At 36.2% G+C, this 72,089-nt stretch overlaps 3 protein-coding genes and 2 long non-coding RNA genes across 8 annotated transcripts in view; 2 read left to right on the plus strand and 3 right to left on the minus strand.

Annotated features, from left to right (window-relative positions):
- Nucleotides 1-15,885: 15,885 nt before the first annotated feature.
- Nucleotides 15,886-51,171, plus strand: LOC114295030 (serine/threonine-protein kinase STY13). 3 transcript variants are annotated; one of them, XM_028239214.2, is made up of 4 exons: nucleotides 15,892-16,141; nucleotides 19,198-19,260; nucleotides 19,403-20,182; nucleotides 50,478-51,171. In XM_028239214.2, exons 3-4 carry the CDS (start codon nucleotides 19,419-19,421, stop codon nucleotides 50,815-50,817), a joined length of 1,104 nt encoding a protein of 367 aa, XP_028095015.1. In that variant the 5' UTR covers nucleotides 15,892-16,141; nucleotides 19,198-19,260; nucleotides 19,403-19,418; the 3' UTR covers nucleotides 50,818-51,171. The 3 variants fall into 3 exon arrangements, with proteins under 3 accessions (XP_028095007.1, XP_028095015.1, XP_028095020.1); XM_028239219.2 differs by having other exon boundaries at nucleotides 15,897-16,141; nucleotides 19,419-20,182; XM_028239206.2 differs by having other exon boundaries at nucleotides 15,886-16,141; nucleotides 19,198-20,182.
- Nucleotides 51,172-57,423: 6,252 nt separating this feature from the next.
- Nucleotides 57,424-57,861, minus strand: LOC145805778 (uncharacterized). The gene has a single exon (XM_082900986.1). The coding sequence runs from the start codon at nucleotides 57,859-57,861 to the stop codon at nucleotides 57,424-57,426; it is 438 nt and encodes a 145-aa protein (XP_082757112.1).
- A 3,345-nt stretch (nucleotides 57,862-61,206) lies between these two features.
- Nucleotides 61,207-63,421, plus strand: LOC145806492 (uncharacterized). The gene is made up of 2 exons (XR_014349761.1): nucleotides 61,207-61,416; nucleotides 63,210-63,421. It is a non-coding gene; the product is annotated as an uncharacterized LOC145806492 (long non-coding RNA).
- On the minus strand, nucleotides 62,993-64,214 carry LOC114295022 (uncharacterized). Its single transcript, XR_003640715.2, has 2 exons — nucleotides 64,025-64,214; nucleotides 62,993-63,437 (listed from the first exon to the last, which is right to left on the minus strand). It is a non-coding gene; the product is annotated as an uncharacterized LOC114295022 (long non-coding RNA).
- A 1,186-nt stretch (nucleotides 64,215-65,400) lies between these two features.
- Nucleotides 65,401-72,089, minus strand: part of LOC145806068 (uncharacterized) — an 11,694-nt gene continuing 5,005 nt past the window's right edge. For both annotated transcript variants that reach the window (XM_082901725.1, XM_082901726.1), the window contains exons 6-10: nucleotides 71,434-71,606; nucleotides 71,260-71,341; nucleotides 71,080-71,169; nucleotides 65,738-65,809; nucleotides 65,401-65,650 (exon numbers count right to left, since the gene is read on the minus strand). In XM_082901725.1, the coding sequence (XP_082757851.1) occupies nucleotides 65,555-65,650; nucleotides 65,738-65,809; nucleotides 71,080-71,169; nucleotides 71,260-71,341; nucleotides 71,434-71,501 (408 nt within the window). In that variant the 5' untranslated portion in view covers nucleotides 71,502-71,606 and the 3' untranslated portion in view covers nucleotides 65,401-65,554. The remainder of the gene's footprint in view (nucleotides 65,651-65,737; nucleotides 65,810-71,079; nucleotides 71,170-71,259; nucleotides 71,342-71,433; nucleotides 71,607-72,089) is intronic.

Below are 72,089 nucleotides of genomic sequence, written 5' to 3' on the forward strand. Positions count from 1 at the left end.
AATGCGAGCCAAATACCCACACCTCTTCGAAAACCACGGTACGTCAAGTTTGGGGACAGACTTCTTTTAAGGAGAGGAGAAATGTGACACCCGAATTTTCGTTTTTAATTTTAATATTGAAATCAAAAATAAATAAATCAATAAATAAAAATAATAGTAAATAAATGCATAAAATTGGGAACTAGTTGATTAAATTGTTAAGGAAATAAATTGTGAGACACCACACGTTAAATATTTTAGTAAGTGGTAAGTGATGTTTTATAGTTGGGTAGTGAGGTTTTTAGACGTGAACCTAACTTATAATCATAAGTAATTTTAGGAATTATGTTTTTTAAAATTTGAATAACATAATAAATAAATAAAAAATGAGTAAATTTTGGTGTAGGCCAACGGGCAACTTGGCCCTTGGTGAATTCAGGGAGATGAAGCAAAGAGGTGAAACAGGTGTCAAGAAAGAGTTAAACTTGAGAAGTGAAGAACATGTGGCAAAGAGAGGAATTATCCACATGTGCGTTGGCTTTACTTGGGCCTCACTTTAAGAGATGTATAAATGAGAAGTTGATGTTGTAGCAAGAATCAGAAGTGAAGTAGAATCAGGAGCAAAAGACGAAGTAAAGGAGTGTAAGGAGAGCATAGCAGTGAGGCTTTGGAGCACAGGAAATAGGGATAAATTCATATCAAAAGTGAGTTTTATTATACCTTGAGTTATTATAACATGTTTTCTACATATCTTAAGTTATCATATTATATTACGAATATTTTGAGTTACCACAATTTATTTGATATAATTTATGTTTTATGGTTAGGTTAATGTTTCAATTACGTGGATTATTTTCTGAACTTCATTTACTTAAATTAAAACCCATGGATATGTTTGTTTAAATTTTAGAGATTATTTGGCAATGACCTTGTAAACAATTATTTTCTGTAAGTACCACCACGGGAGTCCCCTGCCTTGGGGGACTTAAATAAACATTGGCCCCTGTTTGACCACTTTGTGGTCCCGTGTTTGTCATGAATCCATTGACCCCTGTAGTGATTGTCACTTTAGTGACCCCTGTTCTGTTCTGTTATGTACCATGGTTATAATGATTTATTTCAGTTTCAGCCACTTAATTAATTTGTGTATTCAACTCAAATTATGTTAATGTTTTAGTTGAAATAATTATCCATGGCCATTTTGTACCCTAATACTCACAGTATAATATTTATCACTCTGCTATGTGCTTATAGCTGTTACCCCTTTCAGGTGACGAGGTTTAGCGAGATCAAGATGGAAAATGAATCGCTGTGTTGTTTTTTTTTAAAATCTTTTTTATTTCTATCTGTTTTGTTTTGAACTCTTGCAATATAATAAAGTTCAAATGACTATGTTTTGTTTCCTTTTAAATAAACAGTTGGTACCCAATTATTTTATTTTAATTTATTTAATTTATCCGCTTGCGCTGCGACTACAGAATTATCTGAATTATTTTATTTTTATCTTGTTACGACGCCGAGCCTTTGGGTACCGGGTTTGGGTCGTGACAAGCGAGACCCTATTTTCAACATAAATGCCTAAGTGTTCTCAAGTGCACTTTTTGCATCCTTACTACATCCTAGGCATTCCTAGGCTATGATTAAGACATAATAATGAGGATAAAGACTTAGAAACACACTAAGAACGAAATGAAACAAGTTAAGTATTATCCAAGTGTGTGTTTCATTATGTGTATCTGTTATGTTTATGTAGGTCACACGCCGTAAACCATTTGATTAGTTTGCTTCGTCTGTCTGCAACCAAAGCTATTTATGAGTAATAACTCTGTAAATGTGATATCCCTGTTCTGTAATATGATAATTGGTTCTTAGTATGAGTATGATTATGTGTTTAATATGATTTTGTGTGCCATTATGTGAAAATATGTGGTTTTGAATTTCTATCTGTTCATCGTAGGAATATCTGTTTGACTATCTGCTTTGGAAATTAAATTAAAGGCCTTATCGGCCACAAAACCCGAAATTGATTGCGCCGTTGTGATTGGCATAATTTTTAGAGCCTACGGTGAAGTTTAATTGAAAAATTGATTCGGACTAGATTAAGTTGATTAAATTGTTAAATTAGTGCCCAATTACTTTAGTAATATTATATTAGAATTAGTGGGTTTTGTTGAAGAGCACTACACCCTCAATTCTTCTCCTTTGTTACATTTTGGGGCTGATTTCAACTCTAATGAGAGAGGAAGATGCCGGCTAGAGAGAGAGAGAGAGAAGGAGATTGTGAGTTTGATTTTGAAGTTTGATAATTTGAATATCAACTCTAGATTTGACCATAATTTGTGAAGAACTGAGCCTCTAGGGTCAAGCTCCAGGGCAAATCCACAAGCCGATCACTGTGAGTAATATCTAAAATATGTTATTGTCCAATTGCTTACTTCTATGTAAGTCTTGTAAAGTTCAATAATTTGAATGTGGACAAAGTTTAATATGAAAGTTTGAAAGGCCTAAAGGCCAGTTTTGATATGAAAGTTTGAAAGGCCTAAAGGCCAGTTTGATATGCAAATTTGGAAGGCCTAAAGGCCAGTCTGATTGGAAAGTTTGAAAGGCCTAAGGGCCAGTTTGAGTTTGAAAAGGGCAAAGGCCAGTTTGACATGAATGAATTGGGCCCGAGGCCGTCTGATGGATAATGTTCCAATGTATTTACTTTATTTGATATTATTCACTGAGCTTTCGCTCACGCTCATTCATGTGTTTGTAGGTGAGCCAAGAGAGGTCCAGACCCAGCTCCAGTGAAGTCTGTATGGAGCAACCGGTTTTTTTGGAGAGTCAGCCCACGTGTCTCACGCACGAGACTCGCCTTCGCCTTTTTATCATTTTGTTTTATGTTGTCATGTTGGCGAAGTCCTTGTATATGTTTGTGTGTAGTTTTCATGGGTTGACTTAGTTTTTGGATGATCCTGTTTGTACAAAACTTATGCTACTGTATTTCTTTTGTGAGTTATTAATGCATATATGTTTGGTTGTTTGGATGTGCCATGTGAGCATAGCTCTATGGACAAAGTTTTGAACTGCTTCCGTTTGGCCCCTATTAACTCTGTTAAAATACATTTGTTTTGGTTTGAGGCCGTAGGTAATCTCATGATTACTGGCCGGTTATGTCCTTAACCCACGGGGGCGGGTTCGGGTCATGACAGAGTGGTATCAGAGCACGAGTTAATAACTCACACACTTGTCCAAATGAGCAATAAGCGTCTAGAAAAGATCTAGGATGCATTCATGTGATAAGTCTGAATCTGAAAGCATCAAGTATATGCTTAAATGTTTTGATATGAACAACTATGTGCTATAAGTTATGATTTGCTTGCATTGCAATTTATTTGAATATGCATGCCCTTTAATATATGCGTACTTGAAAATCTTTTGTGTAAAATATAATGCAAGTTTAATCAGATGGTGAGAACAAGAGGTGATGAGATAGAGGAATCTTCTATTGCCAGACTGGACAGAATTGAAGGACTAATACAGGAAATGGCAGAAACTTTGAGACAGCAACAGGAGTGACAACAACAGTGGCAGCAACCACATCCGCCACCTCCATCTCCGGCACCACCCGTGCCAGATAATCAGAATGATGACCGAATCATAGCTCTCACCAAAGAGTTCAAGAAAATGAAACCACCACAGTTCCATGGTGGATTAGATCCTTTGAAAGCTGAAGCTTGGGTCCTCGGCATCGAAAAATTGTTTGAAGTGTTCTCGTGTTCGGATACACAGAAAGTGCTTCTAGCTACCTTTATGCTAGAAAACGAAGCAAGAAGATGGTGGATGTTAATGCGTGAGAATTACAAAGATGCTGATTGGGCAAAATTTTTGGAAATTTTCTATGACAAGTACTTCCCGCAGTGTGTTCGGGATATGAAAGTAGCTGAGTTCATGGAACTAAGGCAAGACAGTATGACTGTAGTCGAGTATGAGGCCAAATTCACCGAATTGGCTAGGTTTGCACCTCATGTAATTGATGCTGACTATAAGAAGGCGAGACACTTTGAAGGTGGGCTTCAAAGTGACATTTTAGAGAGGGTGAATGTCTTGAAGCTGGAGACTTACATTGGGGTGCTAGACAGGGCTGTCATATCAGAAGCCAACATAGCTAGACAAACTAAGCCAACAACAGAATGGAAAGGCAACAAAAGGCAAGACTTCTTTTCAAAGAAGAAATTTATGAAAAAGCAGAATACGGGCTCCTCAAACACTTCGAATTCTTCCCAAGACACATCTCCCATGTGCAATGTTTGTGGCAAAAGACACTGTGGAGTTTGTTACCATGTGTCAGGGGCCTGTTTTAAGTGTGGTAAACAAGGGCATATGGCCCGAGATTGTAATCAGAATGGCAGAAAGATGGCTGCTAGTTCCACTGCATCAATCCTAAAGTCGGGAAATACTATGAGACCTGCTATCACCGGGGATACTGTGAGACAGGAGAGAGTTTTTGCGCTTGTTCCGGGCGATACACGGAATGCCAATGCAGTTGTCTCAAGTACTATTTCTATATGTAATTAGATGCTTTTGTGTTAATTGACTCCGGATCCACACACTCTTTTGTGACATATGCATTTACATCTAGACTGAATAGATCTTTAGAATTACTGCCATATTTGCTATGTGTGTCTGCTCCATCTGAGGAATCTGTATTGTGCGAATATATATACGGATTTTGTGATATGCGTGTTGAGGATGCTATCCTACATGTAGATTTGTTGCCCTTGAACTTTAGGCATTTTGATGTAATTTTGGGCATGGATTGGTTGACCAAATATTGTGCCACCTTTGATTGTGTGACAAAATGGGTTGTGTTTAAACCACCAGAACAGAAAGAGATTGTGTTTGTGGGTAATGGGTAGTGCCTCCACCTTACTTGATATCTGCAATGAAAGCATGTAAACTGATCAGGAAAGGGTGCCAGGGTTATTTGTGCTATGCGTTGTCTGAACAATCTGTGAATGTTGAATTGAATGATATCCCTATTGTTAGAGAATTTCCAGATGTGTTTCCAAATGAATTACCAGGGGAATTGGTAGACAGCGAGATAGAGTTCACTATTGAAACTGTGCCAAGCACCCAGCCCATTTCTAAAGCCCCCTACAGAATGGCTACTGCCGAAATAAAAGAATTGAAAGAACAGTTGCAAGACCTACTTAACAAGGGGTTTATTCGACCTAGCACTTCGCCTTGGGGTGCACCAGTATTGTTTGTGAAAAAGAAGGATGAAACTTTGTGTTTGTGCATCGATTATCGGGAATTGAACAAGGTAACAATAAAGAACAAATATCCCCTACCCCGTATTGATGACTTATTTGACCAGTTGCAGGGATCACAGGTGTTTTCTAAGATTGATTTGAGGTCCGGGTACCATCAGATGAAAGTTAAGGCAGTGGATGTTGAGAAAACTGCATTCAGAACGAGGTATGGACATTTTGAGTTTCTTGTTATGCCATTTGGAGTGACTAATGCTTCGGCAACATTTATGGATTTAATGAACCGAATTTTTAAAACCTACCTTGACGAATTTGTTGTGGTTTTTATTGATGACATTTTGATATATTCCAAAGATAGACTTGAACATGAACATCATTTGAGAACTGTCCTACAAATACTTCGGGAAAGGAAATTATTTGCTAAACTAAAGAAAAGTGAGTTTTGGTTGGATAAAGTTGTTTTCTTAGGGCATGTGATCAACAAGGAAGGAATTTCAGTGGACCCACAAAAAATAGAGGCAATTGTGAATTGGCCTACACCGACAAATGTGACAGAAGTTCACAGTTTCATGGGCTTAGCTGGGTACTACAGGAGGTTTGTGAAGGACTTTTCCAAATTAGTTGTGCCTCTTACCCAATTGACACGAAAAGGGCAACCGTTTGAATGGAATGACAAAAGAGAAGCTGTCTTTCATGAATTGAAGACAAGATTGACCACTGCACCAATTTTGACACTACCTTCAGGTACGGAGAATTTTGTAATTTTCAGTGATGCGTCTTATAAAGGTTTGGATTGTGTGTTAATGCAGAACGGAAAGGTTATTGCTTACACCTCCCGACAGTTGAGGCCACACGAGAAGAATTATCCGACACATGACCTAGAATTGGCCGCAGTTGTTTTTGCTTTGAAATCCGGCAACATTATCTGTATGGAGCAAAGTGTGAAGTCTATACAGATCACAAGAGCCTGAAATACTTCTTTACACAGAAAGAGCTGAATATGCGACAAAGGAGATGGCTTGAACTGATAAAAGACTATGATCTTGAGATCCAGTACCACCCCGAGAAAACTAATACAGTTGCTGATGCCTTGAGCAGAAAATCAACGGGGAGTATGGCTTGTATGCTTACTGAACAGAAAGAAATCTTGTAAGATTTTGAGAAATCTGAAATTGAAGTGGTAATGTGTGAACAGGGCGGATTAATAGCCGCTATTACAGCCGAGCCGGCAATCATTGATGAAATCAAGCAGAAACAGAAAGAGGATGAATTCCTCAAGAAAATGATTGATGAGTTTGAGACAAGTCCGAAAGTAGTGTTTGGCATTGAGAATGAGGTGTTGAAATTTTGGGACAGAAATGTGTCCTAGATATTTCGGAACTAAAGAAGAGGGTTTTAGATGAAGCCCACAGATCCGTATTTGCTATGCATCCGGGCAATAATAAAATATATTGGGATTTGAAATAAACCTATTGGTGACCTAAAATGAAGAAAGAGATTGCAGAATATGTATCCAAATGTCTTCAGTGTCAGCAAGTTAAAACTGAACATCAGAAACCAGGTGGTCTACTTCAACCTCTCCCTATTCTTGAATGGAAGTGGGAGCATGTGACTATGGATTTTGTTGTTGGCCTACCTCAGACTTCTCGAGGTATGGATTCTATTTGGGTTGTGGTTGATAGACTGACTAAATCTGCACATTTTCTGCCTGTCAAAACTACATTTACTGCTTATAGATTGGCTACTATATATGTTGATGAGATTGTCCATTTACACGGAGTTCCAGTATCTATTGTGTCGGATAGATATCAGAAATTTGTGTTTAGATTGTGGAAAAGTTTGTAAGAAGCTATGGGGACAGAACTGAGATTTAGTACTGCATTCCACCCACAGACAGATGGGCAATCAGAACGGACCATACAGATTTTGGAAGATATGTTGAGAATGTGTGCTTTGGATTTTCAGGGGAGTTGGGAAGATTATTTGCCACTTGCAGAATTTGCTTATAATAATAGTTTCCACTCTAGTATCGGTATGGCACCGTACGAAGCTTTGTATGGTAGAAGGTGTAGATCACCTATTTGTTAGACAGAAGTCGGGGATAGAGCTTTACTTGGGCCTGAAATTGTGCAAGACACCTCTGAGAAAATCAAGATTATTCGGCAAAGGCTCAAAACAACTCAGGACTGACAAAAGAATTATGCAGATGTTCAGAGAAGACCTCTTGAGTATGAGGCTGGTGACCATGTGTTCATCCGTGTATCTCTAATGAAAGGCCAAGTTAGGTTTGGAAAGAAGGGCAAGTTGTCGCCCCGTTACATTGGGCCGCTTCAGATTTTTGAAAGGCTTGGCCCAGTTACTTATAGAGTTGCTTTGCCACCAAGATTTGAACAAATCCATAATGTGTGTCCACGTGTCGATGTTGAGGGGTTACCTTCGAGACCCATTTCATGTGATTGATTATCACCAGGTTTGATGAAAATATGGAATACGCCGAATGGCCGGAACGAGTTGTTGATCGACAAGTGAAACAACTGAGAAACAAGTCCATCCCAATGGTGAAAGTGGAATGGAAAGAACACTATGGGACGGATGCTACATGGGAAAAAGAGGAGGAAATGTGACTACGCTATCCACATTTGTTTCCTGACGAAAGTAAATTAAGTTTGGAGGACCAAACTTCCTAAAGGGGGGAAGACTGTGATATCCCTGTTCCGTAATATGATAATTGGTCCTTAGTATGAGTATGATTATGTGTTTAATATGATTTTGTGTGCCATTATGTGAAAATATGTGGTTTTGAATTTCTATCTGTTCATCGTAGGAATATCTGTTTGACTATCTGCTTTGGAAATTAAATTAAAGGCCTTATCGGCCACAAAACCCGAAATTGATTGCGTCATTGTGATTGGCATAATTTTTAGAGCCTACGGTGAAGTTTAATTGAAAAATTGATTCGGACCAGATTAAGTTGATTAAATTGTTAAATTAGTGCCCAATTACTTTAGTAATATTATATTGGAATTAGTGGGTTTTGTTGAAGAGGCATTACACCCTCAATTCTTCTCCTTTGTTACATTTTGGGGCTGATTTCAACTCTAAGGAGAGAGGAAGAGGCCGGCTAGAGAGAGAGAGAGAGAAGGAGATTGTGGGTTTGATTTTGAAGCTTGATAATTTGAAGATCAACTCTAGATTTGACCATAATTTGTGAAGAATTGAGCCTCTAGGGTCAAGCTCCAGGGCAAATCCACAAGTCGATCACTGTGAGTAATATCTGAAATATATTATTGTCCAATTGCTTACTTCTATGTAAGTCTTGTAAAGTTCAATAATTTGAATGTGGACAAAGTTTGATATGAAAGTTTGAAAGGCCTAAAGGCCAGTTTTGATATGAAAGTTTGAAAGGCCTAAAGGCCAGTTTGATATGCAAATTTGGAAGGCCTAAAGGCCAGTCTGATTGGAAAGTTTGAAAGGCCTAAGGGCCAGTTTGAGTTTAAAAAGGGCAAAGGCCAATTTGACATGAATGAATTGGGCCCGAGGCCGTCTGATGTATAATGTTCCAATGTATTTACTTTATTTGATATTATTTACTAGGCTTTCGCTCACGCTCATTCATGTGTTTGTAGGTGAGCCAAGAGAGGTCCAGACCCAGCCCCAGTGAAGTCTGTATGGAGCAACTGATTTTTTTGGAAAGTCAGCCCACGTGTCTCACGCACGAGACTCGCCTTCGCCTTTTTGTCATTTTGTTTTATGTTGTCATGTTGGCGGAGTTTTTGTATATGTCTGTGTATAGTTTTCATGGGTTGACTTAGTTTTTGGATGATCCTGTTTGTACAGAACTTATGCTACTGTATTTCTGTTGTGAGTTATTAATGTATATATGTTTGGTTGTTTGGATGTGCCATGTGAGCATAGCTTTATGGACAAAGTTTTGAACTGCTTCCATTTGGCCCCCATTAACTCTGTTAAAATACATTTGTTTTGGTTGAGGCTGTAGGTAATCTCATGATTACTGGCCAGTTATGTCCTTAACCCACAGGGGCAGGTTCGGGTCGTGACAGTAAAGCTATGTTTGATTATAAGTATTTTCTAACTAAATGATACGATCTGTTTTCTTAATACTATTTTGTGAATCATGAATGAATGTCAATTTTTCTGAAATATATTTGTGGCATCCTTAGTTCATATGGCCCTCGCTTGGAGATAACAATACCGTGGCTAATATGCACATGGCCCACACCCAGGGGTAACAATACTGTGGCTTTTATTCATATGGCCCTTGCCCGAGGGTAACAATACCGAGGCCTATGTTCACGTGGCCCTCGCATGAGGGTAACAATATCATGGCTACTTGTGCACAAGATGTGGACCTATGTGGTTGTCGGTACCGATTATGCAAATTTGATATAACTGCTATGATTTTTGGTTAAGTATATGAATCTGAATTTGTTTCTGATTTGAAATCTGCTATAGGACATCATTCATTAAATTCTTTACTCCGTTATTATTCACTGGGCTTCACTCACTCTATTTATATTATGTATGTAGATGACCAGGCACGTGACCAGGCTCAGAATTGATGACCTGGAGTTTTGGTTTGTCAGCCATCCTTTTGTGCCTCTCGAGGAGGTTCTAGCTTAAGTCAAGCCGTATAGCCTAGTTTTGTGAACGTTTAAGACTTTGTTTTCTTTTGATACATGAACAAGCTTTTGTTTATCTATATAGTAGCTAAGTTCCCTTTTTGCTTTGTCTATGATGATTGGGATGTAAGACTGCTATACGTATGACGTCATGGTTCTGTATACATAGTTTTTTATATTTCTTTTTCATGTATGTCTGCATAGCTTAATGGACATTGTATTTTGTTTATTTGCTTCCACAGCCCCTTTATTTATATTATGTTTAGGTTTGAGGCCTTTGATAATCCAAGGATTATTGGCCGGTTACGACGCCAAACCTATAGGGGCGAGTTTGGGTCATGACACCTTTGTTGCCCTGATTTTTGCTCTTTTGCTCAAGCAGCACTTCTTGTGCTCGAGGGGGCTTTTCGAACTCTCAGTACTTTTACAGGCCTGCAAAACTACTGGGAGGGTCTATTCGACGCTCGAGTAACGTTTCCTACGCTCGAGCGGGTGGGCACTCAAGCGGCCTTTCTTGCGCTCGAGCGATGGTCGTCTGTCTACAAAACTGTTAGAAGTGTGCATTCGACGCTCGAGCGTCACTTCCTAAGCTCGAGAGCGTCACTTCTTACTCTCGAACGGAACAACTTTTTGTGCCTGAAGCTCAAGCGTTACTTCTTGTGCTCAAGCGGACTGTGCGTATATCAATTCGCAGTAGCACCTTTTTACATTAGTTTTTCACATCCATTCCTCTCAAAACCCTAGATCTAAGAGCCTCTCTATCTAAAACTCTTACTCTCTCTACATTTTCACCTAGACCTAGTGGTTTCTCCACCCTACTTCCTTTATTAAAAATGTAGAGCAACTCAAGGGCTATATTTCTATCCAAATAGAGTTGTGTTTGAGCATCTTTGAAGTTTTCATCTTGCTTGCTCGACTTCTAATTTTGAGGTAAAGACTTTCTACACTCTCCTATGAGTTTTAGCTTAGTTATTTGTTGATGTGTAAGAAAGATTGGGATTTGAGGTGATTTTGAACAAACCTAAGGTTTTGGTTTAAAATCAAAAGAGGGGTTTTCAAATGAATGCATTGGAAATGGTTATGGGAGTAAATATGAGCCTGTGTTGTTTTAAAATAGTTGATTTTGGTGTTTAGGATGAGATTAGGAAAAATGGGGTTTTGCCCTAAAATGTCTCGAATAATTATTTTGTATAAATAATGGAATCGGTATTCGAAATATGAAATTGGATGGATGTTTATATAAATGATTGAGTTGGATATGTATTACCTCGCACCTATGGAAATTTGAATAATTTATCTATTGTAAAACTTGTATACCTGTTTAGAAATATCTGTTTTGGACTATCGGTGGAGGATAGCCATGATTGTTATAGAAATTGCATGAGGATTAGGCGAATTGAAACTAATCTCTCAGCCGTTATCATTGAATATGATTATGATTTGTATATATTGTATATGCATGATATTTGGTAGGAGAAAAGGGGATGTACTTCATCTTTGGGAGAAGAAAGGGGATGAACTCCATTAAACTAAGTTGGCCTGTGTGTCCATGGTGAAAGTCCTGAAAATCGCGTGTATATATGGGTGCTGATTCTCGGGGACGAAATTTCTGTAAAATGGCAAGTGAATGTATTTGTATGATAATTATATTGGTTAGAGACCTATGAGGTGTATCCTCTATTTGGTTGATTGAATGAAGTGGGTACAACTAGTGAACTGAGATAAAATGGATCAAGATGTAAGTTTGGCATAACATGATTATGGAAAAAAGATGTGAAAGATTTGTCATTGGGCATTGAACACGTGAATCATATTTATATCTTTGTTAATATTCATATATAGTGTTAGATTGTTTCTACTAGACTCTGTCTCACCCTACTTGGAAAAATCATTTTCAGGTGCTGGTGATATGTCTCCTCCAAGGACCTAGCTTGGGAGGACCTGGGAGCTGAAGGTTTTGTTTTGTTATTTTGTATTTAATATTTGTACAAGCCTAGGGCTTTATATGTATGGAGTTTAAGACTCTCTCTTTTGTTGTAACCAAGTGTAGTCTTGGAAAGTTGTAAGTCTGTAGGGCACTTATTTTGTTGATCATTAAGTTGGTATCACACGCTATAGATTCAGGGTAGAGTTTATGAATGTATATCGCATGTGTCACCTTTTTGTAACTTAACTTTGATAAATGAAAGTCTATTATTTTCTTTATGTCATCTGGTATTAGTTATTTATGGATGAATTATCGTAATTATTTTGGGGGGCGTTACAAGGGAGTAGCCGGCCATGTGCTTTGGATTTGGGGAGATTATGTGTACAATTTGATGTAAAATTTGTAGATTTTGTATATAAACAAAGATTAAATTAAGGTACAAACATATATATATATATATATATATAAAGGTACTAACTTGGGGTCAATTTGTAATTCAAGTAAAATGTGAGGGCTAAGGTCTTAATTTATGAATTGGAACATATATTTAAGTGTAGTATTTAATTAAATTGGTATTTGGGAATTCAATTCGGTTAAAGTTTCTTCATTTGAAATTAAACGGCAAATCGTAACGAGAACTAGAAACCTAGGGTTTTGAGTAGTAAATCCATAATTAGAGAGTTAATTAATAATTATTAGGGCTTTGGAAATAATTCCTGAGTTCCAGATTTGATTAGGGTTTGCGAGTTTTCAGTTGTCGTGTGTTTTCGACTCTATAATTAAAATTGAAAACAAATAAAGAATGGAAGGTCTTTATTGAAATAATTCAAAAGTGAGTGTCTAAATAAAATTACAAAGGTCAGGGGTCTCATTAATATTTTAGTGTAGAAACAATTACTAAGCTATTGGGGTTGATTAGGGTTTGTACAGGTTCATTTGCGATGCTTCTCCGGTTCTAGGGTTGAATTTCCGAATGAATAAGGAACTAAGGGCTTTATTATAATAACTCAAAACTCAGAGAGTTAAGAGGATTTATAAAAGTTAGGGGCCTCACAAACCCTTCAACTATTGTCCTATATCAATTTACCCCTCTCAACTAGAACCTGTAACAACTAACCCTCGTCATATATATATATATATATATATTTTCGATTTGGACCTTCATGACTAAAATACATTTTCATCAATAGGATAAATTACACTTTACCCCAGAACTATCACCCAATATCACTTTACCTCCTTGACCACTATTTTACTTTCAATTTGGGTCACTTAATTTTTTTATTTTATCACTAATTAAATTTTAGTTTCTTAAAAAAATAAAAATAAATTTTGAAAATCAAACCAAACCGAACGAAAATATTTATAAACAAATCTACAAAAAAGGTCACTAGACAAAAAATAAAAAAATATACCATTTTTTTCACCTTTCGTGACATTTTTTAAAAATTTAATCACAAATATTTAAATTTGATCTACATGTAAAAATTTAAATTTTTTGACTAAATAAAGAAACAAAACACATATGAAAAATTATAAAATAAAAAAATAAAAAATTGTAGTTTGAATTAAAAATTAAATATTTTTGTTAGTTGAGGGATAGAGTGTTATTGAGTAATAGTTCAAAGAGGTAAATTGTAATTTATGCTTATTGTTAAGAAGGTATTTTCATTACTAAGGTCCAATTTTTATTTTTTATTTTTTTTAAAAAAAAGAAGAAGGAGAAGAAGAAGAAGAAGAAGAAGAAGAAGAAGATAATAAGGGTTAAGGTGTCGTTTGGTAAAGTTTACAGTTTACATTTTTTTTTCTTTTTTTTTTTTAACAAAAGACATTAAACATGTTTATGTTTATTTTCAATAAAAATGAAAACAAAAAACATGTTTGGTACATAAAATATTTTAAAATTTTATTTTGAAAACAAGTAAAAATGGAGGTTACAGGAGGTGATTGTCTACAGTTGGAAATGGTGATCTGAGGTGGTTGTTGGCAATGGGAGGTAATGGCCGAAAGTGGTTATCAATGGTAAGAGGCAGTTGACAATGGTTAGACGTGGTTATTGGTTACAAGAAGTGTTGGTCAAAAGTGATTGTCAATGGTTAAAAATGATGGCCAGTTAGCCGCCTAAAATGGTATTTGAAAGTGGTTTTTAGTAAAAAGTTGTGACCAAAGATGGTTACCGCCAGTAAGAAGAGGTTGGTAGCAATAGAAAATGATTAGTGGTTGAAAGATGTGGTGGTCGAAGGTCATTGACGAATAGGTCATTGTTAGTGATGGTAGCTAATAGCGATGAGAAGTAATGACCATGAGGTGGGTTTGGAGTTGATTTATCTACCTCTGCCCCCACCTCATATCATATCAAGGACAAGAATTGGTTAATTTTGTAGTTTTAAAAATTAAAGGTAATATATAGTCTATTATAGATAATAATTTATAATTGATGAGAGTTAAAAGATAGTCAATGGAGATTTTTTTAAAACCCGCCATCAAACAAATCTAAACCATTATATTTTGATAAAACCACTAAAATCGTGGTTATATCAACGAATCAGTCAAACCAAAAATGATTCAGCCTAATTGGTTACGTCAAAAGACCGACCAACTTACACAAAAGTTAATTAATTAAAAATTTTAAACTTGATTTTAAAATTTAAATTATATTGAATTGAAACATGCGCAACATTACAATATTAAATGAGAGTATAAGATTCATTTTATATAAATGAAACAACTCATTTTTTTCGTTTTTTTCTCGATGTGGGATTATCAAATAAATCGTACACTAATTAGAGTTTTATTTTTATATGGTTAAATGAAATCTAACCAATGGAGATTTTTTATTTGTTTAAAATTAAAATAATTAAGAAGATTAATATGAGATTTTGGAGCTCTCACAAGCCTGCTCATTAGAAATTCCCTTTTCCTTATATAGTGAGTGTTTGAGAAGTTGCTATTTTAGCAAATTATTTTAGTTTTTGGCTATTTTAGGAGGCTAAAATTTTTGTGTTTGAGAAAATAGTTAGATTTTTTTATAGTTAGATGTGATGTTTGTGAGATAAAAAGTAAAATGATTATAGATTTAATGTGACATTTTGTCTTATTGGTTATTTTAGTCTATTTTGTTTTTTAGTATTATTTTAGCCAAAAAAGTTCGTCCCAAACACCCCTATAATCAGAGAGTGAAATAAACTTTGTTTTTTCTTCTTCTCAAAATGTGGGATTATAAAATAAATTATAAACTAATTAGAGTTTTATTTTTATATGGTTGAATAAAAGTTAGCGAATGGAAAATTTTTAATTATTTAAAATCGATAAAATCAATATAAGAAATTGCGATTAAATCGACGAATCGATCAAACCCAAAATGGTTCAGCCAAATCGGTTTGTCAAATGACCAACCAATTTTATACAAGAATTAATTAATTTCAAATTTTAAATGTTATTTTAATTTTTAAATTTAAACTGTCTTGAATTGAAGTATACACAATACTACGCTATTAAGATTTACTTTATATAAGTAAAACAACTTTTTTTTTTTTCCGATGTGAGATTATAAAATAAAGCAATCTCAATCTTTCAATCTTTAATCAGATCAATCTTTAGTTTATTTCGAATCAAATAAATCGAATCAATATATTTTGATAAAACCGTTAAAATCATGGTTAAACTAACGAATCAATTAAATCAAAAATGATTTCGCCTAATCAATTAGGTCAAAATTAATTAATTAAAAGTTATAAAATTTAAACTATATTGAATTAAAACATGCACAACACACCAATATTAAATGGGATGAGAGTATAAGATTCACTCTATATGAGTAAAACAACTCATTTTTCTTTTCTTTATTTTCTTTATATGAGATTATCAAATAAAAACTAATCAATAGAGATTTTTTTAATTATTTAAAATTAAAAAAATTAGTATGAGATATTGAAGCTCCTGACTTTATTTTCCTTATATAATATATAGATATATATGACACAATAGTTTAAGAGGGTGAGTTGTAATTTTCCCTTTAACTACAGACGCCACGTGGAAGGGAGGGGATTGTTGTATCATGTGCCTGACCACACCTTAGGACTTCCTGAATAAACAAAACTAAAATTAAAAATAAAAATGAGAGACGAAGACCCAGATATATATATTCATTCATTCATTCATTGGTGGTGTTTGCTCTCTCTCTCTATCTGTCTCTCTCTCTCTCTCTACAAATTCGTGTCGGTGTGTGTTGAACAGAGGGGGGCCACGACAGAGCATTCCCTTCATTTTGGAATCGATCTCTGTTCAATCGTCTCTAAGGACTCCGCCGTCGGAATCGCAGTCACGCCCTCTTGATCGAGGTACTTCTCTCATATTAATTCGCCAATTTTCGGCTTAGATCACTCAATTTGTTTATCTTTATATATATATATTTGCATTTTTAGGGTTTTCATTTTATACTGAGCTTTTTGTATACGAGATTCTTTGAAGTCCATGCTTTAATTCGAGAGTAGCTGATTTTAAACCAGTTCATGTTCTAGTTTTTATGCTTGTAGAAATGTTGGTTTGTCTTGTTTAGGGTTCAGATTTCAATTTTTGTGTTGGGATTTTTGTGGTTTGGATTTAGTGCAGAGAACTGATGCTAAAAGATAAATGTATGTTTAATAAAGGGGAAATTAAAATTTGGGGCTTTCACCTCTCTAAAAATTAGGGATTTCTTTTTTAAAATTTTGGGGGTAAAATGAAATTTGTCCTTGTTTTATTGTTGTGTGATTTTGTTAACTTAAAATTTGTCACCCTTTCGGATCGATGACCTGAAGTCATGAACAGAAACCTAACGTGACAGGTGACAATTATTATTTAATAGAAAGATTCATTTATTAATTAAATAATTAAACTGACGTAGTCTACTTTAGAAAACCATTCATTTCCAATCAGTGTTGGTCGAACTTGCCAAGGAATGGTCTAATGCCTCACACCCACCCTGTACATGCAACATACATACAGAACCCCCATTTGGTCAAGCAAAACAATAAAGTTATACATATTATATCTTGTCTTGTGGCTTACAAACCAAGCCCTTACAAATAAAATTCAAGGTATACCAAGCAAATAATTTGAGACTGCCCATAACGGCTCCAAATTCCATGGTAGGCAAACAGGGCGAAAACCTCATCCTAGATAAGTCGCTAGCCCTTCTACCTCTCATAACATAAGCAATGACATTTAAAGTAAATTACATAACATGAGTTTGCTTAACGAATTACAACAAAAGATAAAAATTTGAAGTACTAGAGCAACTCTTCTAAGTCCTTGATGCAACTCAATACAGTCTGCTCCCTTTTTGTGGAAAGGAAGGGGTGGGCTAACTAGCCCAGTAAAGTGATAAGTTTCTACAAACCTATATGCTAGTATGATGTAAGGTGGTATCGAGTATACAATTAATGTCTATCAATCTAACAAATAAAGGAATTAAGATGTAAACAAATACGGTAACCATGATGCAATGCTAACAACTAAAAATATTAACAATGCAATGCATATGAAATATGATGTTTAAATAAATTATAACCAACACCCAACAATTTCCTCATTTATGAGTTCTGAGATTTTACCAATACACATTCACCACGCTGCACACCTTTCGTTTGCATGACAATTTAGTGCACTTTCTTATTGGAGAAGTTGTGTGAAATTTTAGGTTTTTCAGTTGCCAACCGGATGGACCCGTTATCCCATTGGTCAAGTTTTGAGACTTTCACCTGGAGTCTGTAACCTAAGTTGCTTAATTCCACAAATCGACTCATACAAAATTTCTACCATGCTGGGTAGTGCTCATTATGAAAATCAAACTCACTTATGTGTATTAATATGATTCAACAATGTTCATAAATAATGATATACAATAACCCATTATTATAAACAATATCTCAACACTTCCTCATAATGAGTGATGAATAATATCTCAACATTTTCTCGTAATGGTTGATAGACAATAAATTCAATGGAAATAATGTGTATTTCAACATTAATCTTTACATCTTACACCAAACCCTAATTTCTTCAAAATTTGGGGTTTCTCCACTGGAGTGTTCCAAACTTAAACTAAAATCATAATATACTCCAATATACATCTAATTACTAATTTAAAATAACTTCTATGATAAACATCCCTAATATTATGAAGACCTAATCCTAACAAGGTAAATTGCAATATTTGTAAATGAAGCTACCAACTAAATACATAATAACACATAGATGAGTGAAGAGTACCCCCTACTTGAAAATGAGATGAAAGGAAAAATCCTAAATGGTGAAACTTGCCGAAATAAAATTTGCAACGTTAGGATTGTTGTCCTTGACGAGCTCTACAACTTTGCTTCTCGGGTTGAAAGAAAAATCAAACCGGGGTTTGTTCCAATATTGAGTTGAAATAATTTGAGGTATAGAGAGAAGATAGAGAGAAATATAGAGAGATAAATGCAAAGTGAGAGAGATGTGTCAGTCGCGTAGAAGAAAAAGAGAAGGGAAAGAAAAAGAAAGATTGGGGGAGAGAGACGGGGATAGTAGACTGCCGCATGTGCAGATTTCCACAGTCCGAAACTCTCCTTGGTTCCACCTCCCTGCACGTTCAAAAATTCTCACCACATGTGCGGGCTTACTGGCAAAAGCCCCTAGTTGTCCGACACCAATCCACACGTGTGGAACACTAATCTGGGTGTTTTTGGGTTCAATTTTGATTTTAAGTCCAAATTTCACTATTTCTGGTGCAAGATTTGAATATAGAAACAGCCAAATTGGTGCATGAGTTTTGATACAATCCTTACGACCTCGGGAAACGAAAAGTATCAGATAACCTACTCCGTAAGTCATGCCAACGCATGTATCCACAAACGAATAATCCGAACCCGGAGATATATTCATTACAATAAGTTTCAAAATTTCGGGACTTTGCAAAATTTACGACTTAGTTTAATTGCTAAAAAAATTGACAAGAAAATAAAATGCAAATATTGACAAGAAAATAAAATGCAAACATTTTGTCAGTATGTTTTCTATTGCCTAAATGAATTAACCTGTGTTGATTTTTCAAAATGTAAATCTCACCTCAACTGAGCTGGATAATTTTATTAGGATCACTTTGGTGGTGCTTTTTGTTCATTTGTGTTCTGAAGTAATGGAACTTGTAGAGTTTTGAATCAATTCCTTGTACTCCCATCCCATTTGTTTTGTTTTTAGGAACCAAAACAAACATTATGGTGTAATTGAACCTTTAATTTGAAGAGTGTTGCTATTACCTTTATTTCATTTGAAATGATTGATATGATCATGTTCTTTTATGCATTTTCACATGAAAAGTCATTCTGATTGGAATATTCAGTGCTGATAGAATTTTGTGGAATCATTATGATTGTAGGGTTTTGGTAAAAGGGTTTGAGCTAGGACATGCTGATGCTGACGAAATAAGGAAACTTCGAAGGTTGTGCTGCTCTTTTAGAGAAAATGTTGGAGGCACCAAAATTTACTGGAATTATTGGCCTAAATAACAACCATGATAATTTTGATCTGTCTCAAGGTTTTTACCATAAGCTTGGGGAGGGTTCTAACATTTCAATTGACAGTTTTGGTAGTTTGCAGATGAGCAACGGTGGAGGTTCTGTTGCAATGTCACTTGATAACAGTAGTGTCGGATCAAATGATTCCCACACTCGCATCCTAAACCACCAAGGATTGAAGCGTGTCAACAACAACTACTCTGCTGCCCAGAGTGCTAACCGAGGAAAAGTCTCACATGGTCTTAGTGATGATGCATTGGCTCAAGCTCTAATGGACCCTCGTGTTCCCACGCAGGGGCTTGATAGTTTTGATGAGTGGACAATTGATTTGAGGAAGCTTAATATGGGGCCAGCTTTTGCACAGGGGGCTTTTGGAAAACTTTACAAAGGTACTTACAACGGCGAGGATGTTGCTATCAAGCTTTTGGAAAGGCCAGAGAATGACCTAGAGAGGGCTCACTTGATGGAGCAACAGTTTCAGCAAGAAGTCATGATGCTGGCCACATTAAAGCATCCAAACATTGTTCGGTTTATTGGTGCATGTCGTAAACCCATGGTATGGTGTATAGTGACAGAATATGCAAAGGGGGGTTCAGTTAGGCAGTTTTTGACAAAGCGACAGAACCGATCCGTGCCTTTGAAAGTGGCCGTCAAGCAGGCTTTGGATGTTGCTAGGGGGATGGCGTATGTGCATGGGCTTGGTTTGATTCACCGCGATCTAAAGTCTGACAATCTTTTGATTTCCTCAGACAAATCCATAAAGATTGCGGATTTTGGGGTGGCTCGTATTGAGGTGCAGACTGAAGGAATGACACCAGAGACTGGAACGTATCGATGGATGGCTCCGTAAGCCTCTTGATCCTTAGCACCAAGATTATTTTTCTTCTGTATCTTATTATCATTGTTATCTTTTTACTAGAATGCTTGCTTGGCAAGATTATGCTGCATTGCTATTTGGATTTGTTTTCTTTTTATGTTGGACATCTTTGCATCTAACAGGTTGAGCAATATTTTATGGTATATGTATCTTAGCATATCATGCTGTTAAGATTGTTGATTCGATCTTGTTCATGCAAGATCCTACTGATGTTTGGGTGTACAAGTTGTGTGTTTATAGTCCATTAGGCGGTTTGTTGTATTCTGCATATGATAATTTCACCATTAAAACTTGATAGATTGTTGTTGTGATCCCATTATGTTTTTCATTTGAATTGAACATATTTTATTACAAATGGAAATGCATACATAATTTTGATTAATTTCAGAGTTCTTGCCTCTTCTTTCTTAGCTTACACATGCCATCCATTATACTTGCTGCTGCTAGGTTTTGATAAATTGATGTAGTTTTGTTCAAGTCCAAAGACAAAAATTAAATTGGATGATGTTATGTCAAAAAAAAAGTTACGCAAAAAAGTTTCTTTCTGTATAAGTAGACAAAAAAGTTTCAAAAGACAATGTTATGTCAATATACTTTCAAGAGAATAAACACAATGTTCTGTGACATATTTGTAACATTCCTGCTAGCTTCTTTCTGTATAATTATGTAAATAAGTTCCATTTGGTGCAACAAAATTAAATTGGATGAAGTGAACTGTGTTTTCATTGTCACCCATTGAGCAGGTTGTGTTGATGCATCATATAGAGTTGTTTGCATATGATATATCAGTTATTGGTACATTCTAGTAGCATGGCCATTTGATCATGTGATCGTTGAGGATTGTGTGAAAATCCCAAATGTTTGAAGGTTTGGGTGCAGAATTCCAATGCCTGGGACTTAATTTAGTAGCTCAAATCATTTCGAGTTTTAATTTTACCTATAAAAAATTGTTTTGGGTTTAAATACTTTAATTTCATTTTTTTTTTTTATATTTTATATAGGGAAGTTGATGCAGGACGATTAGGGACGAGGCTGCAAGGACTGTAAAACTGACTTTCTGTGGTTTTTATGGTTGCTTAAAGCTGAAAATCAATATGAATTTTAGGATTTCAATTAATGAATGGAATGAACTAGGTTTAGGATTAATAAACCGGGTGAAAGAGATCAAAACAGGGGCTGTTTAGGACCTGTGAACAACAGCTCGTGAACAGTATACTGAAACAGAAAAAAAGAAGAAAGAAGAGAAGAAGATAGGTCTAGGCATCGCACCTTCATAGGCATTACACCTAGGGTTAGGGTTGCATCACACAAACTCAAAAGAGGCTTCAAATCTCTGAAAATTCTATTAAATATCAACTCCATTAATTTATAAGCATTACATGACTTTATATAGGACTAGGAGACTTTCTAAATAAACTAGAACCAAAAAAGGAAACTACTAAAATATCTTTGACTTCTAAAACTAATTAAAGACCAGATAAGAAACAAAATAAAAACTAATTAAATAACTTGACTCATAAGATAACCCATTGGCGACCCCTACAGCCGATGTCAGCAAATATAAAATTACCAAAATACCCATGACCTAAAAATTCTAGAAACATAAAAATAGTCATGGAATAGGACTATAATAATACTAGAAACATGATTATATACGGTTCCTATCAATTCCTCTTTGAAACCATTCCAATTTCCAAATATCATCGCTTTTTTGAATTCACTTTTCCTTGAGCTTCTTATACTCTGCATCAAAAGTTCTTGGGGTTCTAAAAGTTGAGCATTTGAGTCTTTACTCCATCCATCTCTTGTTGGAAAAAGATGGAAGTTTTCAGCTTGCTTGCATTGATTTCTTTCTTTTCTTTTGTGTTATTTATCTAGTCTCTTGAGTGCAATATCCTAGATTCGTACTCTTTTGAAAAAATTTATGTCATTTTCTTCTTTGTTCTTTATTTGTGCCATCTTGGTTTCGTATGCTTTTGTGAAACAATTGGTGGAATGAATTTTCTGTGTTATATTTTATTTGCATGGTTTTAGCACATGTCACATCAGAAAGACATCTGGCCGTTTCATTTTAGCCATTGCAGGGTAATAATCACTTTCTTTTTGTATTAAGAGTTTTAAAAATTTTATCTTACTCTCATCTTGCTTCCACCCCCCTTCAAAAGAAGAGCAAGAAAAAAAAGTGAAATAGGCTTTCAACCTACCTTATACATAACTGGGAAGTTTTGTCATGGAAAGATATGTTTGGTGTTGTTAGTTTGACTTACAACGCTTTTTTGCTTTTGATCCATAGGTTAGGCTTGTTTCCCGTGACTTCTCCTCTAAGTAACGACTTCCTAAGAATGGATTTTATCCAAAGTCTTTCAAGAAAAAGCTTTCTAAATAAAATTTGTGTTTGGCAATGCACATTTTGCCAAACTAGTTTCTATTTTTTCAAAAATAAATAAATGAATAATTAAAAAAATAAATTTTGAAAATGAAACCAAACATGATGTAATTCTAAAAAACAATTGTATTGCTTAGAAGATTGGGGCCCTTCGTAGAGTGCGCACATTGGTTATCTACATGACATCATCCACAAGAAGTGTATCACACCCATTTGCTTGGTCAAACATATCAAACAGTTTCTATGTCACGACCCAAACCCGCCTTCGTAGAGTGCGCACATTGGTTATCTACATGACATCATCCACAAGAAGTGTATCACACCCATTTGCTTGGTCAAACAAATCAAACAGTTTCTATGTCACGACCCAAACCCGCCCCTAAAAGTTTGGTCCATGACCGGCCTGTACATAGGCCTCAAAACAAAATTTCACGAATATTTATTCGAATACGGGGCATTAAGTGGAAGCAAATAACAACATAAAGACAACACCTATTGAGCTTGTGCATACATGAAGACTTAGATTAATTTAAACATTTAAATATACTTCCATATTTACACACATAATCACAGAACTTATATAGATCTCGCACACAAATACATAAGACTCAATAAAAGACATAACTCTCCAATACAAAATTAAAGCCTCGACGCTGAGGCGTAACCCGGGCGGCTTGACAGAGAGGTGGATCTCAATACAACTCTAGTGTTAGTCCCTGATGGCTCACCTACATAAATATACATAAAAACGGAGGGAGCAAGGCTCAGTGAATAATAGCAATGTAAGGAGGTTAGGTGATTAAGCATGGCCTTGGAGAACATAAATCTACATAAAGTAAATCATATACAGGTCTTATCCATAACCATATGTCAAAATGGCCTAAGGCCCACATGTAATACAGAACGGCCTTGGGCCCATGTATGATACGAAACGGCCCTAGGCCCAACATTACAACAGCTGTCCAGAGCAATATAGGGAAGATAGAACATCGGCATGTCTCCATTTCCCTTGGCGTAAGAGCCATTAGTCATATACAGTTCATATCATTATAGGGTAGACGGAACATCGACAGATCTCCATCTCCCCCGGCCTTAGGGCCATGAGTCATAAACAATTCACATCATAACGGCCTCGGGCCCATTTTTATTAATAGGAACAAAACGACCTTAGGTCCATATCAATGCCATCATTTAATTATGTCCATTAATTCAATCAAAGCACAATGTCAATAGTATATGCCATTCACAAACAACAATATATAAATTATAATCACAGGAAGTAAGTAAAACATATCGTTACGCTACTATTACTCACAGTGATGGGCTTCTAGTAGCGATGGGACGATGTCCTTGTCTTGACCTACAAACACATTGCACATAGCATAATATAAGAATATAACCAATCCCTTACTTGTTCTTTAATCAATTAGTCATGTTGGTTCTAAACTCATCAGTCCTCAACAGATCATAATCCGTGTCTAGGAAAATAGGAGGAATCGAAAGGAAAATGGTTTAGAAGAAGAAATGGTATAAAATTGGTAGACAGAAAGTGAATAATCTTTACTAATTTGAGCATATCTATTTGTGTACTTAGAATTTGGGAGTAAGACCACCACCATTGGAAACTAGACTTCCGGGGCTTGAATTTAGGCTCAAGAATCACTTAAAACGGAGTTCGGATGCAAGAGATATGCTTATTTGAAGTTGGTTGAAATAGAGCTGTCCTGCACCTGCGGGAAACAAGGCCGCATGTGCGCGAATTGGGCCGCATGTGTGCGAATTGAGCCGCACGTGCGGGACAAGGTGCTTTTATTTCAGATTCATTTTTGGTGCTGGAAGGGGACTGCCGCACGTGCGGGAAGCCCCGCCGCACGTGCGGCTCTGGGCAAATTCCACTGTTCGAAAATGTTTGTTTGCTCTAACCTTTGTTTTTTTATTTTCTAAGCTTGGTTCCAATTTAATCACCAAAAAACATGTAAAATTACCCCACAACATGATAGACTAACATCATTCAAGTGTAATTTCATTCCAAACAAATCAATCTTTGCCTCAAGTTCAAGATCAATGTTTCATCTTTCATACTCCTTAAAGTTCTCAAAACAAAACCCACAAACACACTTGATTCTTGCATAATCTTGTTTTATGGACAATCGAGAGTTCATTTTATATGGCATTCATAAGGTTGAGCTCCAATCATAAACAAAATCATAGGATTCAAGTTCTAATTTCTTAAATTGAGCTCAATTAAATACATACATAAGACCCTAACTCAAATGGGTTTAAAATTTTCCAATATCATTAGGATTGCATGAAATTGATGCATTAAACATAAGGATTCAAGATAAACTTCCATACCTTAGTTCAATCTTTGCCTCTCTCTTAGCTCTCTTCAATTTCCCAAGCTTCCATGGTTGATCTTCTTCCCCTCTCTTCAATCTCTTCAATTTATCTTCAAACCCCCATGAATGTTGAGCTCTCTCTCTTAGAGAAGCTTTGTCTCTCCTCTCTCTCTCTCTCACGGTTCTCTCCCTCTCCCTTAGATATTTTTGGACTCCAATTGATGAGTTCAACAACTCATATCATATATATATATATATAAAAGCTTAACACAATTAGGGGGAGCCAAACGCGCTCTTACGAATCGTACGAATACAATTCCAATTAAACTTCTCAGATGACTCTAAAAATTATGCTGATCATTCTAAAAATTATGCTGATCATAATTTTGTACTTCGTTCTGGTTTCTGAAGCCACTAAGGCCTTCAATTTACAGTGCAAAATTAGCCACCTAAACACACCTTAACGAAGCAGACGAAATAAATTTCCAATTAACTTTCCCAAATAGCTCTAAATATTCTCATTAACATATCCAAGTACTAAATTTTGATTTCTGAACCCGTAAAGGTCGGCAATTTCAGTTTTAAAGTCGTGACTCAACAGATAATTCCTCAATTCAAATAGATATAATCACATTAAAGCACATTAACCTATAGGTAAATAAAGATAATTCCATATACGCATTTTGGGGTCGTTACATTCTAATCATTTTTATTTGATCCAAGTTTGTTAATATAACAATAACAAGGGTTAGGAGTGGCAAAATATAATAAAGTTTGAAGGTAAAATTGGGATTTTAATAATTATCATTTGTGACATAAAGACTTCTCACAAAGTTGTTCCAAAAGCTACTCTTATCGGCTTTGGCAAAATCGACTTGTAGTGGTTGCACTTCTGTTAGAAGTCCTTTTTCTATGAATCTAACCAACCAAACATTTTTTGTGGAGGACTTTTGGGTCTGAAAAATCCATTTGGAAGTTGTGGTGAGCACCCTCTAGGTAACTGCAAGGCTGACTAAATAGTGTAGAAAGGGGCTACCCGGTGAGTTTTTTAAGAGAGACCGTTGCCCATGTTGAGATTGTCTATCGGGGACTTTTATCTATTCTCATTTTGTTTAGAGATCGGCGTGGGTGTGGGTGTGGATGTGGCTTCTCGTTTCTTGATTTTCTATCCCTTTTCCTTCTGAATTCTTATTAATTGAGATTGTCTACTTCTATTTAGCATATCCTTTACACACAAGTACAACATGATTCAGCATCCCTTTTATCATTAAGTTAGTGATTGATTTTGGTGGCACATGGTCACTCATGGTTTTCGCCCTTGGTTTGGTGATTGTTACTACACACAAATGAGGCACGTTATATTTTAAGGTAATGGTTGTTTCTTTGGGATGTAATTTTAATGGGTTATAGGTTCAGAGGTAATGTCAATAGTAGTATTATCTGTGGCCTTTAGAGTTTATCAGGAAAAGGTTCTTTGCAACGTGCAATCTTCCTATGGGAAACCATACTATTTTCAATGGTTTAGAGAAGACATTAACTTCTTGATTGAGGTAGGTTTATTTTGTACTACTTGGTTGAGCCAAATTTGGTAGCAAGATATGTGGAATTTGTGCCTATGGTGCACTAGATGGTTGACATGTTTAAGTCCTCAAAGGCAATTATGACATGGACTCTTGACTTGGTAAACACGGAGGCTGATGACTCACAAGGAGCAAGAATATATTTGCAATTATATATATATATATATTGTAGTGTTGTTGGTTTTTTAGGAAGGGCATGATGCAGAACGTGCGTGTGCTGTGGATATTTTATTATTGTCTTTAATATTTATTGTCTAATTTATTATTGTATTTTATTTTTAATTATAGTTTGAGTTTGGTTAGGATTTCAATAATATTTGTTTCCCTATTCTATTAGGATTCGGTTTCCTTGTTTGTTTAGGTTTCTTGACTTACAAATGTTAGGCTTTGCAGACTACATTGTATTATTTAGCTTTGAATAATGAGAATTTGATTGTTTTAGGTATGGCTATTGTGTTAGGGTTGTGGCCCGGTTCTCTTTCTTATTTCTTCTCTTTTTTTAAGATGTTCCACATCAATTGGTATCAGATCCACAGACTCAATCCCAATTACATTCCTCTCTTCGTTCCTCTTCATTTGTGCTCTAAGGTAGGTGGTTGAAGCCTACTTTTTTGGAAGTTATTGAAAACCATTGTCAAACGTCACCACCTCCCTCCGTCGTGGGCTAGTCTTCATCACGATCCTTTCCTTCAAGTTTCACTCTGATTGCATCGAGAATAGTTAGCTGTCGACCAACCCCATCTTCAAATCGTGTCACGCCCCGGATTTACAAGGTCCAAACCCATGATAAAGAACATGGTTATAGCCTAAAATAAGAGGAAAGTAGATAGATAAAGAATAATAAGAGTACAATGGACGCAAACATGAGACCATAGGACCAAAAGAGAATGAAGTAAAACTCTCTCGCCCTGGCATACATATTTTTTTCAAGTCATGATGATTCAAGAGACACATGCATCCTACATTTAATTGCTACATGGCATGAATGTAAAGCATGTGAAACATTACAATATTCTGTTATATTATATGAAAATGCTCTACGGCTTACACAACAAAAGAGGGCAAAGCCCCCTTACAAAAGAATAGGCACTTGGTCGTACAAAACAAGGCCCAAGGCCGCAACAAAGTAAACAAAATGGACCCGTCATGCTCTTCCGTCCACATGGACCATTGTTGAGGCAGTGGTACACCATCCATACCTAGAAAGAGTTAACAACAGAGGGGATGAACGAAAACGTCTAGTAGAGAAATTCTTAAACTTAAGAAATATGCTCTATCAATGAATATGATCATGAATGCACATGTCACAAGTAGATGTAGACTTTGAATGACAATCATGATCATCAAGTTCCCATTTTCTCTTTGAAAAACTCAAAACATGAATAATTTAACAAAACTCAATTTCTCAATTTATAATCCGATCCAATTACTGACATGCTGAATCCCTAGGCAAGTATCTGCCAGTGGTCTATAAAGGGAGGGAAATTTAGCCAAACCTCCCTAGGGCCCATTATGTTAGTGTGTAAAGGACAACTCAAAATATTTTACTTCCTAAACCCCTTGAGCAGCAGATTTGTCCTCCATGAAGGACAAACTAATATTTTCCTTCTTTTTCTGGACAAATTTGCCCCTAGGTATATACATGTGTTTGCCTATGATTTTCGAAATTCCGACATTGGCCAAAGACGCTGCATTGATCACAGACATGGCGGTTATGAACAATGGAGGCGGCAGTGGATATATAAATCGAAGCAATATAGACATTACCATGTTCATCCTCTCTTTCTCTCTCTCTCTAGGTTTGTTTGTGCAAATAAGGTGTGGAAGGAACGAGTGTAGTGTGTGTCAGAATTGCAAAATTACTTGATTGAGAGAAGAGAGTGAGATGAGGTGCACAATGTTCCACGCTGTTTTGGAGTATTTTTGGGCTTGAAATTGTCATATCATTCTCTCACTCACATGAAAGGGATGTTGCTACTACTTACCTGCACAAAAACACATCAAAATTATGGGTAAATTCCACCCACTTGCAGAACTTGTACTTTTTTTTTTTTTACTTGTTCATAGAACGATAGTAAAATTTTACTCTAATTGTTTGTGACCTCGTAGTGAAGATATGTTTTTTAATTGATTGACAGTAAAATGTTATTGTGAAATAGAGTAAAATGTTACTATTTACGTCAATTTCGACAGTAAATTTTTTATATATTTCTTTTAGAGAATTTCATGGTCAACTTGGATCTTGTTTGATAGATCTTGATAAGAGGATTTTAAAAATACTAATTTTATTAAAAATCGACATCTAAATCAAAAGTTATATCGTTTTAAAATTTAAAATATTAAATTAGTCACTAAGGATATTTTGATAATATTGGTATGTGCAGGATTTTTCCAGGAAATCTTCTTGTACTTGTCCTTAATGCATTAAAGTTTTATTATGAGGGCTGTTTGACCAAATTCTCCCCATAAAAGAACTAGCAAAAACACCCCCACTTTATCAGTTGCTAGTCGGAAAAAAATTAATACTTACTTCGCGCGGGTTTTCGGTCTTTCACCATAGACCTCAAGCCAAATTAATCCCGTTTCAAAATATACACTACTCAAATTCACCAATTAAAACTATTTCCAATTAATCTTAATTCCAAACCAACCTATAATCCAAATTGTCAATTTAACCAAATCATTCTTCATTTCCAAATGATATGCCAAAATGCTCCAATGCACATTTTAAAAACGAGTTTCAATTTCCCTGAGTTGATAATTTCTACAACAATGCAATTCTCCACCAATTGTCAAGAATCTCAAATTTTTACCCATGCAATGTTAAGAAAATAGAGGTATGGCTTTCAAGTTCAAGAGATGAGATCAATACATTAACAAACCTACAATTTCCCACATTTTACAATTAGGTTTTTGTTTTAAAATTTGGGGCTTTCTCTAATTTTCTACATATCATCAATTCATCAATAGAAAAACACTTTTGGTAAGAAATGATTGAGAATAAATCAACATTTACCAAACCTTAGGTTTGTACGACTTATACCAAAATCTCTATATATTTCTCAAGATTTTTGTAATGAAAATACCACATACATCAATACAGCTCATATTTAACAAAAGTAAGACCTCAAATAAAAGAGGAGAAAATGCCCTGAAATCTGAAAGTGCCTAGATTGAAAATAGGAGCGTAAGAAAACAAAGCTCTTGACGTGCTCTTCAAATCTAAAGCTTCAAAGGAGTTGCAAATTATATTTTAGAGAAAGTAGAGAGGGAGGAGAGAATCAAAAGAGAAAGCAAAGAAAAGTGAGGGAAAAGGAAGGAAAAGACGCACTTACATGATTTTTGCCCAAGCAATTGATGACACTTGCCAGAGCGATTGGTTGCTTCCATGAGGCATCGACCGCTAGCTACTGCTTGATACACAAATTCAATTAGAGTGAAGCGATCGATAGGCAATCAATTGCTAGCTACTGGATGATGATGCACATTTAATTCAAATGGAGCGATTGGTTGGTGATTGATCACCAGCCACGTGTCACGACCTTCGTTATTTCCAAGCACTTCGTGTGGCACTTAGATGCTCACAGCTAGGCTAGTGATGCTATGTCAACCCTTAACCCTTTTAGAGAAGGTTAGCCACAAGAGAACACGAGAGAGTTTGAGAGAACCTGTTGTATTACACTAGAGAACTTTACCCTCAAGTTGGATGTTAAGTCGGTTGTTGGATGTGAGGCAAATGATCCCTTACTCCTTATATAGGCCTCTCTAGCCATCTAGGATTTTCTAGAATATATGATGAATGAGGTGTGTGGAATCCTCTTGGAGCCTTCCACAACCTTCTAGAATCCTATAAAAACTATTCTAGATCTTTTTATATTCATTCTAGAATTATATACAAGAATCTCACATCCTCTCAAGTATTCGGGGAAGTTTTGGATTCTTCCATTAGCCTCCATTCTTTTGCCCTTCCTCTTGGTAGGCAATTCTGTTTAGGCAACCTAGTGGGACATGACACATTGCACGAAAACCTAATTTAATTCAAGTGAAGCGATCGAGCACTCCAAGGGTTGCAATCGATCGTTGGCCTAGAAAACTTAGTTTTTACAAGTTCACAATGATAACTCCCAATTACGTATTTTAAACCCGAAAACAATTCCATTGCAGCTGCTGTAGCAGCAACAACAACAATAACAACAACAACAACAACAACAACAACAACAACAACAACAACGTCCAATCTCTAAAACGACAAAACCAAAGCCACAATTAATCAAATGAGGTTAAGTGGGTCGGGTTTAGACCCCGACCATTACTAATTGCGGCATTGTTTGTGAGAACTCATTTTTTTGATACTCAATTAATTGGTTAAATTATATGAAAAATGCTTTATTATTAGTATTTCAATTACTAAGTAATAGTGCTAGAGGTGTTGGAATTAGAATTAATTAGGCAACCTAGTGCTTATTTTATGGCCATTGTTTAGGCCTTGATTTTGTTTCCTTTTTATGTTATTTTCTATCTTGTGAATCTCTATCAGTATATATACACAGGCTAGTCTCTAAGCCATTTAATTCTTTCAGTCTTCTTGGTATCAAAGCCAAACCCTAACCCTAACCTTTACCCTTTTCTCTGTATTTTCATCTCAGTTGTTTGACTTCCACTCTTCGACAGTCACCACTAGGCTTTGACAACCCCTCTCTCTATCTCTCTCTTCCGACTCTTAGCCATCCCTCTCCTCACCAGTCGGCCCTTCTTGTTTCTTTGCCCAAGCTACCCCTTTGGCAGTCCTATTTCTAGCCGATAGCCCTTCTAGGGCAGTTTGACAAGTTCTGTCCCTGTTTCAGGACTTGGTGTTGATGTAGTAAGCATATTTTTCTTCGTTATTTTTGTTAGTGGGCTAACGGGTTGTTCGGTAGCAATTGTTTTGAGATTTGTGTATTGTTTTGGATTGTTAACTATACACCACCTGTTTCTCTAGCCACCATGATTGAGTCTGATGTTTTTCCTGTGGTTCCTGTTAAACCTGTTCCTGTGAATCCAGGTTTTTCTCTCTCACACCATACTCCGATTCATTGTGTTACAAGTGGTGTTGAATAGAAAAAATTTCACTGCCTTGAGTTGTTCCCTTAAACTCTATTTAGGGGGAAATGGGAAAACTCATTGGCTTTGATCTACCATTACTCAGCCGAACGCTACAGATTCTTCACGTGGTTAATGGGATATTGACAACTGCACTATCTTGGTACGGATGTTCAATTCCATAGAGGGCCGGATTTATCATATGTTCTTATACTATGATATCATTCTAGTTTATGACGTGCCTTATCTCAGTTGTATGTTCATGCTCATAATTATATTCACATCTTTGAGCTTTATTTGGACATTGCTTGTCTTTCTAAGTCTGCTTTGGGTATTTCTGTGGCTGATTTTTTTGGGAATCTTTAGGCATGTTGAGAAGAATTGGCTCAATATGAGCCTTTGACTGATCTTCCAATCAAGGCTGCTTCACTTGTGACCAAGAGACTTGCTCGACAGCATACATATTAGTTCTTGATAGGTTCAAACTCTGAGTTCGAGTATCTTCGTATTCAGAAACACATCTCCTCTGCCTTCCCTTTATGATGTTTTTGCTATTATTGATAGCAATGAGCGCTGCCGTCAGTTGGTTCCACCTGTTTCTACTCCACAAACTAGGCCTCGTTCTTCTACTGGGAAGGTAATTTGTCATCATTGTGGAGAACTAGGCCATGTCAAGGCTTGTTGTTTCAAACATCATCCTGAGTTGAGACAACGTTTCTCTCGTGCTTGTCCATCTAACTCCTCCCGTACTACTGCTGTTGTGGAGATTGTCCTGAGTTCCACTACTCCAAATTTGCGTCTCCTTCAGATTTAGATTGGTCAACTTCAAGCTCAACTTGATTTTATGATATCTTCAGGGCCATCATCCTTGACTACCACTTTGGCTACAGGTACTCCTACTGCTTTCCATGTTCGCTTTGCACGTCCTACTTGGGTTTTGGATTTTGGGGCTAATGACCACATGACTGGTGAGCTTTCCTACCTTTTTTCTCCAGTTCTTGCTACCACCCAAACTGTTTGCCTTGCTAATTGTTCTACTACATTTGTTCGTCATGGGGGCGATGTTCCTCTATCTACTGATATTATTCTTTCGTTTGTCCTACATGTCCCTAATTTTGCGTATAATCTTTTGTCTGAGTCAACTTGCCAAGGCTTTTCATTGCGCCGTCATTTTCTTACCCGATTCTTGCTTGTCATAGGACCTGATTTCGAAGAGGGTTTTTGGTAGGGGATATGAGCGTGACAGTTTATACTACTTTGGAGATCTACCAGATCAGCTGCTTCTTTCTAGCTTTTCCGCTTCTGTGTTAACTGAGGATTTATTAGTTTTTTCTTTTAAGACTTTAGCATTGTGGCATGCTCGTCTGGGTCATGCAAATTTTCAATATTTATTTTTACTATTTTCAAATTTTAATAAAGCTTGTAAGACTAAGAAGTTTCAATGTGATGTGTGTGAGTTAGCTAAACATACCCGTACTACTCATATTCCTTGTATGCGTTGTGCTCCTTTTGTGTTTGATCTTATTCATTTTAATGTTTGAGGCCCTTCACCTGTTACTGCTCTGTCTAGCCATAGATATTATGTGACCTTTATAGATGACCACACTCGTTGTACTTGGATTTATCTTATTAAGCGTAAATCTGATGTATTTCCCATATTTGTTTAGTTTCTTCAGATGGTTAAAACCCAATTTCACATTGTTGTTTGAAATATCCGATCTGATAATGGGAGGGAATACATTTCTGATGCTTTTTGTTCCCATCTTAATCAAGCTGGTATACTTCAACGACTTACTTGTCCTAATACTCCTGAACAAAATGGGATTGCTGAACGGAAAAACCGCCACATTATGTCTTTGGTTTGTTGTCTTCTCAAGGGAATGACTCGGGGGAGTGAATGTACCTAAGTATTATTGGCGTAATGTTGTTCTTACTATGGTTTATCTTATTAATTGCACTCCTAGTCGTGTCTTGCATGGTCTTGCCCCTCTCCAGGCCTTACACCCTTTTAGCACTTTCTTTCCTCTCCTACCTTGGATTTTTGTGTGCACTTGTTTTGTTCAAAACCGGAGTCCTACTCACACTAAGATGATAAGGCTATTAAATGTATTTTGGTAGCGTATTCTACTATGTCCAAAGGGTATCAGTGCTATGATCCTAGCACTCGTAGGTACTATCATTCTTATGATGTGACGTTCTGTAAGACTCCTTTTTTGGTACTCGCCCTTCTGTGCATGATTCCTCTTTTATTCCTATCCCATTTTTGGGATCTGATGCTCGGCCTCTTCCCATTTTTCATGAGGTTGAGGCTGTCTCTCTTGAGTTTGAAGTTGATGCTGCTCCTCCTCTATTGCAGGTATATGCTCGTCGTCCTCGTCTCCTATCAACAGCCTCTCTGATAAATGGGTCAAGTGATTCTCTCCTTTGGTTACTGTTCCTCGTCGAAACCCGCGTAATAGACATTCCCTTGGTTGTCTTGGATATCTTTGCAGTATTAATAATCCTATTTCCTAGTATCTTTCTTATGAGAGTGTTTCCCTGCCTATCGTTCCTTCCATGGCAAGCTCGAGTTGGAAACTATTCTTCGTTCTATTTCAGAAGCTCTTCATAATCCCAAGTTGGGTGGTTGCTATGTAAGCAGAGATGACAGCTTTAAAACAGAATCAAACTTGGTAGCTTGTCTCTCTTCCATTTGGTGAAAAGCCTGTTGGCTGTAAATGGGTGTTTACTATTAAGTATCTTGTTATTGGTACTGTGGACCTCTACAAAGCACGGCTAGTTGCCAAGGGCTTTACTTAGGTTCCTAACAAGGATTTTAGGGCTACATTTGCACCGGTCGCCAAGCTTACCTCTGTTCGGCTCCTTATCTCTCTTATGGCCTCGCATTCTTGGCCTTTGCATCAACTGGATGTCAATAATGCCTTTTTGCATGTGGACTTACTTGAGACTACTTATGGATCCTCCACCTGGTTTTCGGGCTGAGGGGGAGTATGCAAGCAAAGTGTGTTTACTACGCCAAGTCCTTATATGGGCTTAAACAGACTTTTCAGGCCTAGTTCTGCTGCTTTGGTTTTGTTATTGTATCAATGGGCTTTGTTCAGTGCCACTCAGATGCTTTATTTGCAGAACTCTAGTCAGTGTATTATTTTGGTTTATGTTGATATCATTCTTACAGGTGATGATGCAATTGGCATAAGACAAGTAAAGAGGGATTTGAGTCAAACATTTGATATTAAGGATCACGGTCCTCTCAAATATTTTGGGTATTGAGGTGCTCGCTCATGTCGAGGGATTTTGTTGTCCTAAAGGAAGTATGTTCTTTATCTTCTTCAAGACACTGGGATGCTAGGGTGTAAGCTAGCTTCTACTTCTATGGATCCTAACCTCAAGCTTACATTAGAGTCTGGCGAATTACTAAAGAATCCAGATATGTATCGGCGTCTAGTTGGCCGTCTCATATACTTGACTAATACTAGACCCAACTTGACATTTACAGTTGGTGTTGTAAGTTAATTTATGCATGTATCTCATATAGAGCATCTTGATGCGGTTTATCATATTTTGTGGTATTTGAAGACTTCTTCTGGTTTAGGATTAGTTTTCATAGTTGATCCTCAATCAGGACTCTCTTGTTTCACTGATGCAAACTATGTACGATCTAGAACTGATAGACTGTCAATGTCTGGTTTCTGTACTTTTTATGGTGATCATCTTATATCATGGAAAAGTAAGAAATAGGTTGTTGTTTCTAGGTCTTCTGCTAAAGCTGAGTATCGGGCAATTGCACAGGGTACATGTGAAGTTTTGTGGCTTCGCTCTATTCTGCATAGTTAGGATTTTTTGAGGATGCTTTCTCTCCTTTGTTTTGTGACAACAAATCAGCTATTATGTTATCAATTGATTCAATACTTCCTGAGCGGACAAAACACATTGAGGTTGACATACATTTCATTCGAGAAAAGGTTCAGATTGGTATTATGAGTCCATCCTTTATCTCTTCTTTTGAGCAAGTAGTTGATATGTTCACAAAGTCTGTTGGTCTAACATTACTTCAATCATCTATTGTCAAGCTGGGTGTGCTGAATGTCTTCGTACCAGCTTGAGAGGGAGTGTTGGAATTAGAATCAATTAGTGCTTATTTTATGGCCATTGTTTAGGCCTTGATTTTGTTTCCTTGTATTTTATATCCTATCTTGTAAATCTCTATCGGTATATATACACAGGCTAGTCTCCATTCTAGACTAAGCCATTCCATTCTTTCATTCTTCTAGAGGCCCCATAGCTGGAATTAATTTTTGAAATCCCTCCATTAGACTTTTCTATAAGAATTTGTGTGTTTTATAAATTTAGGTTTTGAAATTAACTAATAAACTAATCTAGACTAAGTTAGTAACGAACAAAACCAACCGAGTTGTGGTGGAGGAACAAAGTAGAATCTTGAGCACAAGGATGAAACCTAAGTTGAGTAACAGCAGTATGAAAACGGTCATTTCAAGCATGGGGAGATTGCTTCAAACTATAAAGAGTACGGCGAAGATGACACACCTGCCCAGAAGGATGAAGAAGACCAGGGAAAGGACCCATGTAGACCTTCTCGACTAGATGATCATTCAAAAAAGCATTCTTAACATCCATTTGATTGTGAGGCCAATGACGGACAGTAACCATAGAAATCATAGTACGAATAGTAGTCATGTTGGCAACAGGGCCAAGGTTTCCTCATAATGAAGACCATACTTTTGTGAGAAACCTTTGACAACTAGGTGAACTTTATAACGTTTGAGAGAACCATCATAATGAGTCTTGCCTTTATAAATTCATTTGCAACCAACCAGATTCTTGCCAATAGGCAAAGGAACCCAAGTAGTAGTCTTCTGCAAAGCAGATAACTCATCCTCCATAGCTCGAACCCAATTAGGATCCTGACAGGCTTCCTTGTAAGACTAGGGTTCTAAAAATGAATGAATAGTAGACAAGAAGGTGCAGTATGAAGGAGAAAAACATATTTTAGAAAAATCAAGTTTGACTACCTGTTTATGGTGGCGAATGGGATATTAACGGTCATCAGGATCAGTGTCTTCAGAAGCAGGAGGATCAACAACATGGGTGGATATTGACTGTCATCATGATTAGTGTCTTCAGAAGCAGGAGGATTAACAGCATGGGTAAATAACCAGTGGAGGAAGAGCCTTCCAAATAGAATAAACACATTGGAGGAGTAGAAAGGGGAGCAGGAGGAAAAGAGGGAACAAGCTCATGGGGGATAGAAGAGATGTACTCAGTAGGAGGGGGAGTATGAGGAGAAGAGAGAACAAGCTCGTAGGGGACAAGAGAGATGTAACTCATCAAGAGGGATCCCAGAAGGAAATTTATCAATGTGAACTAAATCCACTTTAGAAATAAGGGACAGTGAGAGGAGGAAGCTGGAAGTAAGATAGGCGTTTGAGAAAGGCAACATGGCTAGAGATATAAAGGTGACGAGAGACAAGATCATAACAACGATAGCCTTTTTGAGGAAGACTATATCCCAAAAACACACAAAGAACAGACCGGGCACTAAGCTTGGTTCTATCTTTTTGGGAAGAAGGACAAAATAGGTAGACCCAAAGATGTGAAGAAGAGAATAATTCATGACTTGGGAAAACAAGGCCTCATAAGGGAAACGACCAGAAAGAAGAGGGGTAGGCATACGATTGAGGAGAAAAGCAGCCGTAAGAACTGTCTCTTCTCAAAATGGGATGGGAATCGAAGCAGAGAAGAGAGGAGACCGAGCAGTGTCAAGCGTATAACGGTGTTTACGCTCAGCCCTACCCTTTTGAACGGGTGTTTCAGAATAGGAAATTTAGTGAATGGTATTGGCCAAATACTCACAAAACTTAGTTTTAAAATATTCTCCACCCAAGTCAGACCGTAATAGTTTAATAGTAGACCTAAACTTTGTGTAGTGATCATAGACTGAAAAGTATAGTATATCTGATAGAAGTGGACTTATGAGTCATAAGATGAACCCATGTAACGGTGCAGTCATCAACAGACAACACATAGTATGCAAAACCTCTTTTGGTGAGAACAAGATAAGGGTCCCATATATTAGTATGAACCAAAGAAAACGGTATATTAGAATACAAGTACTTTTACGAAAAGGTAAAACTATCATTTTGGCAAGTTTACACCCCCGACACATGGTAAGTTGACTAGGAGAAACTTTGCCCAATAAATCTGACTGAGCTAAAGATCATAAATGATCAGTAGATAAATGCCCTAATCGAGAATGCCACAAATAAATAGGACTCGACGGAGAATGTAACTGAAAGAGGAAAAAACAGTTAGAGAGGTAGTTATAGGCAAATGCAAGCTTCTACTACATAGAAGTCTTCAACTCTATGTTCGGTCCCAATCTGTTGGTTGGACATTCGATCCTGCACAGAACAGATAGAAGAAGAGAAGATAACATAAAAATTGGAGGCATTAAACTGACTGTTAGATAGTAAATTGATAGATAACTGAGGATCATAAGGGATAGCTAGAATAGTGACGACAAACATCGTAGACGGTAGGACAGACCCAATGGATATAACAGACATACCTGACCCATTAGCAGCATTAATTATAACAGAAAAGGGAGGGGGAGTACAATTTTGAAGTAAGGAGAGATGATGAGTTATATAATGAGAGGCACCAGAGTCAAAAAGCTAGATAGACAAAGAGATACCTGAAGAAGACTCAAGCAAACTAAATGAAGAGAGGAAACAGTGGAGGTAGACGGTGATGGTTGGGAGGTAGACAATATATGTTGAAGTTGAGCAATCTGAGTACTCAAGGAAGCCAAGTTAGGATCAATAGCTAGAGCAGATGCAGTATAAGCGGTAGGAGGTCGAAACATGCTATAAGAAGAGGCGCGGAACTAGGTTTGAGACTACTGAGAAGACAAGGTAGGTAGACGTCCCTTGGGACAATGATACTTCTAATGGCCGTTTCTGATTACAGAAAGCACACTCATCCGAAGCCAATAGGCTATTTTTTGGCCTAACAATCTTATCATCCGACATTGTAATAAAACAAAAGTTTGGTGTCAAGTGATCAGATGATTACAAGCTGATGGGCCAAAATACAAATAAGGATCTTTCACCAAGTCAACAATTAATACTAGTGATAAAACCAAGAAGAGAAGTCACGAAATCAACAGAGGAGAGAGAACCCTATTGCGAATAGCAACAGTGGAGAGAGACCTATCGTGAGTCAAAAGCAAAGACAGAGATCACAAACCTTTGGTTTTTCAAACTAGTCGAACCAGATGAAGCAACCAAATGGGTCGAATGAACGACCTAAATAGGTTGAACGAGAGAGACGAAGCAACCGGATGAGTCAGAGACAACTCGACGAGTCATGACTAACAGAGTTTCTAGAGAAGACAAAAACCAGCGAACACTAAGAAGATGAAGCACTGAGGAGATAAAGACTTGCGAAGCACGACTCGACTACGAATTGCGCATCAGAAAACAGATGGATCACCTACCCAAGAGAGAGAGCACGGATTAGAGAACAATGATGACGACTCTAGGGTTTCGAATCAGAGAGGACTTAGAATGATTAGAGGCAAAGCTAGGGTTTCACACACGACTTTGATACCATGTAAGAATTCTAAACAACTCTGTATATTCAATTGTGAAGCAATACAATGTTTACATCTAATTTATATAGCAATTCTAAGCCTAATCCTAAATAGGAAACAAGAATAAACTTAAGAATAAAATATTTACACAATCTAATACAATCTAAAATATTGACACCAATATATATATATATACTAATATTCTCACAATCTGTACATACATATATATTAATAGAGAGAATCTAGTAAATTGGTGCGGAGCATGGCCAGCACACCTTTTCCCAGTTGGTCAACTTGGCCTAGACAAGCATGCCTTACACCTTGTGTAAGACAATGCTTACGCTCAACCTCAAGCTAGATTAGAGAAAAGGGTTGCCAATTTATGGACCAATAAGATTGCTTGCAAAAAGAGGGTTTTTGGATTTTCATTTATTTTTATTCTTCTACCCTTGAACCTATAAAATGAGCACTAGTCCCTTCCCCTCACAATTTTCTGCTGAGAGTGAAAGGAAGATGGGGAGAGAAGAGAGAAGAAAAAATGAAAGAAAGAAAGAGGAGAAAAGAGAGAGAAGAGAGAAAGAAGAAAGGAGAAAAGGGGGTAAGAAATATACTCACCCTTTGACTATTCAATCCTCTTTTCTTGTCTATTTCTGTTTACATTACTTTTTTATTGGTATGAATCCATGTTACGGAGAGTATTAGAATAGAAGAAAGGTTACTGTGAAATGAAAGAAGTTTCCTCAGAACAGTGCAGAGTTTTGTGTATATGTGTGAATTTTTGTAAAGGGATCTGACAATGTTCGAGCCCCGAAAATATTCTTCTACTCCACTGCATCCTGGGAGGCAGCAGCTACCTCGTCTTTAAAGCAACAACTTATTTATTTATTTATTTTTTCCCTACATAACTTCTTAAGTGAAACTAGTTGGAAAAGTTGGATATATGTGTTAGCTTTCGAATGTCGCCAATTTCACTTGAAACCGTCAAGTATTGAGTGAGAAAGGATTGTTTTACGAATCTGACCCTTTCGTCATATAAAATTTATTTTCTCACTGTACAGAAGTGCTTTGCTTTTGAACCCTTCTAGGAAAATCTTCCTAACTTAAATACCTAACAAATTAATTTAGAATCGCAAGGTTTCAACCCCGTTTGATAGTATTTTCCTATTTTTCTTTGAAAACTTACTGTTCTAAAATTTTTTAGAAGGCATTTGAAATTGTTATCTTCTTAAGTTAAATGCTTGACTCTATTCTGGTTATCGTGCATGTTTTTTTATGCTTATGTAAATGTGTGGTGTTGTTGTCTTTCCACTTGGACTCATTCATGTATATCATGATAATGAACTGGATTAAGTAAATTGGATGTGGGGCTGAACTGGGTGGTTTGGATCTTGACGGGACAGCCATGAAATTGGAGTTTGTAAATGGTAACATTGTTAATATTGGTTATCAAGGTGACCCTCGCTTGAAATTCTTACACAAGTTGTGTCGCGAAACCCTAAGATGGCACGAGGCATATTCTGGCTTCTTAACGGATTTTGGTTTTGGGATAAGGGTTGTAGTGCGGTGTGGCACATTTTGAATGTGACTAAGAGGGAGTTCGAATAGCTCTTGGCTATTGTCTAGTGGGCGTGTTTTCCTATTGGGCTTCGAGCTCGTGGCGTATTAAGCCAGGTACCAAAGAAGCGGGCAAAGCAGGAAAAGATTTTGGAGGTGATGAACAATTTTACAAGCCTTGGCTAACCTAGGAGCTTTTAGAAATTCTCTCTTCCTTGGATTACGTTTTTAATATTTACTGGACTTGAACACCACGCGTAGTGGAATTATTTAGTTTCAAATGATTTACTCAGAATGATGTTAATCTTAAATTCATGTTTTTGGATGAATGTAAGGAATGATCTATGTTCAGCACTATCTAAATTTTATGGTTATCACCACGATTTTATTTCCAAATTTATGGTGGTATTATTCAGTGATGTATTGACACTAGCATCAAGAAACGTAAAGAAGACTACTCTTTATGGAAGGAATTCCGATGTTGATTACTTGACAGCCATGCCATCATTGAATACCTACATTTTTTAAGTCTGTGCTTTCTAGTGTCTAATCTCCAAATTTGTGGTTGTAAGCTCTTTCAAGACAAGGTTATAATCCATCCCTTCTAACAAATCTATTGCCTCCTTTATGGCATACAGTTGTTGCCGTGGACCTCTATACCCACTTGCAGCTAGAGCATTCAAAACAAGATTACTCTTGCACAAAATGAGTTTATATGGGCATCATGCAGACTTCAAAAATAAATTTCTTTCACAATAATGATATGAAGTTGTGGATTTGTTGCTTTTCATGCTCATTACAAGAACTCCTATTTTCACTTTATTGCAAATGCCTTTGTGGTTAAGTTTCTTTTTTTTTTTTTAATTTTTTTTTTAGAGAGCAAAGATGATGCTAACTTCGTGATTCCATGTTGCTTCATAGCATGTATAGGAAAGGAAATTACTACCTCAATAGTAGATAATGCATCTTTGGATTGCTAGTGGTCTTGGAATCTTATGACAAGATTGGGGGAAACACCTCGCGATAAAGAGTAGACTTGAGTGGAAATTGTGGATGGCATCTACTCAATTTAGTATTTCTCCTTCATGCTTCTTTATAAACCTCTTCTAGATTAACCAAGATTCTGAAGAAAATAAACATCAAACTTTAATTTGACTTGGTTTTTCATAAAAAGGACAATATTAGCTCAATGAGAGGACATTGGGGCAGGGGTTGCTAATGGTGGTTGAACCCCCATGATAAGCTTGGGTGAGGCACCCACAAGACATCTTTGTGAAGTGTGGATGGCATTGACTCAATTGTTGCCGTTGTCCTCCGTGATTCCTCATCAATCTCTTCTAAATATTAGTTGCCAGAATCGCGTAGCAAGAGTGACATTTTCGCTCTAGAATTGTAATTTTGTAGTTCAGAGCGAGAATCTATTCAGAAACCACATTCCCATTGAGATAATATCACAGCTTCAACTTGGGGTTAGTTTGCTCAAACATATGAATCCCAAAGAAACAAAAGAAAATGTGTACAACATAGATTTATAATATGTACAGTATAAAAGGATGAACATATCAATCCACATCATAATGAAATAACGGCACAAAATGAAGAACAAATCAAAATAGGGACAGAAACATATGCTAGACAATACAATGCCAATTTACCATGGTTGTATTTAATAAAGTAGGGACAAGAACAAATGGTACACAATACAATGACAATTTACCGTGCTTATATTTAATAGTTTGAATGCTAGTGTATTGTAGACATTTAAAGTATTTATTGTAACTAAGAAAAACATGTAATATATTTATTTATGAAATACATTAACTTTCCTGTAGGCACTCCCAACCTTTAACTCTTCTATTTTCCCTCACCCTCACCCTCTGCCTCTGCCTCTGCCTCTCCCCCTCCCTGCCCAGATTGCTAATTTATTCAATTAAGTTATAAAATTAATTGGGATTTTCGGAGGAACAATTAGCAAAGGTTCACTTGATTTTGTTGTTTGAAGAAGAAAAATGACACTAAGGAGATGATTACAATCGATTTGAGTATTTTAACTACTAGTTGTCCTCAAACCATTATTGTAGCATTTATCCTTCATGGCTCCTCATTAATCTCTTTTGGATTAATCCAATTTTCGAGGATAGTAACCATAAAAAGTTGACTTGATTGTTTGAAGAAGGAAATATGATCTCAAAGGAGATGAGTTCATTGATTGCCTGTGGTCCTCTAACTCTCGTGATAAGATTGAGAGAGACATGTTCCAAATGTGCTCAATAGTGACCTAGATGTAAAATAAAATTTTGATATTTCTCCTAAAATGTTCTTTTTTGTTAATTTTTTTTTTAATATTTTCCATAAGTATAATAAATTCAAATTAGAGTGCAATCCGTACACAAATGAAAAAAAAGAAGGAAGAAAACTATACGACAAAAATCTATTCAAAGGTCTCTACAAATTCCAAACAGTGGTTTAAGGATGGATTAATTGTTCCCAAAACCGAACTAAACAAAATAGACCCAAAAAAATTGTTGTTCAACCCCAAAATTGGCTTTGTTTACCAACAAAAGTTCTTGTGTTATTTTCTCCCCAAACTAGTCACATGATCGCCAAAGAGGCCAAACACCAATCCCTCTTTCTCCTCACATGAGCACCTCTCTAGGAGCGAAGAAGTTCCCATTACATTTCTAAGAAACGTACAAACCACTCCAAACAAGAAAAGAATCTAGGACCCACTCCCATGCCACCTAGCGATGGATAAGAATATGACTCACATGTTCCTCATCATGCTTGAACATGCAACACCAACTAACATGTTCTTACTTACCTCTTTCTAATCAACTTATCAATGGCAACGATTTTTCCATGTGTTGCACACCTCATGTAACTCCAAATATACCAAATAAATGTGATTGTAGCATGGTCCATAATTACTATTCTATTGAACCTCTATGGTCAAAACGCTTGAATAAGAGGAAATCAGGAATGTGTAAATGACAAGTTATACATATTGAATTAGTTAAAAAAAGAAGAGAAGGATCTTTTATTTTGGTTGTGTAGTTGCTAGGAAGCATGAATGATTACCTAATTTACCAAATTTAATGCACAATAAATAACATGAATGTATAATGTATTGATTTCTTCTTGCTTTAAAATGCCCTTTTAGTTAAGCTTCAATTAAGCTAATGATATGAGAAAACACCTTGGATGGTTGTTTAGAAAATTTCCCAGTTTTTAGAGTCTATGCATAGCTAATGATGTTTATGCAATCTAACTCAAAGTTGGTCTGTCTAAAGCAAAGACAAGGCATAACATTTTAGATATTGCTAATTAAGTGAAGAAGAGGCATCACATCTTGGACATTTATGCTTAGCTTGCTTTGCTTCTGGTTTGCTAAATTTTTGAACTTCCCAAAACGACCCCTTAATGAAAAACAAGAGTGAGATTTACAGAGGGGGCTTGAAAGTGACAAAATGTAGTGAAGAGAGATTTGCACAACATAACACCTTCGAGCACTATAGTATTTTTTGAATGGGCTTTCTTTACTCTTAGTTTGTCAAACTTTCTTTGCTCTTAGATTTTGATGGGTGTATATTGTATTACGCTATTAGCTGTTTTAGATGGAATCCAGGGTAAGAGGGTTAATGAGTGCGATCTTCCTTAGCCAGTTCAGCCATAGGCTTATTCTAATTTATGGTGGAAGCTGCTGGACAAAATACTCTTTTGGGTTTTGATTTGGTTAGGGCTTGTCTACTAAGTTTGGCCCTCCTTAATATTATATTAGAGTAGTTTTGAAAATGGCCTATATTAAGGCTATGCTTTGGGTCGGATACCCTTATTTTTATTTTATTTTATGTTTATTTTTTTTCACATCATAAAACCACATTTAGTATAATATTTGACCCTAGGGATTTGTTGGGTTGTAACTAAACTACAATTTAGATTTGGCGAGTTAAAAAATTTTTAATCAATGGTTCTTTTCTCAAAATCGTTATTAGTATTGCCTTTTTTTAACTAGTAAATTTTGTTGAAAATAATAGACATTTTTGTAGTCATTCCATTCCTATCAAGAATTTTTCTTCATTTATATGTTTTCCTTTGAATAAATCCAATTTAAGAAAATTGACGATCGCCAGCTAAGATAGTAATTTTGGTGCTTTTGAAGCTTTTTGCGACAAGGGTTCTTCTTTATGTGGAAATACAGAACCAATTATCAATCTTTCCTATTCATAACATAGACATTAGTGATATTCTAGAAGTCTATTTCTAAAATTTTTACAAAAACTAAGTTAACACATGGAATTTCTAAGAATTTTTAAATGATCTCTCACCCAAAATATAAATGAAGAAAATTCATGATTAGAATGGAATGATTGCAGATTCATGATAGCCATTTTTGCTGGCCATTTTTTGTAAATTCATGATAGCCATTTTTGCAATCATTCCATTCTTATCATGAATTTTCTTCATTTATATTTTAGGTGAGAGATCATTTAAAAATTCTTAGAAATTTAATGTGTCAACTAAGTTTTTGTAAAATTCTTAGAAATAGACTTTTAGAATGTCACTAATGTCTATGTTATGAGTAGGAAAGATCAATAATTTGTTCTGTATTTCCACATAAAGAACACTTGGGGCAAAAAGCACCAAAATTACTATCTTAGCTGGCAATTGTCCATTTTCTTAAATTGGATTTCTTGAAAGGAAAACAAAACATTAAGAGAGAGATCTCCCAAAAGGGAACTATAGAAAGGATCATAAATGGTCAGTAAACTTCAAAAGACAAAACAAGCACCATAATCGTTATACTGTTGGAAGAACATGTGTTTCACTAATGAATCCTACCAAGGAGCTTAGTATCTTAGAGGCCTATTATTGGAAAAACTACGAGTTCCAAGGCCAACGATGCTTTACAGGACAAAATGTCGTGCCCCTTCAAGTTTGTATATATTGTTTCCAAGGGCCTTAGACAGTTACACTGTAATTACCTCAGTAGCATCTCAACTTCCCAAATGCCATCATCATTTTGCTTTTCTAAGATCTCACGACAATGCCAGGATTTCCATTAATGAAGGATCACTTACCTTGCAAACTGGCTCATTTTGAGAGCAAACATTAAAAATTTTATAATTTATTTACATGCTTCATTATTGTCTTTAAAAACATTTTTGAGGCTACCTGGATCACCTTAAGTTGATGCAACTTTCAAGCCTAAAATGCCTTGATACTTTAAATGCTAGGCAAGAATTAGGCTTTTGTATTGTGTCATGGTCAAAGGTGCACTTTTGTGTGTGTGTGTGTGTGTTTTCTTTCATGTCAACTGATGATTCTCATGCCTTTTGTGTCAAATTTAATTTTTTTCTCTTTTAGTCGTGAATGTGAATTATCTAACCATATGTTTAGATTAAATTACACCCTAACACCACACATTTATATTTATTATCTGAACTGTTAGAATAGGAAATGTTAGAATAGGAAATTATATTCATATATATTTTTATTTTTTTATTTTTCCCTTGATTGATGTAATGACCTGGCTCATAATTTATGTCTTATGGCATATCTGTAATTAGTTATTATTATCAATATAAAAGGGTATGAGGTCTCACTCATTCCCTATCCTTTTCTCTTCTTTAAACCTTCATGGTATCAGAGCCACCACAAACCTAACCACCGCCAAACCCAATACACCGACAGCCCCCACACAGCCACCACCAAGCTTCCCATTTTGATAGGTGTTCCACCTCTACCTAGCCCAGTCGGCTCTTGCCTCAGGGCTTCTTGGCCCCGTTACATTCTGCTAAAGGCTGTCGGGTGCTGCCCTAGCTCCATTGATCCCTGATGCAGGCTGCCCAGCCTAGTTGCAACATCATGGGTCGCCAATAGGGCCTTGTAGCGTTGTTGTTGAGTCATGCTGACTAATCAGCCTGGCCGACTGCCCCAGGGTCCTTTGCCAGCCTTAGACGACTCCAACTGCTCCTGTTCTTACCTTTCTTCTTCGCTTGATTACATGTTTTAATCAGGTTCATTCACCTGTCCCATTTACGTTCTCTTCTTTATATATATATATAGAATAAATGAGTGCTTAATTTTTTTTTCCCACTATTTTTTCGTGGTCATAGTGCTTCCTATTCCTCCTTTATCTTCCGGGTTTGTGATTGACATTTAGTTTTAGGGTTCCTTAGTAGAATATCCATGGTAGATTTTACTAGTGTGTCCACTACTTCTCAAACACCTAAGAGTGAGAGTTCCATTATACCTCCTACTATGACTGATAACCTCAACCCTGGTCTCAAATCACCACCACTCTATTTAATGGTTAGAACTATCTAGCGTGGTTGCAGAGTTTGACTATCTTTTTGAAGAGCAGAGGGAAGATGGGGTATGTTGATGGCAGGATACAGGCACCCACCACCACGGACTCGAGTTATGACTAGTGGGAGATCACCAACTCCCTCATTATGGGTTAGGTATGAAGCTTCTCTATATTGGTTTCCAAGGCAACAGTTCAAAGAGGAGTTGTGATTTTAGGATGAACTCTCATCCTCCAATTTACCTTTTTGGAATGTCAATTGTGAGGTTGTAAGAGCATTAGGAATAGATGATCAAAATAAAATCATAATTCAAGGATGCAAGCACATAATGGCACAATGAGCACTTCTTTGATTGTCATTTACATTTATTGTAATTTTTTATGGAAGCAATAGTAGAACCATAAATATAACACTAGATTAAGGGATCATATATTCAAATTGTACCTATTTGATCTTTTTCTAGATCGTCTTCCAATCCAAACTAGAGGTTAGTATGGTAGATATTTTTTTCTTTTCCCGTAACTTGGCATGTCACGCTTTGCTGATACATTATGACATTTCCATATCATTGTCAATATGCATGTGTATCTTAGCTTCAAGCATGGTAAGATCTACTTATTGAGCGTTCTTGTTCGTGCTACTATTGTTAGACAATTAGTGTCTATAGAAACTTCTCGCTAATTTTTTGTTTTCGGAATCTTTCTTTGTGTCACTTTGTTTAGGTTGGTGCAATAAACGTTTAGTAAAAAATAATTCATACTGACAAAATGATGCATTCATGTTATTAAGGACATGTGTGAAGGAGTGGTGACCACTAATAGATCGCCTGCTGGAGAGACAAATAAATTGCCTATCACTGTAGGGTTACACCAAGGATCTACCTTAAGTCTTTATCTTTTTGCTTTAGTTATGGATGCGTTGACGATAAATATTCAAGATGACGTGCCATAGTGTATGCCTTTTTGCAAATGATATCGTGTTAGTGGATAAAACTAGAGAAGGAATTAACACAACGTTGGAGATTTAGAGAAAAGCACTTGAATCTAAAGGATTTCGGATAAGCAGAACTAAGATGGTACATGGAATGTAAATTTAGTAACAATAACAATGAAAGCAGAGGAGAAGTAAAGATTGAGAACCAAGAACTGCCTAAGAGTGAACATTTTCATTATTTAGGGTCGATTATCACGACGATGGGGGAGATTGATGCAGATGTGGCTCATAGGATAAAGGCGGGATGACTTAAGTGGAGAAGTGCGTCTAGGGTACTGTGCGATAAACGAATACCCACTAGATTAAAAGGAAAGTTCTATAGAACGGCTATTAGACCAGCAATGTTGTAAGGGACGAAGTGTTGGGCAACCAAGAAACATGTAGATAAGATGAGTGTTGCTGAGATGAGGATGCTGCTAAGGTAGATGTGTAGCAAGACTAGACAAGACAGAATTAAGAATGAGTGTATTCGGGAATGGGTAGGAGTAGCACCGATAGAAGATAAGTTGAGAGAGAATCGATTGAGATGGTTTGGTCATATTCAACAAAGGCAATAGTGAAGAGATGCAATGCAACGCAACGATGGTAGATGAAAGTGTTAGGGGACTGGGTAGGCCTAAATTAACGTTGTCTAGCGTTGTAAATAGAGATATGGATCTACTTAATTTGACTAATGAAATGGCTTTTGATAGAGCCGCGTGGAGAAGAAGGAGTCATGTAACCGACCCTATTTGATGGGACTTAAGGCTTGGCTTGGCTTGGCTTGGTTTGACAAAAGGATGCATGATTTAATGATTGATGCATTAATTTTATTAAAACTATATGGTCAAATGGATGAGCCACTGTTTTGTAAGGAACTAGTGAATGCAACTGTTGGTGCTGTCATGACTAAATGTTAGAAATCTTTCTTGAGGTTTACTGAAGTTACATCTTCATGAAACTTTTGATATGGTTTTAAAATCTCTGTAAGTTAAGAAGGAAAAATACTTCTAAATTGGCTTGTCTGGTGTCAAACATGTGTCAGACTCTAACACTCATTGGACACTCATCCCGACCTGTCTTATTATTTTTTAGATTCACGAACGTTATGGACGTTTGGGGACACACGTCTACTGCTTAGACATGTACAAAACAAATTACAAGTTTGAACAAAATAACTTGAGATCCAATACTAAAAGAAAAATGATATACATTTATACCTATTATTCCTTAATCTTTATTCTTATTTTGTTATGTTGCATTTTGTATCATCTTTGAATGAAATATTGATCTATATATATATACACGACATATTGACATATAACAAAAGTATATAGAACTATGGATTTTGTGCGTGTATCTATTTTATTTTTATTTATTTATTTTTTTGGGAGAATGACCATGTCATGTCTGCATGTCTGTCTCATGTGTCTGTATTCATGCATGTTAGTCTACAAGCTCTCCTCATTGCACATGACATGGAGGTGGTGCCATTGATGGCATGGGTAGTGATGGATAATCATCTATGTGGAAGTGAAGGTGGATGTGGCTATTGAACAGATGGTATTGTAGTGTTGCAGTGGTTGTGGATGTGGTAGCAGTACCTCTGCTAGAGTTGCAGCAGTACTACTTGGGTGGCTGGATACAATACGCAGTCAAGGTGTTCTTGATGTCCTTACATAGTGGTAGTGGAGCAAGCAATGAATTTCAGGCTGTTATTCTGGAGGCAGTAACAATGTTGATATGTTTTAATTCATTGATGGTTGCTGTGGAAGCCTCTACTACTACTAGTTGCAGAGATAGATGCCATTGGAGCAGTCACTTACTTTTAGACAGAAGTGGTAACGAACTGTTGCATATTGAGAGAGCCTTTAATGCAGAATACAGAAGCCTTGTAGGTATAGACCATATATGTAGTTCTGGTAGTTTAAGAAATGAAAGGCTCATGGAAAGGGAAGCATGTGTGAGGAAGTGGCAGTTCACCTGGATTGGTATGTGGAAAGCGAAGGAAGAGGTATAGTCAGTGCCAGTGGATCATCTCTTCGCTTATTGCCTTGTAGGTGGGAACATTTGAGCTCTCTGGTTATATTTCTTTTTGGGGTTTATTGGGTTTCTCTAGGGCAGTAGGATCTGTCCAATAGTTGGAGAGGAGGATGTTTTGCACTACGCAGAAAAGGAAGGCTTGTAATGGTGCTCCTCTTTGTTTGATATTTTGTGCATGGATAGAAGGCAATAGGCGATCTTCGAAGGGAGGATTTATTGTGTTTAGAAAGCTAGTTCATTTTCTGGGAGAGGGGGGAACTACTGCTTCATTGTGTTTTTTTTTTATTTTTTATGATCATCCCTACTTTGTTCGTTTTCAGCAATTTTTTCTCTCTTTGGTCGTTGGTTACGTTTGATTGAAATTGCATTCCTTTAAACTGAAATATTGCAGGGAGATGATCCAGCACAGGCCCTACACACAGAAAGTAGATGTTTATAGCTTTGGCATAGTTCTGTGGGAACTCATCACGGGGATGCTTCCCTTCCAAAACATGACAGCTGTGCAGGCGGCATTTGCAGTGGTGAACAAGGGTGTTCGTCCAAACATCCCCAACGATTGCTTGCCTGTTCTCAGTGAGATCATGACCCGATGCTGGGATGCTAATCCTGATGTCAGGCCTCCCTTTCCCCAGGTTGTCATGATGCTCGAGAATGCTGAGATGGAAATAATAACCACTGTCCGCAAGGCCCGTTTCAGGTGCTGCATGACCCAACCTATGACTATGGATTGATATGCTGAAGCTGAAACTGCGGGGGAATCTGCAGAAGTGGTAATGTAATGACAGCGCCCTCCCCCCCCCCCCCCCCCCCAAAAAAAAAAAAAAAAAAAAAAAAACTGGAAAAAAGGAATGAAAAAGGTGATTTTGTCAGCCTCTGTATCTATCAGGGTTAATTTCTGTTCTTCTGAAAGAGAAGGGGGAAGTTATGATAAGAACCTGCTTGTTTTGCTTCCAATTTTTTTTTAAATTTATTATATATATAAATTTTATGGATTAATGGAGCTGAACTAGTAATAGAGCAGAGTTGATGTGTATTTTATACATGCCTTTTGATGCTATGTTAAAATCTGCCCTGTTTAGTTGTTATTCTTCTTCTGTTTATTCTTGTGTTTACCATCTGGGAAATTCTATTTCATAAATTGTCTCAATAGACACTATTAAAATATTAAATTTATATTATAATAATATCTTAAAATAAAAGGACTATGAAGGACATAATAGTGTGTATTATATCAATTCAAAGAATTTACATGAAAACAAAAAACACTCTTTGCACACCAATTGTAGACATAATAGAGATATAGACCCAGAGAGTAGCGAGAGCTTCCCTTTAGGAGATTTTTGGCGGTGTTCCGGCGATTCTTTTTATACTTTTAAAGTGTAGATCTATACTCTTAGGCTATGTTTGTTGGAGCGGATTGGATTACGCTGGATTAACATTCTCATGACTAATAATTTTAGGACTACGAATCTCTTTAGATTGTGCATCATATCTTGTATTTGAATTGAGTTAGGATTATAAGGAGAGATTAATAAAATATTATTCAATCCGATGTTTGTTTAAGAGGATTTGAATGGATAGGACATGATATGACAGGATATGGGACATTCAATATATTGATCATAATACCTCTATTATGATTATTTGATAAGTTAGTCCAGACTTTGACTAAGTCTCTCAATTTATATCCCATTCTTTATGTGAGATTGAATAGTCCATCATATGTGGGATACCATATTTGGATGGATTGTTAGTCCGTGCTTTAATTTTTTAACCAAACATCAGATTATTGGACTAGTAGTCCAATCCCAAGCACATGTCCGCCCAAACAAACATGACCCTAGATTATAGATATACACTTTTAAAGTGTAAATATGAGTTTTTATGATTGAAATAGAGATTTTAGTCTTTCGATTTTGACATAGATTTAAAAAATTTTAACACTCACAATGGTTTTCTCTTCTCTCAAGTCTATTTATATACCATTGTGAGTGTTCTTCATTTTCAACTCTAACTTTTGGCGGTATTCGAAGTACGGCGGTGGCGGAGTTGGGCATCAGTGACGAGGATGACGTTGACAATGGCGTCGGGTTTTGAAGCAGATCTTGCTTGATTTGATGCAAATCTAACTTTTCAAACATCTACTAGATGATCGGTGATTTTTCTTAGATCGCTTTTTTTGTTTGTTTGTTTGTTTGTTTTGTTTTGTTTTTTATGGTTTTGTGATTTTTTTTTGTTGTTCTAGTTTTGTTGTTTGGTTGGCCTTTTAGGGTTTGGTTATGGTTATTTTTCTTCTGTTATCTATATGTTTGGTTTCTTAATATAAATGTTTTTCATGTTCTTAAGAAAAAAAAACAATTATAGACGTAAAAGGTGATTTTTTTTTTTTTTATCGTCTTTTAACACACCATCTTCTCTATCATAATCTGACGCACCACTAATTATATCATTCATTATCAATTAGTTCACCTCATTTTCTTTCTCACTATACTTCTTTTCCTAACCCAAAAAATTATTTTCTTTGAAGTTTTAAGGTTTAAGAAATAATTTGAAGTTTTAAGGTTTAAGATTATTAAAATCAATAATGAAAATATTAGTTTATTACTTACAATGACTTTTTATTTTTATTTTTTTATTTTTGTCATTTGTATAGCTACCATGAAGATAATTTTGCTACGCGTTTAGATAATTAAAGTTGAAAATTTACACAATGTTAAAATAATTTCATGCAAATAAAACTATTTTGTTCAAATTATTATGGTTAACCAATTATTAAATGTTCATTTATAAAAAAATTAAACATTTTGGTGCCGTTTGGTAACTCTTACATTTTTAGTTTTCTGTTTATATTTACAAAAATTTTAAAAACTCAAATAAAAACTTGTTTGGTAAAATTTTTAATTTATAAATCAGTGGTATCAGTTTATAAATTTGGCCAAAAAATGAAAACAAAAAAAATGTGTTTCCATTTTGAATTTTCATTTCTTTTTTTACCACCCAACATTAGCCACCACCCGCCACCATTTTTCACCACCGTCTTTCGCCACCACCACTCACCACCATCCACTCCCACCACCACCTGCCACCACCAACCACCACCCACCACTCACCTGCCACCCACTCGCCACCACCACCACCACCACCACCATCCACCACCCACCTGCCATCCACTCGCCACCCCCCGCCACCCGCCACTACCATCCACCGCTCACCACCACCACCCACTACCTACTTGCCACCATCACTCACCACCCACCTGCCACCACCATTCACCACCTGCCACCCACCCGCTACCGCCGCCACCACCACCACCACCACCACCACCTGCCACCCACCCGCTACCATTACCCACCCATCCTCCCACCACCACCACCCACGCGCCACCAGCTACCTACCACCTACTGTCACCACTTTCCACCACCGTCTTCTGCCGCCACTTGCCATTTCTCACTCTTTTTTATATTTTTAATTTTTTTTTAAACATTTTGTCAATTACCAAACGTGTTTGTAGTTTATGTTTTTCTAAAAATAAACAAAAAATAAACAAAAATCAGTTTATAAAATTTTTGTAAATATAAACTGAAAACGTAAACGTTACCAAACACACCCTTTGGGTTTGTTCAAATAAAAAAAATTAAATAAATAAACTGTTATGTTTGGATTTTAAAGACGAGTGGAACTATTGGGGCCATAAGGACTTTTGTTGAAAAAAAATTTAGTCAAAAAGACATTACCATTTATTTTGAAATTTTTATTTTCAACCTATTTGCTCAAATTTTTTTATCTGTTCAAATTTGTATCTATCTACTGAAATTCATCAAGCCTATTTCTCCTTATCTGTTGAAATTCAACAAGCTTATTTTACCTATCTATTTGAAATTTTACACCTATATATTCAAATTTGTATCTATTTTTTATCTATCTATCAAAGCTATCTGTTCAAATATATATATTTTTAATCTGTTCAAATGCAATCTATTTCTTTATTTTCTTAAAAAAAAAAAAAAAAAAATTGCAATCTGAGCAAAGGACAATCCCTCTCTGTTGAAATTGAATCCGTCTCTCCACAAACCCATTTATGGGTTTTTTTTTTTTTTACTTGGGTAGGTAAAACAAAAATTAACCCATTTATGGGTCTCTCCCTCTTTATTGCCAACACTACTTTTTTTCTTTTTTGGGGGGAGGGGGGGCGGGGGTAGATAAGTTCTCTTGGTACCAAAACTTTCATTCAATTCTCTCTCTAGAAGCATCCAAAACACAACATATATATACATATATGTAGAGAGAAAGAGAGAGAGAGAGAGATTCATAGAGTGACAGAGAGGGAGAGATGAAAGATAGGATTGTTGATTTTCTATCCCGCTGGGCTAAAGATGACATGTTGTCCATGCTTACACCTTCTTGGCAGAGCACTTTGAAAGACGCTTTTCACTGGATTGGAAGTTGGAGACCTACCATGGCTTTTCACTTACTCTATTTCAAACCTAGGATCCAACTTAAGGCCAGACTCGACAAGTTAATTTGTGGACTCAATAAGGGAGATTTGAGAGATCTCTCATCGAGTCAACTCAACTGAGTCAACGAGATATAGAGGAGGACAATAAGGAAAGAGAAGGAAATCACAGAGGAGATGACCAAACACTAGGAGATTCTGGCTGACTCGTGCATGGTGGAACTTTTGCACACCATGAGCAAGATATTGAAGGGTGGCAGCGGCGGCGGAGGAGAGAAGAAGGAGCGAGTTGAATCCACTCTGGCGCCGAAAATGGAAGGCATGGAAGGTGTGCTATAGAAGGCTAATGATCTACGACTAAGGATGCTTAACACTTAAGGTTTCTTGAGTGGGGGAAAAAAAGGATTGGTAATAACCTTAACCACCATGCTCACGGTGGTGAGTAGACTCCGCATCAAGATCACCCGCATTGAGAGACACATCCCAGGTTTTGTTGTTCTGTCCATGATCTGTTTGTCCATGGATTGCAAATAATAATAATAATAATAATAATAATAATAAGAGTGTCATGACCAAAACCCGCCCCTAAGAGTTTGGGTCATAACTGGCCAGTAATCCGTAGATTACCGAAGGCCTCAAACAAGCATACAAAATATTTATGCTAATGGGGCCATAAACAAAAGCATATAATAAAGAGAAGTCCATTGAGTTGTGCCAATCATGAGCAAAATTATAGAGTTAACCATGTAACACATTAATATATTTATATGCCCAACAAAAATGCAAGTGCCATAGGAAATTTGTACATATTGTTTACAAACTCAAGACCATAAAAGCAAAAACAAATAAGGTCAAGGTGCGATGTAAGTCAAGACAAAATTCCGTCTCGAAGGCACGACTCGATTGGGTCACAAAAATAGTTCTTGAAGCTGACTCTAGGGGTGTGCTCCATGTTATTGATCACCTACATGTGCATACATAGTATTGGGTGAACGAAACTCAATGAGTAATAATACAATAAAGAAGTGTAAGTAGATGATCATAAGGTTCTCACAATATCCATAATTATATAAACCAAGTGGCTTTAGGCCCAAGCATATAACAAGTGGCCTCGGACCCAATCATATATCAAGCGGCCTCAGGCCCAATCATCTAACAAGCGGCCTCCGGTCCAATAATATGGCAAGCGGCCTCGGGCCCAACCATATAGCACATGTCATATAATATTAATGAAGTTTCTTCATTTCTAATCAATTCGTAATGTTGGCATCATTCTTCATTCATGGTTCAAGGTACGCAATAAAGAGCATAAATGTACAATATTACTACTCACGTTGTGTTTGATTTCGCGGCGTCTCCTCTACCACACGACATTAACTCAAATCTAAGGTTTGCCCCCTGTTTCTCTTCAAAATCCCTAGCTTTCTCTCTTCCTCTCTCTCTAACTCACTCTCTAGAGCTCTCAAGCCACAATGAAGAACAAAATAGGCTAAACATATACAACTCAACTCATAAATCTTAATTTATTCATTACGAATCGTAATTTTTCAAAATTTCACCGTAAACTCTATTAATCATGCTAATTACAAATATGAAGTCGGTTTTTGTTTATCGCGCCTCTAAGGCCTTCAATTTCAGTACAAAGTTTCAATCGCAACAGATATTCCTACTTGCAACAGATATTTTTCCAAATTCACATATTTTCCATACTTAAACTTGCAAATTCATATCAAACACATAATCACATGCATAATTAAGCATAGTATGGGTTGGGTTATCACAGTCTTGCCCCCTTTAGGAAGTTTGGTCCTCCAAACTTGTTTATCTCAAGTTGAAAACAATTCTAGATATTGTGGTCTCATTTTTTCTTCTCGTTCCCAAGTGGCTTCGCTTCCATGATGTTCCTTCCATTCCACTTTTATCATTGGGATAATCTTGTTCCTTAGTTGTTGACTTGCCGATCAAGGATTCGAAGGGGTTTCTCCTCATAAACCATATCGTCATCTAGCACAATTTGATGATAGTCAATAACATGGGAAGAGTCCCGAAGGTAGCCTCGCAACATTGATACGTGGAATACATTGTGCACTTGCTCCATGCTCGGTGGTAAAACAATTCGATAGGCGACCAGACCCAATATTTCCAAAATCTGAAAATGGCTCTATATACCAGGGTGATAATTTCCCTTTCTTCCCAAGCCTTGTGTGCCCTTTCATTGGATTGACTTTGACAAAAACATGATACCCAATTTCAAATTCTAAGTCTCTCATTTTTTGATCTGCATAGCTCCTTTGCCGACTTTGAGCGGTTTTCAATCTCTGTTGGATAATCTGAATCTTTTTTGTAGTAACTTGCACAATTTTAGGCCCAATCAACAACCTATCCCCAACTTCGGTCCAACAAACCGGAGTTCGACATTTTCACCCATACAAAGCTTCATATGGTGCCATCCCAATACTAGAGTAGAAACTGTTGTTATAGGCAAATTCTGCCAAAAGTAAATAAGCCTCACAACTTTTCACGGAAATCCAAAACACACATTCGGAGCATGTCCTCCAACGTTTGTATAGTTCTTTCAGATTGTCCATTGGTTTGTGGATGGAAATGCGGTACTGAACCTCAATTCTATTTCCAATGCTTTTTGTAAGCTTTGCCAAAATATTGACACAAACTTAGAATCTCTATCCGACACAATGGAAATCAAAACACCGTTCAATCGAATAATCTCAACAATGTACACCGTAGCAAGTCTATCAGCATTATAAACAGTCGTTACAGGTAGAAAGTGAGCAGACTTAGCCAATCTATCCACAACAACCCATATAGAATCTATACCTCGTGGTGTTCGGGGTAAGCCCACAATAAAATCCATAGTTATATGCTCTCACTTCCATTTCGGAATACGGAGAGGTTGAAGTAACCTCGCCAGTCTTTGATGCTCCACTTTTACTTGTTGACATTGAAGGCACCTTGAAATGAACTCTGCAATTTCTCTCTTCATATTGGGCCCCCAGAAAGCTTGCTTGAGATCTTGGTACATTTTGGTATTTCTGGGATGCATAGCAAATTTGGACTTGTGAGCTTCTTCCAAGACTCTTCCTTTAATTTCGGGGACATTAGGAACACACAATCTTCCCTTGAATTTCAACACTTGAGCTTCTAAAAAAAATCTTAGTCTCAGCTTTGTTTCTATCTCATCATATACTTTCTTGAGGAATTCATCCTCCAATTGCCTTTGTTTAATTTCCTCAATAATAGCCGGTTGTGCTGCCATTGCGGCTAACATTTCGCCCCATTCATGTAACACAATTTCCATCTCCATTCTTTCTAAGTCAAGTAATAGTTCATTCCGCTCTGTAAGCAAACATGGTAAGTTTCCCGTTGACTTTCTACTAAGAGCATCCGCTACCGTGTTGGCTTTGCCGGGATGATAATGAATTTGCAAGTCCTAATCCTTGATGGGTTCTAACCACCGTCTTTGTCGCATATTAAGCTCCTTTTGAGTAAAGAAATACTTGAGGCTCTTATAGTCGGTATAGACTTCACATGTTGCTCCATAAAGATAATACTGCCAAATTTTCAATACAAACACCACAATAGCTAATTCCAAATCATGCGTAGGGTAACACTTTTCATGTGGCTTCAATTGTCAACATGCATACGCAATTACTCTTTCATTCTGCGTAAGTACACACCCCAAACCCTTACAAAAAGCATCATTATAAATCACAAACTCTTCTGTACTTGACGGTAAGGCGAGAACCAGTGCTGTTGTAGGCCTTGTCTTTAATTCTTGGAAGGCGGACTCCCTTTGTTCTGTCCACTCAAATGGGACGCCTTTTTGAGTCAACTGGGTGAGCGGCACCGCAATCTTTGGAGAAATCTTTAACAAATCTTTGATAATAACCTACTAAATCCATAAATCTGCATACTTCTATAAGATTGGTAGGAGCAGGCCAATTCACAATAGCTTCTATCTTTTGTGGATCGACAGATACACCATCCTTGTTGATCACGTGCCCCAAAAACACAACTTCATTAAACCAAAATTCACATTTCTTCAATTTAGCATATGACTTCTTATCCCTATGTGTTTGAAGAATCAACTTCAAGTGTTTTCATGTTCCTTCCTACTCTTTGAATAAATAAGAATGTCATCAATGAATACCACCACAAACTCATCCAAGTACGGTTTGAAAACCCGATTCATTAAATTCATAAAAGCTACTGGTGCATTTGTAACCCTAAAAGGCATGGCTAAAAATTCATAATGGCTATACTTGGTTCGGAAGGTGGTCTTCTCAACATCCTCTGCTTTGACTTTCAACTAATGGTACTCGGATCTCAAGTCAATCTTTGAAAACACTTGTGTCTCCTGTAATTGGTCAAACAAATCATCAATCCGTGGTAAAGGATATTTATTCTTCACCGTGACCTTATTAAGTTCTCGGTAATCAATACACAACCGAAGGGTCCCATCCTTCTTCTTCACAAACAAAATGGGTCCCATGGCGATGTACTCGGTCAGATGAATCCTTTGTCAAGCAATTCTCGCAACTGTATTTTCAATTCCTTCATTTTTGTGGAGACATTTTTGTACGGAGCCTTAGAAATCGGTTGAGTACCCGTTACAATATCAATGACAAATTCAATCTCATAGTCTATCAAGTCCCCGGGCAGTTCTTCGAGAAATACATCCGGAAACTCACTAACAATCTGAATATTTTCAACACCCACCTCAGTTGTCTCTGCATGCAAAATGCTACACAAATAAACCCTATAATCTTTCTGAAGTAGTTTACAAGTTTTCATAGCCGATATCAAATAGGATGGAGGAACCACCCCATATCCCACAAAAGTAAACTCATCTTGGCCCGGTGGGCGGAAAACAACTTGCTTAAACACAAATCGATGGTTGCATGATACTAGCTAACCAATCCATTCCCAAAATTATATCAAAGTGTACTATATCAAGAGACATCAAATTAGCAAATAATGGAATATCTCCAAGTAAAAGCTCACATGCGGGATACATAGAAGCACATAACATATAATCCCCAGATGGGAGAGACACACACAACACATACTTCAAGGGTTCCATAGATCTATTCAAATTAGGAGCAAAGGTTTTCGAAACAAAGGAATGAGTGGAACCTGAATCAAGTAGCACATGAGCAGGTTGGCCATTAATGGACAACGTACCTGAAACCACAGCATCTGAATTTTGGACATCACCTGGAACAAGAGCAAAGACTCTCCCTTGCCTAACATTATCTCTAGAAGTAGTAGGCCTTGCCAGGGTCTTTGTTGCAGAAGTGGAACCGGTTGAACTAGCAGTTGGCCTATTCCCTTTTTGTTGCCCAAACATAGGACAATCTCTCATCATATGTCCTGTCTTCCCACACTTAAAGCAAGCTCTTGATGCTCGATGGCAAACCCCTCGATGTTTCTTCCCACACTCCGGGCAAGTTGGTGGTGAATCACAGTTAAACCCCGCAATGTTGGAAGTCCCAAAACTTTGCTTCTTATTTTGGGAGGATGCCGACCCTTTGTGCACATTCAAGCCTTGCCTTTTGCCCTTCCAATCTGAGTACCGGTTGTGGTTGGCCTAATTACCTTCCGCTATGATGGCCCTATCCAATACATCCACATATTTTTGTACCTTCAATGCATTAATCTTCTCAAGAATGGAGTCTCAGAGACCTCTCTTAAATTTCCTCACCTTTTGTAGTCCGTATCAACCATGTGCAGTACGAAACGGGCTAGTTCGGTAAATTGTGCATCATACTCCGCTACGGTTTTGTTCCCTTGCTTCAAGTTTTCAAACTCCGACACCTTCCTGTCTTGGATACGCTGTGGGAAGTACTCATAAAAGATCTCCAAAAACTGAGCCTAATTCATTCCTTGATGTTCCTCTTGGATGAGTATCCACCAACGACGTGCCTCATCTTCTAGTGTAAAAGCACAAAGTAAAACTTTCTGGCCCTCCGTACATGGAAAAACCTCAAATAATTTCTATATGCCAAGCACCCATGCCTCTGCCTTCAATGGATCGATTCCCCTTTTGCATAATGGCTGTTTCATCTTCTTAAATTCTTTTGTAAGAGCAATAGTTCGGTCGTCAGCTTGGTGGTCTTGCACTATAGGTGGTGGCACTGGCATTGGTGGCGGTGGGGGTTGTTGTTGTTGTTGTCGTCGTTTAAAAGCCTCAGCCATGTCCATAATCATTGCTTCCATCCTATCGAGCCATATGGAAGTTAAATCCTTTCCATCTTTTGCCCTTGTTCTCACCATGATCTAGACGAACATACATTATAAATTTCACAGATAGTATGCACATAAGCCACATATACAAATGCATATTTTCGTGTCATACTTGATTATGAATGCAAACTTAAACCTTTTCTAGACTTCTTATTGCTCACATGGACTCGTGTGTGAGAAATTAACTCATACTCTGATACCACTTTGTCATGACCCAAATCTGCCCCTAAGAGTTTAGGTCATAACCGGCCAGTAATTTGTAGATTACCGAAGGCCTCAAACAAACATACAAAATAGTTATGCTAATGGAGCCATAAACGGAAGCATATAATAAAGAGAAGTCCATTGAGACGTGCCAATCATGGACAAAATTATAGAGTTAACCATGTAACACATTAGTACATTTGCATGCCCAACAAAAATATAAGTGCCATAGGAAATTTGTACATATTGTTTACAAACCCCAAGACCATAAAAGCAAAAACAAAATAAGGTCAAGGTGTGATGTGAGTCAAGACAAAACTCTGTCTCGGAGGCATGACTCGATTGGGTCACAAAAATAGTTCTTGAAGTTGCCTTTAGGGGTGTGCTCCATGTTGCTGATCACCTACATGTGCAAACATAATATTGGGTGAGCGAAGCTCAATGAGTAATAATACAGTAAAGCAGTGTAAGTAGATAATCATAAGGTTCTCACAATATCCATAATCATATAAACCAAGCGGCCTTAGGCCCAAGCATATAACAAGCGGTCTCGGGCCCAATCATATATCAAGCGGCTTTGGGCCTAATTATATAACAAGCGGCCTTGGATCCAATCATATAGCATATGTCATATAATATTAATGAAGTTTCTTCATTTCCAATCAATTCGTAATGTTGGCACTATTTACCATTCATAGTTCAAGGTACGCAATAAAAAGCATAAATATACAATATTACTACTTACATTGTGTTTGATTTTGCAGCGTCTCCTCCGCCACACTACCTTAACTCAAATCTAAGGTTTGCTTTTTGTTTCTCTTCAAAATCCCTAGCTTTCTCTCTTCCTCTCTCTCTAACTCACTCTCTAGAGCTCTCAAGCCACAATGCAGAACAAAAAGGGCTAAACATATACAACTCAACTCATAAATCTTAATAAATTACGAATCGTAATTTTTCAAAATTTCACCGTAAGCTCTATAAATCATGCTAATTATAGATATGAAGCCGGTTTTTATTTATTGCGCCTCTAAGGCCTTCAATTTCAGTTCAAAGTTTCAATCGCAACAGATATTCCTACTTTCAACATATATTTTTTTTTCCAAATTCACATGTTTCCCATACTTAAACTTGCAAATTCATACCAAACACATAATCACATGCATAATTAAGCATAGTACGGATTGAGTTATCACAAAGAGAAACTAGAAAAATGGGTTTGGAGAGTTTATTTTGAACAGATAGATGCCTAGCTGCAAATAAATAATATGGACATGGGATTGTCCTTGTGGACTTGAACAATAAGTGCCGGGATCTATGACTACAATTTTATGAAATGGACCTATGGATTGAGCTCCCTTAAATTTATAAAGAAAAAAGAGATAATTATTAAAAAGTCAAAGATAAGGAAGGTATAAGTCATTAGGTCCAATAAATATTTTTTATTTCAAAAGGTCCACCTTTGTAAAATAGTTTGGTGACAAGTCAATTTATTTATTTTGAAAGACATTTTCTTTGCAATTTTACCCCTTAATTTATCTGTTGACTTTTTTTATATGTTGATTTTCGTTAACTAGCTGTTCAGATTTTTTCCCTATATGTTCAAAATTTTCTTATCTGTTCAATTGTTTTACCTATCTGTTTATTTTTTTTAATCTTTTCAATTCAAATTTCCCTTATCTATTTAAATGTGTCCAAATAAAATTCTATCTGTCCAAATTCATTATTTATTCGAATTCTATTTATTTAATTTGTCCATCAACATCAACAACAACAATCATCAAAAAAAAAAAAAAAAAAAAAAAAAAAAAAAAATCTGTTCGAGAAAAAAAAAATTATCTCTTGAATTCAACATATCTGGATCAAAGATCCATGAAAGAGGAGGAGCAACAAGACTTGAGATTTCTGAGACAGATCTGAGCCTTTTTGAATAGATTTGTTCAATCTTCATATGAAAACCAAAAGCATAATCATAATCAAAATGAAAATGAAAACTAAAATGAAATCATAATCATAATCATAATCATAATCTCATAATCATAATCATAATCATAATCATAATCCAGATCTAGTGTGTGTGTGTGTGTGTGTGAGAGAGAGATCACAGATCAATGTGTGTGTGTGTGTGTGTTTGAGATCACCATTACACTATGTCACTCACTCTCAGATCTGATGAGTGAGTGATACATACATACAGAGAGAGAGAGAGAGAGAGAGAGAGGACTTCTTCATCTCCTTCCCTGTCTTCGGCCGTCTTCAAATTGTCCTCAGCTAAGCCATCCATTTTCCTCATTCGCAGCTCCCAATTTGATGGCCCTCTCAGACGAAGCTGAGACTCCCATATGGAGACCAGAGTTGACGATGATCATCATCAAAGATTATAAATCTATTAAACCTTAGGGCTTCTGATCAACACCGTTGTTTGACATCGATCTGCAAAGAAAACAAGAAAAACACATTAACAAAAGACAAATAAGTGATTTAGAGATTTGTACTATGAAGATCTGGTTATGGATGATTGAAAATCTCAAGACTGATTCATTATTTCACAAACAAAAAAACACATGGAAAATCGCAACGTTGGCACTAACTCCGGCGATTACATAGTCTATTGAAATTTAAGCAAAAAATTAGAATATTAACAGAATCTCAACAAACAAAGGATTCTTTTTTACTTTCCCATGAGCACACAACCAATTTGTTCATGGAAAACACCAAAATTTTCTTGCAAAATAACAGCTAAACAGGTACACAAAATTAATACAAATAAGAATATTTTAGTCCTTCACTTATAGCTAGAACACACAACTTTGTCCTAAAACAACAACTTATTCACCAGAAAAAAAAATTTCAATGCATTTTCACAGCTCTCATTCACTATTGCAAAAACAAAAACACACCGAAAATCACAACCTTCGGTGATTTCGATCCCAAAAGAGATAGAACACAAACTTGTGCGATTTGAAGCGTGATTAAGAATGAATAGAAGGTGATTGCAACTGAAACAGAGATTCGACAACCTCCTTTGGCGATCGAAATCGAAGTCTGGTGTGCTCGTCTACATGTGTATGTCTCTGTATATATATATATATATATAGAAAGATGCAGAGGGATCGCCATTGCTGTTGTTCTTCTCTGCCGTTCGCCGGAGAAGATGTCCATCAAAACCCTAATAGAACATAGAGGAAGAGAGAGAAGATGTCCACTGTGGATATATATATATATATATATATGTAGAAAGGGTAATTTGGTCATTTAACTTAAGGATACCCTTTTGAACAAAGTGTTTTTGCTAAATAAATTTGAAATTTGAATTTATAGATCGAATGGCTAAAAAAAAAAAAAAAAAAAAAATTTAATTTAATCTTGTAATTTTTTTTATTTTATATATTTATTTATTTATTTTTTGTCTTTGATTTCAATATGAAATTTAAATCATTATTTTTAAAAATTTAGTTTAATTTAATTTTTTATGAATTTAATTTCTTAAATTTAGTTAACTCAATAATTTAATGCAATTATGGTATATTTTATTTTCTTTTTTACAGAGAGGGGTGGTTCAAGAGGCATGTTCAATATTTTTAAAAACAAATAACATATAAAATTTAACAACATAATAAAAATTAATGTATAAGGAATGCTCTGTTGAAAAATAATGGATTTTCATTAACTTTAATGTGAAATTAAAGTTGTCAAAAAATTATTATAGTCTTCATGGTTAGGGTCTCCCCTACTTGTATAAATAGAAGCCTTCCCTTCCAACTTGGGAGGATGATTTTGATGAGATTTTTTAGATGAAAAATGAAGATGTTGTTTTGAGATAATAAAATTGGAGATGGTTTTTACACCTAAGAAATGTTTCCTATCTTGTTTTTACTAGCCTCTTCTTTGGTTCTTGTTAGAGAGAGAGTGATGTTATTGTCAAATTTGCAGAGGCTATTCAAAAGGTGCTTTTGCTCTAGCTAGTTTCGATCGTCGTATCCTATGAGATAGATGCTGGCGTACCTCTATAACCCATCGATGAAGCGGCGAATCTATTTTAAGGAAATTGTGTATACTATAGGTTTCGATTTGCATCACTTATCTTTTGTTTTTCAAAGTTTTAAATTTAAACTATTTCTTGTATATTATTTTGTATGTCCATGTGAATCCATCTTGTAATATATTCCACTAGCGTATGCCCGTGCCTGAAGGCACGGTATAAATAATTGTTATCGCAACACTATTGAAATTTAAGATTAAAATGCAATTATAAAAATCTATTTAATAGACTACACTTTACAATTTCAAACACATCAAATATAAAAAAAAATTAAATATCAAATAATGCACACCAGCCAATACTCTGCAATTTAAAAGAAATTAAAATTAAAATTAAAATGCACATCAGTTAGTGTTACTGCTTCCAATCAAATTCTAACTACATAAGAAAAACAAACATTATATTATCATATGCTAAAAGAGTGAGTTAAAACTCTATAAAAAAAAAAAGTGGGTCGAAGCTTTCCAGAATATGTATTCTTAACATAAGATGTGTCAATAATGTGTCTTCAAACATGTATTTGCCCAAACTTCCTCCTCATTACTTTCGAAAAAGTCTTTGTATCAACTTGTATGCATCCCCAATGAGGAACATGGACAACAATCTGGTAATTTGTGGAAATAAAAAAAAAATATAAATTGGTATATTTGTTAGAAATATACATATCAAAATACTTTGAGATTGAAATTACCTTATTACATCCCCATCGAAGCAAGCTAGTTGTATTTCTCCTTTTAAGCTCCATAAATTTTTTGATCCAATCCTTAAAAAATCCATATTTCCAATTATTATTAGATTGAAATTTTATAAAAAATATATATATTATAATCAATAGAAATAAATTTACATGGTTACCTTTTGATAAAACATGATTTAATGAACATGGAACACTACAACAACACTTCAGGATAAACAATATTTGTAGTAGAATCCAAACTATCTTTAGGGAGGAGAATACTTATACGATCAAAGGATGTACATCTGGACAATGCCACATATAATTGGCCATGGCTAAACGCTGGTATGCGCAAATCAACCCCAACAAATTTCACAGATTGTCCTTGAGATTTATTAATGGTCAAGGCATATGCTAATCGGACTGGAAATTGACGTCTTGTCATTTGGAAAGGCATTTCTGAAGAAGATGGTGTCAAAGATATCCTTGGTATGAATGCCAAATTGCCAAACTTTTCTCCAGTTAAAATTTGAGCTTCAATTATGCGAGTGTCGCACCTAGTAACCATCAATCTTGTACCATTACATAGTCCATCTTTCGGTGCAATATTTCTTAACAATATTATAGGACAACCCACTTTCAACTCTAACTTAAAAGTTGGTAGCCCGGGAGGATCCAATGAATTTAAATATTCATTAGGATATCTATTTGTAATGGTAGGATCTATTTCATTATCTTCAGACATTTTATCTGCTGCAAAATAAGTATATAATCTCCCTAGAAAGATATTCAACGCAGTAGTATTAATGTCACTGACATCATCGTTACGCACAGATAGAATGGTGCGTTCAGTTAAAAATGTTGGAGTCGACGTCTCTATCATATTCAACTGTGGGTAAACTGTAGAGAGCAATTCATTCAAATCTTGACATTTGTGTATTGTTGATGGAAGGTTGATGATTTCTTGAGGATTAGTCCCAATCTAAAAAAAGTGAAATCAATTATAAAAAATATGAGTGTAAAAACAATTTATTAATTTAAAATAATCTATATAATAAAGAAAAAGGTTAAAGTAATGTTACCTCCATCAAGAAATTTGCAAAAATAGCATTTTCATGGTCTCCATGATTCAAGGGCATATTCAAATCCAAAGTTAAGATATGTATATGCTTCCATAGAACAGAGTGTCGTAATGATGCATTCACAATTTGCTCACGAATTCCTTTGGGTATAACTGGTAAGATTTGTCGAAAGTCTCCACCAAGAATAACAGTAATACCCCCAAATGGCTTTTCACTATCACGAATATCCCTCAATGTACGATCAACCGCCTCAACACAATGTCTATGTTGCATAGGAACTTCATCCCAAATTATGAGTTTTGTTTCTCTAAACAACTCAGCTTGTAATGATTGTTTGGTAAACCCACAAAGTGAATTTTCCAAGACATCTAACGGAATGGAAAATGTTGAATGTGCAGTGCGACCTCCTACCAATAACAATGATGCAATTCCAGATGAAGCCACAGTAACAACGATATGCCCAAGGCTACGACATTTTAATGCAATTGTATTATACAGAAATGTTTTCCCTGTTCCAGCACCCCCATTAAGAAAGAAAACAGTTCCTTTATTTTGAAAAATTGAAGAAGTGATTGTGTTATAAGCATTCCGTTGTCCATTGTTGAGACAATCAATAGTAATTTCTGGATCTGCCTGTTGTGCCTCATTCTGCAGTTGTTGATGTTCGAATATCAATCGATTACCAACTATTGCACTCCAATTTGCAGTAGGTTGTGGCATGGGTGGGAAGTCAATTAAACATTTGCCTGATTCATGAAGCATTTGATTCAAAAGATGGAGACCATAATCTTCAATTTGAGCCTCAGTTGGGTTAGAAATGGAAAACAATGTACGAATCTTATGTGCAAGATCATTACATATATGCGTTGAGAATTGATTCCATAATGCACATGGATTTAGTGGAGAGCACTGGGTGAGAATAACACTAAACAATCTCCTCAATTGGTATCCAGTTTTCATAACTGCAGCCTCTTTCAAGCATTGTATTCATTCTTCATCATCTTCTAAAAGCCCCCTTGCAACACATGCTAATTTAAATGTATCATGCACAACATTATCGACCGTGCGTAAAGACCAAAATGACTTTGGTCTTTTGACAACAGTTAGTAACAAACGCAGATAAAATCTTTCACCACAATTAGGACTGGCAAAGTACATTCTACCAATTGCATATCCTCTTTCTCTTGATTTCCATCTCTTTTCTGACTTGAGCCATACAAAATGCTGTGGAAATTCTTGATAAGTGAATGGACATTCATCTTCACTGGCAGCACAATATGCAAAGAAGCCAGTAAGAGTTGACATTTGTTGACCAGCTCTAGATTGAATCGTTTCTAATGACTCTTCTGGGTTAAAAACAACGCGATGCATTCCAGGTAAATGAAGTGCCAATCGTACAACTGTTAGTATCTCTGCATGCAAAGGATGACCAAATATTCGCCAAGCAGCTTCTGGAGGTCCAATATACCTTGCATCGAGATATTGTTGAATCTCATTTATCGATCCCAACACCATCATTGTACGATCATAACCTTTGTAAATGTACTTATGTATATACTTGACACATCTCATTCCAGCGCATACTTCCACATTTATATGACAGTTGAAAAGTTTAGAAAGATATGCATTGTATGGTATGACATCCCTGTTATCAACTTCTTGCCCCCTCACAGTATGTATTTGACCATTATTGCGACGACGATAGATGGGGTATCCATCTTGATCCATAGTTGTTGTTTCTGTGAAAGCTCGAGGGTATCTCTTACTGCATCTACCATTTTCCATACATGGTGCATGAGGATTTCGAGCACCACATGGTCCATGTACCATACAACATTTGACAGTTTCAAAAAGCATAGGATCATCTTTTGGGTCTGGAAATTCTGCACAGACCAATTTGTCTACTTGAGCACATGTCCGAATTTTGTCTGGACCCTTAAGAAATAAAAGTGCATGCATATGGGGAAGGCCTCGTTTTTGAAATTCAATTGTGAAAACATGTGCAACTTTATTTCCAAACACTTTATTTGCTTCTATCTCCTTCATCAAACATTTTCTCTTCAACTCAAAAACACGGGCAATTAAATCAGGACGATCAATAGGTTTTTGATGTAATAATAATGCTGAAGTAATTTCTGGCCAATTAGGGTTTGCAGTCATGGTAAGAAAAATATCTGGGTGTTGGTTGTATCGCGTGATAGCCATTGAATCTTGAAAGATTTCAAACATATGTCTAGGACTACCAGTAAATGAAGATGGCAAAACAAACCTTTGACCAATTTGACCAGGTCGCACATAATCTGGATCAATATCTGACAACTCTTGGTAAAGCTCAACCCGAAGTTTCCCTTGATTAAGCTTGTAGTATGTCAATCGATTTTGCTCAGTTGTGGCCCAAGCATCTACCAAAAACTCTTGAAATAGTTTCCCACCTCTCAAAATAGTTGAATACTCTGTGGGTCGTTCAAACAAACGATAACTATAAAAATCCATTTGAGTAAGTCGATCAGTTGAAGGTCGATCATGTTGAACATTCCACAATTTCAACTCAGGTTCCCATCCAAGCTCGCCATAAGGAAATAATAGAACATAATGTAATGGCAAGTATGCTGGGTGACATTCATTAATTTGCATCAACTCATTATTTCCTTGGAAATGTAAGATAATATCTCTTATTCCACTTACCTCTGTTCCATCACCTGGTATTACAATCGCAATCTCATCTGCAGTTGGTAAGTTATACCGACGTCGATCAGTTGTCGAATTGTAATGAAGATGAGCAGGTAGATTGTGTCCCGCCGCATCTAATTGATGTAAAATGGCATGAGCCTGGCGAAATATAGCTACAAATGCATTGACTTGCAACAAACTATCTTGAATAGTTTTGAGCACATCCCTTCTCAAGTTAGGATTTCTACGATTACGAATTTCTAACGCTGAATCAGGGTCATAGATATACAGTTGAGCATAACTCACATCCTGCCCTGGTTGTGGTTGTAGTGATCCTGTTCGATGTCGTAATTCCCCATGAATTGTAAATGATGTAGGACCCCTTCCACTGAGTACTCTAGGATCCAATGTAACACCAAGACTCGTAAAAGCATTGGCTGCATTGTACAATCGAGTATAACTTCGAAAGGATTTTGATTGATCATTATTCCCATCATACAACGCTTGAAGTGATGAAGGAGGTGTAATAAGTAAAGGTAGCCTAATCTTCCCTTCCAAACAGCAAGTTCCGAATAAGAGACGTTTTATAGATGATTTGGTCAATTTTTCATCCATCCAATGTAAGGCTGAACAATAAGGACATAATACGTCCATCTTGCCAAGATAATGGCGGCACGAATTGTTGTGTGCTCGGGCATCAATTGATGTACTCATAGGCATATCTTCTAATTCATCATCAGTATATAAATCTTCTTGAAGAAATTGATTTATGGAAGTAGACCTACGAATATTTGTGTATTAATAAAATTCTACAAAACAAAATGGTAAGGATATGTATTTCAAGATTAGACATAGTAGTTTACCGATTCCTTTGTGGTGGTAAAGATGTGCTTGGCATAGAAAACGAACATGTAGAATGATGGGCAACCATTGTTCGTTTTTGTGCCAAATGAGAATCTTCGGTTATTGTTTCCCATTCCAGGCAAGCACGATTGCGACGATTTGGTGCTAAAGAAGGGTGTATTGGTTGAATACATTCTTCTGATCCGTCTTGTTCTCGTTGCGAGCATTGAAAGTATGAATTTTCATTTTTTTCACGCTCTCGTCGTGCACGTTGGGCCAAAGCAGCTTTTGATATTACGTTATCATTTTGTGCCTAAAATGAAAATATTTTGTCATTGGTGCAAACTATGTGAATATTTTGTACTTAACATGAAATATCGTCTTGTTTGTTTTGTTTCTCTTAATTTTGTTTTATATTTTATTTGTTTTATACCTTTAATAGTGTTATATGTATTTATTTCTTTCTCTATGAATTTTGTTTTTTATAAAAAAAAGTAAAGAAGAAATAAAAATCTATCTTATTTAGTTTATTCTTTCATTACATAGTTTGTCTTTATTTGTTCGTTTTTTTTTTCTTATTCTTTTCACATGTTACATTATAAATGCACATGTATCTATGCTAAATAAAAATAAATAAATTTGGAAAACACATATAAATAATAGCAAATTATAGGCAAATATATTACAATCATTCTACGGGCAGAAACATAAAGCAACAAATTCACATAGTTTTGCTTCATATTTTTTAAAAGGAATATATACCACTTGACATGCATTTGTCATTCTCTTGCCAGAAGGAGTCGCCTTTTCTTTTCCCTTAGACATTGGATTGACCTTTTCTTTTTCTTTTGCCTAAAAAATATAAATAAAATATTGAAAAGATTTAAAAAAATCTTATATAAATAAAAATACATACAATGTTTTGCTTGATTTTTTACTTACCGCACGAACACGAATAACATTAAGGTCATGCTCATCACGGATGACCACACCAACATTTCTAGATGGGGTTGTAGGAGCAGGCCTACAAAAATGGATTGTGAATAAATTAAAATCTGTATAATAAAGTGGTAATAGTAAGAGTATATATTTCAAGAATTAAACTGAGTTGTTTACCAATTGGGTGTTACAGAAGGTTGTCTTGGGTTAATACATTCATTTGATCTCTCTCGTTCCCGTCGCATGCGTTGTCCTAATTGGTATGCAGAACATGAGTTTTGATTTTTTTCACGTTCTCGCCGTGCACGTTGAGCCAATGTAGCTTTTGATAACACATTATCATTGTGTGCCTAAAATGAGAATATTATATAATTAGATGCATAAAATATGAAGATTGTCCCATCTCTTGCTTCCCTTTTATCATGTATTTGTTCTCAAAAGCTTAACTAACTTTTCTTCTTCGCTCGGTTGAGTTGTTAGTCACATAAGAACCAATGCGTGTATTGATAAAATTTAAAAAGGGAGGAAAAAAACTCATGGAATTTCACCAAATGCCAAAAAGACACTATCCATCTAGTGTATACCAGTGCCTAAAGGCACGGTGTAAATAATATTGGTACACATATTCTACAAAAATCAATTAACATAAATTATTAATATTGGTATCACATCCTTTACAAAAAAATTAATTCAAAATGATAATAATTTCATTGCTACAAAAATCAATTATAACAAATCAATTCAAGATGATAATAATTTCACTACAATATAAAACTCCACACATAAGACTTCCTCCACCATCTACAGCAACACTACCGTCGGCCATGACTTCA

The sequence above is a fragment of the Camellia sinensis genome, chromosome 13, assembly GCF_055761805.1.
Source record: "Camellia sinensis isolate YWXY chromosome 13, ASM5576180v1, whole genome shotgun sequence".
NCBI lineage: Eukaryota > Viridiplantae > Streptophyta > Magnoliopsida > Ericales > Theaceae > Camellia > Camellia sinensis.

What these genes read in the sequence shown, in the direction of transcription:
- LOC114295030 (XM_028239206.2), top strand. Translation starts at nt 19,284, where the DNA reads ATGTTGGAGGCACCAAAATTTACTGGAATTATTGGCCTAAATAACAAC. An exon ending in ACGTATCGATGGATGGCTCC is followed by an intron (nt 20,183 to 50,477) that starts GTAAGCCTCTTG and finishes GAAATATTGCAG; the next exon opens with GGAGATGATCCAGCACAGGC.
- LOC145805778 (XM_082900986.1), bottom strand. Translation starts at nt 57,861, where the DNA reads ATGGAGATGGAAATTGTGTTACATGAATGGGGCGAAATGTTAGCCGCA.